The 72,089-nt window shown below is 46.3% G+C and overlaps 1 protein-coding gene across 1 annotated transcript; it reads right to left on the reverse strand.

Annotated features, from left to right (window-relative positions):
- Positions 1-5,052: 5,052 nt before the first annotated feature.
- On the reverse strand, positions 5,053-50,361 carry LOC308495761 (uncharacterized protein). The gene is made up of 9 exons (XM_081080737.1): positions 49,966-50,361; positions 46,417-46,531; positions 46,082-46,255; positions 40,872-40,978; positions 39,420-39,557; positions 37,006-37,076; positions 28,599-28,632; positions 26,080-26,152; positions 5,053-7,271 (listed from the first exon to the last, which is right to left on the reverse strand). The coding sequence occupies exons 1-9, from the start codon at positions 50,214-50,216 to the stop codon at positions 7,104-7,106; spliced, it is 1,131 nt and encodes a 376-aa protein (XP_080936863.1). The 5' UTR covers positions 50,217-50,361; the 3' UTR covers positions 5,053-7,103.
- Between the last annotated feature and the right edge of the window lie 21,728 nt (positions 50,362-72,089).

Here is a 72,089-nt window from a genome sequence, read left to right on the forward strand (position 1 = left end):
TCTCCACGGTCTGTCCCTGGTTCAAAGATTAATCTGTGTGGGTCAAAAACGGCAGTCTTGCTTCTTTAACATAGAAAGCAGTTACTAAACTTACCCCATTCCTTGTTTTCACTCAAAAACACTACAGTGAGGTCTCTGAAATGCATGAAATGTTTGCAACTTACATGTACAAAAGTCAAAGAACAAATATGTACGTTGTTAGCCTCCCCACTCCCAGATCACTTGTCCGCAAAGCTTCCTGGCAATCTCCAACCTTGAAAACTTCAGCCTACGAAGGCATAGACTCCTGAAACAAGGTTGGGCTCAAATGACCCACAGTAGGAGTTCTCTATTTCCCTGTTCCTGGAAAACAAGCTAAATGGAGCCTCAGTCATCCACTCCCAACAGAGGCATGTTACCACCTATCCAACTCCATTACTGGTTTCACAATCAGTCCTCCCTCTGCCCAACCCTCCATCTCCATGGGAAGGACATCAGCGCGTTGGGCAAAGAGGTAGAGGTGACTAGACACCTGCCGTGGGCCATAGATCTATGTAGTTCAGCAATCTCCAGTGCCTTTGGACTCAAGGGGACCCCCTCTGTAATTTCGGGTGCAGGTGGATGATACCACATTCCTACTTGCTATAAAGAGAATGTTTCCAGAGGCTCAAAGGTTTAATATGTTTTCATACAAACCTTAAATTTTGCTGGTTCCTCCAATTCAACAAACAAAACAGCAGCAACCTGTTCAGGCAGGACGCCCTTGAGCCCCTTATTTTAATCTGCTTTTTTAGACAACTACCAACATCCTGTGTCCTTCCTTCCTGTAATTTCTCTTTACCTTGTCATACCCTCCCATTCTGATCTCTTTTCCCTCATCTGATCTCTATCTAATCTCTGCTCTAAGAGCCTTATTCCTATCCCAACCTGTGTTGTTCCTCTTGAAATGTAGATTCCCCTGCTAATTCCATTCTTAGCCTCTTCCATTGCATTCACTAGAGCTTTCCATAATTAAAACACTCACCCAAAGGATGATAAAGAAGGAAGTGTACTGGGCTTAGAAACCTATACTAATCTCATTTCATCACTCACTGTACTCAAAGAAGTCACTTCAATCTCTTACAGTTCAAACTCCTCATGTGATCAACCACTTGACCAAAACATTAATGGCAGCATGAAGTACTAGGGGGTGTTTTGAATAATTAATTGATAACATTCATTCAACACCTGGAATTCTATGTACTTTTGATTCTGTCAAGAAAAATGGAGAATACTTAGCTGGCAGAAGTGGAAAAAAATAACACAACAAAAGCAACAAAACTACCCCGAGTAAAGCAGAGAAAAAGGTAAAAAATCAAGAAAAGTCATGGAAGAAGGAAGAAAGACTCTGGAAAAAGAGAAAAAACTTCCTAGAACAAGGTAAAGGTATTAGCCAGAAGGAAAACACAGTCTGAGGAGTCAGTAAGTAGAGAAGTCAATTAGAAATATCCTCTCAATTTGTGCTGAATTAGCACAACAGTCTATACATAGATGATCTTCACTTACAGAACAACAATTCGTCCCAAGAAGGGTACATCGCATTATACCTGAAAACATTTATCTGATTAGGTCTTGCTTATGTACAACCTGTGGTTCTGTGGCCACAGCGAACTGACATCTGCCCTCAACACTGATGGTGAAAACAAGGTTCTCGTGACTGCTGCAATTGTCAAGTACATTAAGACAAAAGCTTGGGCTAACTGGGCTTGATAGGAAACTTCTAAATCAGCATTAAGGCATCACTAAACGGGACTCTCTGAGGCCACCTGACGTGCACCTGAATCTTGAATCCAGACCTGTCCAGGCACTTCTCAGTACAGGCTGAGGGACAAGAGAACGGACTTGGGAAGCCAAGCAGGCTGAAGGTCACATCACGGGTCAGCCACTTGGTAACTATGGAACCAAGTGTCAATTAATCCACCTCCTGGAACCACACTCCTCTAATGAATAAAAACGGCCGAACAGCACAGCTACTTTGCAAATCTACTGTGCCGACGACCTGGGATAACCAATGTTAGGCACATAGTATAGGGTCTAGCCCAGAGCAGAACACTCATTAAAGCTTACTGGCTTCTCTCCGCAGTCTCTTAGTTAACATGCAATTTTAGAAATCCATAAAATCCTACCTGCTTGCAGGGTCGCATTGAGAACACTCATCCACTGTTAAAAGAAAAAAAATTCAAATACATTGTAAATACACAATAGAAAAACACAGAACTTTGAAAGCGTCAGATTCAAGTGATGTAAAAATATTTGTTTGGGAACACCCCTGAAGACTATAGTAGAGTGAATGTTACTGATACAACTGGTGGGCAATTAATACATGAAGAACTTTTACTTCCTCTGCTGTATATCTGTGTGTGTGTGTGTGTGTGTATATTTATATTTATATATTTATATACATACACATATACACAGATATATATATATATATATATATATATATATATATATATATACACATATATACATATGTACCTATATATGTGTGCATGTATGCATATATACTCCCCAGGGTACGTGAAATACTAGTCTAAATGGATTCACCCTTTCTCCTTATTCCCTTTCTTATTTCCTTATGTTACTCTGATTGAGGAAGAATGCCAATGTCTTGCTAAAACTTATTCCATTTGGCTGTGAGTTGCGTAAACATAAAGCAGATTTTGCTACAAAATGACTATAGGAAATTCATAACTACGATCAACCTACACAGAGGTGGGCTAGGGTTGAACTCTTTCTGTTTTTTTTATTTCCTTCTTTGCTTTCTCTGTTTTCTTGTAGCTGTGATTCACACAATTCATGGAGGGAAGAATTATGTAAGAGGAACACACCTACAACCTGCGTCTTTCGTTTGTCTATTACGGGCATCTGTCCAAACTCTGTGGGTGCTGACAGAGGTCTCATTGAGTGTGTGGCAAATGGCCTTTTATCACCAAATTTCGAATCCCCGGATATTTGACAAGTTCCATGATTGAAAGTCAAAGAAGTAGAATCCCAGCTGGAAAAATCTGAAAATAAAATTTTCGTTTATGAGGAGGTAAAAATAACACAAAGTTGACCATATTGTAAAACTTCCTTCTTCAGAGAAGCAGTCCCACGTCCTCCTTTCTCCCAAACACTCTACTCCTTCAGAGCTCATTTTATTTTAGGTGTCCTATACTTGCCATTCACGTAAGTTAAGTTGAATTAACTATTGTCACTCAGCAATTTCTGTTATATAATGTGGTTCCAATTAAAGCTTTTCTTCTTATTACTTAACATGGTGCTGTGTGTGACATTTTTTGTCATTATCAAAAGTTATGTCTAACCGCTTATCTTAATTTTAAATATGTGTGACAAACATGGATTTAAAAAACTTTCATTGAATGGTACAATTCCAAATAAGAAACTACTTATTACAAGAAAATGGTCTTTTCTAAATACCCCAATATCTTCAGAATTCATTTTTAAGCCTTAGATAAACAGATATTCACATGACAAATTACAGTCCTGGGCAACCTTATTGTTTACAAGGAAAAATGGGATCAAACGAGGTCCCCATGAGCTCCAAAGAGTACAGGGTACCATGAGACAGAAAATGAATATATAACAAAAGTATTTTCCTTTTGTTTTTTTAAACAATATTCTCAGCTTAAAACTTTTTAAGACAAGTGAAAGAAAAACACAATTGTAGAAGTGAAGCTTTAAAGCCTCTTTTATCACTTCACATCCAGGAAGCCCGTACATCATTTAAAACGGTGGTTTCCAATGTCATGTGAGAATCCGTGAAGTCCCAAGGTCTGTCAGTCGAGGGGCCCGAAAAGGTCAAAGCTATTTTCACAGAAAGACTGAATGTCATTTGCCATTTTCACTCTCATTCTCTTCTAAGTGTACAGTAGAGCTTTCCACAGCCGTGATATCACAGCTCTGATGGTGACATCATAGCTCTATGGTTACTGGGTCGTAGCTCCAATGGCTCACGGAATGCATGACTGTGTGTGCTCCTATTTTAAATTGTTCAGTTTTTATTTCCAATATTGTAACTATCTATGGAGACTACCGACTTAAAAATATTCTTTGGAATTCTCAATAATTTTTAATAGCATAAAAGCATCCCAAGGCACAAAAGCTTCAGAATTGTTATTTTCAAAGATTGTGTCTACCAAATATTCATTACCATTAATTACTTCTCCCATTTTTAATAATCGAAGACACCATAGGCGCACGTACACACATAGCCAGTGTCTGCTCAGCAGAACATCTGGTTTTAAGACCATCAGTGTTACAACACTAAGAGGAAGTAAAGTTAAAAAGAATTGTCATGGTAGCAACTGGAGATTACTTGGGTAAATGTTAAAATTCAAATGACCATTTGAAAACGCTGGAAAAATCTTCCAGTGTGATCATTGGTAACCCGTATTAAGTACAGGGATTCCAAACTGGGACATTTAGGGTATCGAACAAACGGAGAACTATCTTAGTGAAGTCACCGTTTTAAAATCTCATTTTCTTATTCCTGTGAATACCTTTTCATCAAACACCGATACTAACAATGACATCACGTTATTTATGTCAAATCCTTCCATTAAATTTGTAACAAAAAAAAAGGAATGAGGAAGAGAAGACTGCAAGCATGTCACATGTCCTTGCGTACTCCTTCCCAAAATTAAATTGGTATTACAAAGTGTACCTGGTCTGAAGGGTTGCACATCGTCCATTCCTATAGGTTTGTACGGAACAGGATCTTCCACTTCAATGCTCGGCTGAAGGGGTTAGGAAACAACATGATTAGTAACTAATGGACACTTCATGCAATCTCTAGTTAACAATTCAGGATAACAATATTAATGTTATAATCTCCAAGAAAAGGACTTTTTGAAAAATATGTATTTAAGCAAATATTAGTTTGGTACAAGTGATAGTGCAGTTTGTGCAATTTTTTTTAAACGTTGTAAACCGCAATTACTCTTGCACCGAACTAATACCTTGAAAAGTGTATTTCCTATAACTTGAAATATTTCTAATGATACATTCTTTTTGTTTGTTTGTTTTTTTAGTGTTAAAACAAGATACTTGCTTGACATGGTAAGAAACCTTGGTGTATGTCCTGTTGAGTGTAAACAGAACATTTTAGAACCTACTTCATCTAGGTCAACAAGAGCTTGGAAAAACCAAACTCTTATTTGATAAAAATTTTGATAGGAAAAATGATTAAATAGAATGACAAAGTTGTAAGAAAAGCTTTTTGTTAAATTATATTTAAATAAACAATAGGAAAAACATTATATATAGTTATGCAACTTTTCAAAAAAGTTTAATAAATTCTAATCAGGAAAAGATAAGAACATTTATTTACTAACCATCTCAAATATACCGGGCATCTGCCATGCACAGTTTATTTCTTTTCCACACAAACAACAAATATAAAAATGGTTTGATGCTGGTTAGCCCTCTTCCTGCTTCCTGACCATTCCAAGACACTAGAATAAAATGATGAACCCACACGATCCATTGCTGTCCCTGCCCAGCAGGTTTCGCTCCTAGACCTTCAAATGACTGGCTCCTTCTCATGCTTCACGTGGCAGTATCCCACACAGACATTTACTTCAGGTCAAAACACTGAGCTCACACCAACAGAGCCTCAAGTACCGAAACACTACACATCAACAGGGTATCGCCTATCACAGTCTCCTGAAGTTTAGCATCCCCCAGATTAGAAATCCACATGCCCCTTCTAACTTTTCCACTCTATTCTTGACACTACTGCCATTTGATTGTCCTTCAGGTTTACAAAAAGTGTCCCCACCATTTGGTAAGTCACTACCGCCCACTGTGATCATTGATTTTACATTTCTATAGCTCCCTTTACACTTCGCAAAGTGTTTTCACATTTGTTACCACATTAGTTCATTTCACACCCTGAAAGGTAGGCATAAGTACCTTTATGATGAATGAGGTCACTGACATCCAACAGATTAAAAAGAAGTTTCCCCCAGATCCCACAGCTAGTAAGTGACCTATCCAGGGTTCTAGTGTGTTCTTATCTTCAAACACAGTGTCTACACCAGTAGGCAGCAGTTGCCTATATCAGAAGATCACACTCCTCCTCTCTCTTTTCACAGCTGTCATCTCACATTGGCTCATCATTACTTTGTACTTCTATTACTACAAGCATGGTTGCCATCAAGATACTCAATGCATGCTATTTTAACTGAACAGGGCAGTTGTTGTGTATTAAAGCAGCACTCGGCCGATTGTTGTTAGTATGATCCTACATAGTATTACTATTAACAATGCTCTTCCTTCCCTGGAAAAGTTCCTTGCAGATCTATTGCAGAATACAAATACAATAATACTTGCATATAGCAGGCATTATCTTTTCAAGTTCCAAGGTATAAAAAACCCTAAATTCCAAATTCTTTCTTTCTGAATCTCATTAGGACATTTACACAACCATAAAAACCACAGAATCATGCATTTGGACATACTTCAAGCTGGAATAATGCTTTAGCTTTTAGGTGAACTTAACTTCAGAACCCAACTGATTCCTTATGACTTGGAAGCCTTCTTGTTTTATACTATTCTACACCGACCGCCTTAAGTGAACCTTGCAAGTTAGCAGAATTGTACTACGCTGTCTCATTATATTAAGCACATATGTATTTTATTAATTATAGGCTAAACCATAAGAAAATAATTTAGGTGGGGAAATGCAGAGGTGAGAAAGTATAGTCAAAGCATACCTTTTACGTTTTAACATCACTGAATGGTGATATTTAAAATAATAATGATAAAAAATGACAGTACCTCAGAATCCCAACATGATTTCACAGCTCCTTTTCCGAATCTTAATGCTGATATTTTAACTATAAAATGTAGTCACAGAACATTAATATGAACATATATCACTACGAATTTTAAATACACATTCAAAAATATTTCCATAAAAGTAATAGCAGAAAAGAATTTCGGGGGGCCGAAGCATTTGCAAGAAGAAGCAGTTGTTAGTAGTGGGGATACTTTTGCAAAAAAGATAGGAAGAAATGCTTATAAGAAATGAAAATCACAGTTGGATCTACACGTGTTAGATTTGTGTATAGCAGCACTTAAGCTAGAAAGAATTCATAGATAGTCACTAAATTATCACTTGTATTATTTTGGTATGCTCCATCAACACAAGTCAAGATATCAGTTTTTGTTTGCTCTTGTGGAGCACTTTCAATAATATCCACACCATTTTCTCTTTTTCCAGTTGCCGGCTTGGTTGCTTCTTTCTATTAAAAAAAAGAAAAGAAAAACCCAACTTCAGCAAACATCATATTCATTTACTCGTTCACTCGCTCACTCAGTCCTTCTGTCAGTAAGACAACAAACCGCTATCGTAGCCATCGAATCATAGGCATAGACCCAGGGGAAGCTGGAAATAGAAATGAAAGATTTTGTCCTATATTCTAGTAGGGGTCGATATATTACAATTCGTGAAAACAATCAGAAAGGAAAGTACCACTCTCCAGTTCTACACCTCAGATGAAGAAAGTAGAGTACGGGCACAAAAGAAACAACAATCAGTTGTACCAGATGCTGCAAAAATAGGGCTGCATCTTGAAAGACATACGAGGTACTGAGGGAAACCATGAAGGAGAGTCCAGAAAGGGCAGCGGGCGCAAAAGCCTGCGTATAAAATAACATATTGTAGGTGAGGGCAGAAGAAGAATGGGGTTAGCCTGGAACTCTGAGAAAGGGATGGAGAGACAACTGCAGAATCAGAACCAAATCAAAGAAGGCGCATGTCATGCTAGCAGATGAATTCTACACTCACGTAATGGGGAGTCACTCAGGAAGCAGAGGTGTTGCATCATCACAATTCTAGTTTACAACAGCCACTCGGGCTGCAATTTATGATATTGAGGACTTCCGTTTCTTTCTAGGATCCTATCCATCAGCCTGTCTTGCTTCACAACATAGCGCCTCGCAGGTGCCTACAAACTCACAAACGCAGCTATCCATAGCAGGTCACTTTGTAGCTTCCCCTAGGTGGCTCCCGGTTGGGCACAAGCAGCAGCTGACCTGGGCCTGCCCCACAGCCCCTCCCAAGAGGCCCCAAATCCAACACACCTTGGACCAGCTTCAAGTGACACCAGAACATCACCAAATTAGCTTCACAAATGACACGCCCAAGCCATGGACTGAGCAGACACCGGAGCCCTGCTACAGCCGATCTCACTCTGTGGGGTCAGCCCACACACAAAGGTTCATCTACTGTAGTCACAGCCAGTCGTCCTGAGGGTCAATTCCACACCCAGATGTGCCAACAGCAATAAGGCTCAAGTACAACAGGAGGGCACACACCACCCACACGAGCTTCTGGAGCACCCGGCTCAGGTGACCGGGGAGACTGTACCACTGGGCCCCATGCGACACCTGGTATGTAAGGCAATACTGTCAAGATGAGGAGAATTAGCAATCTACAGAATACAGAGAAACAACAATAAAGATGCAGTGAAAAAAGAAGACAGAAAGAAACATTTCTCTAACGAAAGACCAGGAAAAAACTCTAGAGAAAGAACTAAACACAAGAACTAATGGACACAAGCTATCTACCAGACACAGAGTTCAAAATACTACTTCTAAGGACGCTCAGTGAACTTTGGGGAAAAATAGATAAACGTTGTAACACTTCAACCGAGACAGCAAACATAAAAAATGGACATGGAAATCATTAACAAAACTCAACTATGAAAAATACAACATCTGAAAAGAGTAATTAATAGATGGAATCGGCACCAGATTTGGTTGAGGCAGACGTTCAAATCAGTGATTTGGAAGACAAGATAGCAGAAAACACACAATCAGAACAGAAGAAAAAGATATGAAAAATGATTATGAGTAAAAAAAAAAGAGAGAGAGAATACTTTAAGGGACTTCTGGGACAAGATAAAGTGTAACAGAACTCGTAGGGCTATCAAAAGGAGAAGAGAGAGACAGAAAGGAATTGAAAACCTATTTGAGTAAATAATGACGGAAATCTTCCCTAACGTGTTGAAGGAAACACAAGTGTAGGAAACACAGAGAGTTCCAAACAAAATAAAGTCAAACAGGCCCACACCAAGACATACCAGAATTAAAACGCCAAAAGGTAAAGACACAGAGAGAATATTAAAACCAGCAAGAGAAAAGCAGTTAGTTATATACAAGGGAGCTCGCATAAGACTGTCAGGTGATCTCTCAAAAGTAAATCTGAAGGCCAGAGGAATGGGCAAGAAATATAGAAATGTGATGAAACGCAATAATTTACAACCAAGAGCACTGTATCCGGCAAGGCTCTCATTTAGAATCAAACGAGAGGTAAAGAGCTTGCCAGAGAAAAAGGAGGTGATGCAGTTCAGCCCCAGGAAACCACTATTACAAGAAATGTAAAACCACGACTAGAAAAAAAAGGAGGAGGAGAAGTAGGAGGAGGAGGAGGAAGAGAAGGAGGAGAAGACGGAAAAAGAGCAGGAGGAAGAGCAGGAGGAGGAGAAGAAAAGTGAATAATAAAATGCCAATAACTATGTACCTACAAATAATTACTTTAAATGTAAATAGATTAAATGCTCCAGAAAGGACATAAGGTAGCTGAATGGTTAAGAATGCAAGACCCATATACACGACAATCAAACTACAAAATTTCTGCACAGCAAAGGAAACCAACAACAACATGAAGTCACGAGCGGGTGAATGGAGAAGATATTTGCCAATGATATATTTGATAAAGGGTTGACATCCAAAACATATAAGGAACTCATAAACCTTAACACCAAAAGACAAACAATGCGATTACAAAATGAGAAGAGTACCTGAATAGACTTTTCTCCAAAGAGGTCACACAGATAGCCAAGAAACATACGAAAACATGCTCCGTGTCACTAATCATCAGAGCAATGCAAATTAAAAACACAATGAGCTACCACCTCACAACTGTCAGAATGGCCATCATCCATGAATCAACAAGCAACAAGTGTTGTTGAGGATGTGAAGAAAAGAGTCCTTGTGCACTGTTGGTGAGACTGCAAATCCAAGCAGACAATGGAAAACAATATGGAAGTTCCTCAAAAATTTAGAAATAGAAGTACCATGTGGCACAGCAGTCCCTCTTCTGGGTTTTCCTCCACAGAAACACAAAACACTAATTTGAAAAGCAATATGCATTTCTATGGTTGTTGCCGCATTATTTTCAATAGTCCAGATAAGAAAGTAACCAAAGGATCCATCATCTTGGATAAAGAAGAAGTGGGACATATATATAACAAAATACTACTTGTCTGTAATAAACAATAAGTACTTATCGTTTGTGACATGTGTGGGCCTAGAGGGTATTATTCTAAGTGATAAAAGTCAGATAGAGAAAGACAAATACCACCTGATTTCACGTATTGGTGATATGCAAAAAATAAAAAATAAATGAACATAGAAAAGAGAAACAAACTTATAGATGCAGAGAACTAACTGATCGTTGCCCGGTTCGAGAATTGTTGGGGGAATGCTTGAAATGGAAAAAGGATTAAGAAGTACAAAGTGGCAGTTATAAAATAGTCATGAAGATGTCAAGCACAGCACAGAGAATACAGTAAATAACATTGTAATAACTAAGTACGGTGTCAGGGATACCACACTAATCGGGGTACCAGTTTACACATTATATAAATGCCTACCCACTATGCTGTATACTTGAGGCTGACATCATGGAATGTCAACTATAACAGAAATGAAAAATTTTACATTTAAGAAGCGAAACTAAAAACCTTCTGAAATTTGACATTTTAGTATATGGTTTAAGAACCTCTGCTTCTAAAATTAGTTATTATTTTAAGCAAAACATATACTCTTCAATTAGATGAAGACAGTTAAATATATTCATAATGTAATGATTGAGGACATAGTGGAATCCCTTTGTAATATGGGTTTTGAGATAGAGAACTTGAGTTCTAAATTTTCAAAGTTTCTATTATTTTAGTCTAAATGATGAACCCAGAATACCTGAAACTAATATAAAATAATATTGAATGTCAACTGAATATAACTTAAAAAAAGAAAAAAAAAACATAGAGAAAACACTCACGCCTACCAACTATGTGATACCAAAATACAAAGTGTAATAAAATAAAAACTATATATTACATGCTACATAGTTTTAAAAACTGAAATGTATCAGGAAGATTTCATGACTATTACAATAAGTAAATGAATCCATTACAGATTTCACGTAGGCACGAGTATTATAAAAGACCCACTGATGTAATGTAAAAGTCACATTAAGATTCCTTACCCTTAACCAAATTGCATAGCTCCATCACTGTGGGAAACCTCCCAATAAAATTTAACTATCACTATGTATTTCCCAGCCCCTTCTTTTTTTCAGTCACCATGTTCAATACTTCCTAAAGTTAAGGGGAAAAAAGAAAGAGTGATGTCGTGAAAATGGCAGTGTGAGGTGTGCCTCTTGAAATCTTCCCTGGAATTTACAACAAGTTGAACAACTATCACTCCACAAAGGACTCCCTGTGCAGCAGACCGGCTAGACTAAGGGGCGTACTACTGCAATAGCCTACAGGTGGACAAATTGCTCGAGCGGTGGAGGAGAGAAGGGAGAAGTGCGGAGACGGGGCCATGCAGGCTCAGGACCCAGACCTAGCTTAGTGCTCCGAGCTCCCTGAGTCCCGGAACTAGTACAGCTACAGAAGAGGAAAGAACTCGTGCTACTAGGGCTCCGCTTATGGCCCACAGGGCTGAGAGGACAGCATATAACACAGCTGAACCCAACGTTAATGGCAGAGACCTCAGAGCAAAGACTGAGGGAAGAAGGATGAAAACAGTGGTAAGCCCTCACTGCAGAGTAAAGAATGGAAGACTCAGACACTGAGACTAGCTGCCCCCTCCCAACCCTCCCAGAGCTCGACCCGCCCCCACCTGCCCAGTGCTAGAAGCAGAACAGTAGCAGTGTCAGATCAAAAGAACAGAATATTTGCAGTTCTGAGAACTGTGGTCTGCAGTCAAGGACTCACAGCCCAAGTACTTCCAGCAAAGAGGAGGGAGCTGTGGAAGCAGGACCCGCTGAGGTGGTTGTCACCACCATTGCTCTGGGCCATCTCTCACAACCCACCGGTGCCACCCCTGTCCCCACCTATCTGGGTGGACCCCTGCAGGAATAAACAGAACTGCTGAAATGCAGGGGCTCTGAATCTGGTGCAGGAAGAGCTTTGGAACTTCAGAAGTTCTCCGCATTTCCCCACGGAGGCAGGGCCTTGTGACCCCAGCGAACTGTTCACAGAGGAGACGCCCGCCTTCCAGGGAATCCCACCACTGTGTGAGAAGCCGGAATAGCGCACAGAAAACATAACACTACAGTGTGAGACAGAACAAACGGCTGCAGTCGCACAGAAAATAAAACATTATCCCAAAACCTACTGGAAAGCAAAAGAAAGACCTCTTTCTATCAACCTGTTGCACAACCCACTCCTATAGATGTCTAGGAAGAGAAATAATAAATCATCAATTGCCATGAATAGCCATGGCAACAACACAGCTCAGAAAGAAATTGAAAAGTCTCCAGAAAATAAACTTAAAGATATGGAAATATGTGACTTAAATGACAGAGAATTCAAGATTACAGTTCTGAAAAAACTCAATGAGATGCAAGAAAACACAGACAGGCAGTTTAATGAATTCAGAAACATAATCAAGAACAAAATGAGTATTTTACAAAAGAGACTGAAATTTTAAAAAAGAACCAAATAGAATTTCTGGAGATTAAGAAATCAAAAGAAATGACAAATGAAACAGCCAGTTTAGGTCGTAGAGTTGACCAGATGGAGGAAAGAATCGGTGACATCGAAGCTAGAAATCTGGAAATCACAGGGATGGAAGAAGAAAGAGACTTGAGACTTAAAAGAAATGAAAGAACTCTACAAGAACTTTCTGACTCCATCAGAAAGAGCAATATAAGAATAATGGGCATACCAGAAGGGGAAGAAAGAGAGAAGGGAACAGAGAATATATGCGAACAAGTAGTCGATAAGAACTTCCCAAACTTATGGAAAGAACTGGATCCTTAAATCCAACAAACAAATGGAACACCTAATTATCTCAACCCCAACAGGCCTTCTCCAAGGCACATTATATTGAAGCTGTCAAAAATCAATGACAAAGAAAGAATCCTCAAGGCAGCCAGGGAAAAGAAGATGGTAACCTACAAAGGAAAGCCCATTAGATTGTCATCAGATTTCTTTAGCAGAAACTCTACGAGGCAGGAGGGAGTGGAACCAAATATTCAAACTATTGAAAGAGAGAAATGATGAGCCAAGAATAATATATCCAGCAAAAACATCTTTTAGATATGAAGGAGAAATAAAGACCTTTCCAGACATACAGAAGCTGAGAGAATTTTCTAATACATGACCTACACTACAAGAAATGCTGAAGGAGGCTATTCAACCACCATCAACAGGGACAATTTGTGGCAACCAAAACATAAAAGTGGGGAGAGTAAAGGTCTGAACCGGAAAATGGGAATGGAGAAAGTAAGCATGCTGAAGAAAATGGAATACTCTAAATATCAAACTTTCTTTTACATAAACTTAATGGTAACCACTCAAAAAAAATCCAGAACTGAAATACATAATGTAATAAAAGAAGAAACAGAGGGAAAAATCATAGAATACCACCACATAGAAATAAGAGACAACAACGAAAAGGCAAAGAAACAATGGAGACACAGTCTTACCAGAAAAGAAAAGATAGAATGATAGGAAATCCTCACATATCAATAATCACCCCAAATGTAAATGGATTGAACTCACCAATAGAAAGGCACAGAGTAGCTGATTGGATCAAAAAACTAAACCCAACCATATGCTGCCTCCAAGAGGCACATCTCAGCTACAAGGACAAACATAGACTCAACGTGAAAGGATGGAAATTGACACTCCAAGCAAATGGTATCCAGAGAAAGTCAGGTGTAACCATACTGATTGATATCAGATGAAACAGACTTCAGGATAAAAAAGGTAACAAGAGACAAAGATGGACATTTCATAGTGATGAAGGGGACTATACAACAAGAAGACATAACAGTCATCAATATTTCTGCCCCCAATCAGGGAGCACCAAGATATACCAAGAAACTACTAACAGAACTAAAGGGAGAAATTGACCAAAACACAATTATACTAGGGGACTTAAATACATCATTGACAGCTATGGATAGATCATTCAAACAAAATAAATAAATAAATAGCAGCCCTAAATGACACATTAGATGAACTAGACATAATTGACATTTATAGAGCACTTCATCCTAAAACATCAGACTAAACATTCTTTTCGAGTGTACATGGAACATTCTCAAAGATAAATCATCTATTGGGACATAAAACTAGCCTCAGCAAATTTAAGAAGACTGAAATCATACCAAACATATTCTCTGATCACAAGGCTTTGAAATTGGATATCAACTGCAAAAAGAAAGCAGGAAAAACCACTAATACATAGAGATTAAACAACATACTTTTAAAGAACGACCTGGTCAAAGAAGAAATAAGAGGATAGATCAAAAGATACACAGAAGAGTGACATCATAGGAATGGCAGCAGCGAAGAGTGACATCATAGGAATGGCAGCAGCGAAGAGTGACATCATAGGAATGGCAGCACTCTTCTATGTATCTTTTGATCTATCCTCTTATTTCTTCTTTGACCAGGTCAATGGACTCTGCTCATCACACAGAAAAGGTAAGAGACTCGTTCGAGGATTACTTGAAGGTGGGCAAATTGGGCGAGCAGGGGAAGACAGAAGGGGGCGGAGTGGCGACCTCAGCCCGCATCTGCGGCTGTGGAGACACAGAGGATCCCAGGACAGAACAGAGACCACAAGAGCCAAGACATAGGCTCTTTCCCTGCATCCCACAGCTGATCTCTCCTGCCAAGAGAGCAGCATATCCAGCATTTGAGGCAGTCACCTCAGCTGAGACCTCCAGCTGGGCCCTAGGTCGGACAAAGGACATGATCAACACACCTGGGCCCCTCCGCCCACTCTCCCAATCCTACCCCTGCCTTTCCAGAGACTCACGCTGGCCCCTGAGCTGAAGAGCAGTGTCAGTTTACAGAGGAGTCAGAGCACTCAGGATCTGGGAGGACCCGGTTTGCAGCTCTGACTCAGGGAAGAGGCTGGGAAGAGTGTGACGCTACTGGGTTGGGAGAGAGAAGACTCCTCCATCTCCAGCTCTCACCTTTTCTGGCCTGCCTAGGGCAGGGCAATTACAACTGCGGAGGCACTCCCAGGGATCAGCAGTAGGCGGCAGACGCAGCTCTGGGCTTTCATCAACTCAGAAATCTCCTGCCCTCCACACACACATAGGGAAGAAGTACCCTAAGACTCAGGAGACCTGGGCACAGGGCTGGCTGTGTTACTCTCAGTGCGCATATGTGCAGGCAAGAGAGGAAAATGCACTGACTTTGTAAAAACTGACATCCAGAATTTATGGCACCACACATCTAAAACTGCCGTCCCAGGGTCACTCTGGGCACCAGGTGAGCGTCTCTGCCTGCCCAAGACGCAGAGGACTCTTTGGTACAGGAGAGGACAACCTGGAGATTACTTGGTAGGCTTAAGCAAAGACTGACGCTGCTTTTTTTGTTTTGTTTTGTTTGTGTATTTTTGATATTTTTGCCGGTGTTGAGTGTGGGTTATCAGTTGTTTTTACATGGGTGTATTTGTTTTTTCTTTGCTGTTGGTGTTGCTGTTGTGCTGGGTGATTTGCTTTGTTCTGAAATTGCTCTATACCAGGGCCCAGCTCAAGAGGCACAAGATTCAAAACACCCTGAGGCCGACTCCAGACCAAGTTAGAGTATTATCGGGTTTGACCTACAAGTGACACACCCAGAAGGAATTCTCTACAGGCACAAGAGCCCATAGGGGCCAAGCCTCATGTGAGCAGTCAACCCTCACTCAGCAGAACTACCACTGTGGGCAGAGCCAAGATTCACAACTAGGCAGCCTAGGAGTCAATCCCACCTACTGACCAGCCAAAAGCAATTAAAGATCAACTTTAACAGGACAATATACACAAAACGAGAGTCACCTTTGGTGCACACGCAGAGGAGAAGAAGGAAGTCATGCAAGTCAAATATAAAGGACGCATACTACGTAAGATAACCAATAAAAACAAAGACCCATAAGGGACCTACCTAATACATCAAAGCAAACACAGAGAGTCAGCCAGAATGGGGAAACAAAGAAACATGTCCCAAATAAAAGAACAGAAGAAACCTCCAGAATTGGAACCAAATGAAATACAGGTAACCAACCTGTCAGAGACAGAGTTCAGAACACTGATGATAAGAATACTGAAGGGGTTTAGTGACGACATAAAGAAGGATGGAGAAATCATAATGAACAACCAGTTAGAACTAAGGAATACAATAACTGAAATAAAGAACCCATTTGAAGGAATTACAGCAGGCTAGATGAAGCAGAGGATCGAATCAGCGACATGAAGACAAGTCAGCAGAGATCACCCACATGGAACAACAAAAAGAAAAAAGAGTAAAAAACAACGAAAATGGCTTAAGAGTCCTCTGGGATAACATCAAGCGCAACAACATGCGCATCACAGGAATACCAGAAGGTGAAGAAAGGAAGCAAGGGATCGAGAACATATTTGAAGTTATAATGTCTGAAAACTTCCCTAACCTGGTGAAGGAAACCGACGTATAACTCCAGGAAGTGCAGAGAGTTCCAACCAGGATAAACCCAAACAGGCCCACACCAAGACACATTACAGTTAACACGGTAAAGATTAAAGACAAAGACAGAATCCTAAAAGCAGCAAGAGAAAGATAGCAAGTTAAATACAAGGGAACTCCTGTAAGACTATCAAATGACTTTTCTACAGAAACATTGCAGGCCAGGAGGGAGGGGCAGGAGGTACTCACAATGATGAAAAACAAGGGCCTACAACCTAGATTGCTTTATCCAGCAAGGCTATCATTTAAAATTGAAGGAGAGATAAAGAGCTTCCCAGAAAAGAATAAGCTAAAGGAATTTATTACCACTAAGGCAGCATCGCAGGAAATATTAAAAGGGCTTCTGTAAACAGAAGAAAGATGAAAACAATCTAACGACAAATTTAAAAATGGCAATAACTATGTACCTATCAATAATCACTTTAAATGCAAACGGATTATATGCTCCAATCAAGAGACATAGGGTGGCTGAGTGGATAAGAAAGCAAGACCCTTGTATATGCTGTATACAAGAGACTCACCTCAGATCAAAAGACACACACAGGCTGAAAGTGACGGCTTGGAGTAAGATATTTCATGCAAACAGAAATGAGAAAAAAGCTGGAGTTGCAATACTTATATCTGACAAAATAGACTTTAAACTGAAGAATATATTAAAAGACAAAGATGGGCACTATACATAATAAAGGAATTGGTCCGACAAGAGTACATAACCCTAGTAAACATCTATGCACCCAACATAGGAGCACCTAAATATATAAAACAGATATTTACTGACATAGTGACAGAACTCAACAGTAATATTATCATAGTAGGGGACTTCAACACACCTCTGACAAGGGACAGGTATTCCAGACAGAAAATCAATATGGAAACAATGGCCTTAAATGACACATTGGACCATTTGTATTTAATCAACATTTTCAGAGAATTTCACCCCAAAGCTGCAGAATACACGTTCTTCTCAAGCACACACGGGACATTTTCCAAGGTACACCACGTGTTAGGCCAGAAAACAAGTCTTGATTAATGTAAGAAAATTGAAATCATACCAATTGTCTTCTCTGACCACAGCGCTATAAAATCAGAAATCAACTACAGGAAAAAAACTGGAAGACAGACAAATTCATGGAGCCTGAATAACATGTTACTAAATAACGAATGGATCAACAATGAGATCAAGGAAGAAATCAAAACATGTCTCGAGACAAATGAAAATCAAACCATGACAAACCAAATCTATGGGATGCAGCGAAAACAGTCCTAGGAGGGAAATTCACAGCATTGCAGGCCTACCTAAAGAAACAAAAAAATCACTAATCAACAGTTTATTTTCACACTTAAGGGATCAGGACAAAGAACAGCAAAATAACCGCAAAGGGAGTACAAAGAGGGACATAATAAAGGTCAGAGCGGAAATAAATGAAATAGAAACCAGAAAAACAATAAAAAACATCAATGAATCCAAGAGTTGTTTTTTAGACAAAATAAACAAAGTCAACAAACCTTTAGCCAGACTTATCAAAAAGAGAGAGAGAGAGGACCCAAATTAATAAAATCAGAAATGAAAGAGGAGAAGTGACAACAGACACCACAGAAATACAAAAATATTTAAGAAATTACTATCAGCATCTATATGCCAACAAATTAGACAATCTGGAAGAAATGGAAAATTTTCTAGAAGCATACATCCTTCCAAGGCTAACTCAAGAAGAAACGGAAAACCTGAATAGACTGATTACCACCAGGGAAGTTGAATCAGTAATCAACAAGTTCCCAACAAACAAAAGTGCTGGACCAGATGGCTTTACAGGTGAATTTTACAAAACATTCAAAAAAGAATTATCACCTATTCTCCTCAAGCTATTCCAAAAAATTCAGAAGGAGGGAAGGCTCCCAAAACCTTTTTACGAGGCCACTATCACTCTGATCCCCAAATCAGACAAAGACACTACAAAAAACACACAAACAAACAAAAAACTATAGGCCTGTATCTCTAAAGAACATAGATGCAAAAACCCTCAACAAAATATTACTGAACACAATTATGCAATACATTAAAAAAATCATACACTATGATCAAGGGGGATTCATTCCTGGTATGCAAGGGTGGTTCAACATCCGCAAATCAATTAACATGATACACCACATTAACAAAATAAAAAATAAAAATCATATGATCATATCAATTAGATGCAGAAAAAGCATTGGACAAAATCCAGCAGCCATTTATGATAAAAACTCTTAAGAAAATGGGAATAGAGAGACCATATCTCAACATAATAGAGACCATATATGATAAACCCACAGCTAACATCACACTCAACGGGGAAAAGCTAAAATAGTCCCCTTAAGATCAGGAACAAGGCAAGGTTTCCCACTTTCTCCACTTCTATTCAACATAGTGCTGGAACTTCTAGCCACAGCAATCAGACGAGAAAAATAAATAAAAGGCATCCAAATTGGTAAGGAGGAAGTAAAATAGTTATTATATGCAGATGACATGATACTATATAGAGAGAACCCTAAAGACTCCACCAAAAAACCATTAGAACTGATAAATGTATTTAGTAAAGTAGCAGGATACAAAATTAATATTCAGAAATCAGTTGCATGTGTATATACCAATAATAAAGTATCAGGAGAAATTAAGAAAAGAATCCCATTTACAATTGCTTCAAAGACTATAAAATACCTGGGAATAAATTTAATGAAAGAAGTAAAACATCTATACTCAGAAAATTATAAGACACTGAAGAAAGAAATTAAAGAGGATACAAATAGATGGAAGCACATAATATGCTCATGGATAAGAAGAATTAATAGAGTGAAAATGTCCATACTGCCTAAGGCAACATACGAATTCAACGCAATTTCTATCATATTACCAAGGATGGTTTTCACAAGAATAGAACGTATAATCCTGAAATTTATATGGAACCATAAAAGATCCTGGTTGGCCTCGGCAATCTTGAGAAATAGGAATAAAGTGGGAGGTATAACGATACCTGACATCAAATTATACTACAAGGCTACAGTAATCAAAACACCACGATACTGGTATAAAAACAGATACCTTGATCAATGGAACACACTAGAGAGCCCAGCAATAAATCCATGCCTATATTGTCATTCAATCTATGACAATGGAAGCAAGAATTTATGGTGGGGTAAAGACAGTCTATTCAACAAATGGTGTTGGCGAAACCTGGACAGACACATGCAAAAGAATGAAGCTGGACCACTTCCTTACACGATATACAAGAATAAATTCAAAATGCATTAAAGACATAAGTGTAAGATCTGAAACCATAAAATTTCTAGAAGAAAATATAGGAAGAAACTTTATAGACATTACCTGGAGTAAGATTTTTACTGATACATCCTCTCAGCCAAGAGAAGTAAGAGAAAAAATAATCATGTGGGATCACATCAAACTAAAAAGTTTTTTCACAGCAAAGGAAACCATCAATAAAACAAAAAGGGATCCTACTGTATGGGAAAAGATATTTGCCAATGATATATCTGATAAGGGATTAATATCACAAATCTATAAAAAACTTACTCAACTCAACTCCAAAAAAACAAACAACCCAATTAAAAAATGGGCAGAGGACTTGAGGAGACATTTTTCTAAAAAGGACATACAGAAGGCAAGAAGACATATGAAGAAATGCTCAACCTCACTAACCATCAGAGAAATGCAAATAAAAACCACAATGAGATACCACCTCACCCCAGTCAAAATGGCTATCATCAATAAATCAACAAACAACAAATGCGGGCGGGGATGTGGAGAAAAGGGAACGCTAGTGCACTGTTGGTGGGATTGCAGATTAGTGCAGCCACTATGGAAAACAGTATGGAGGTATCTCAGGAATCTGAAGATAGAACTACCCTATGATCCAGTAATCCCACTCCTAGGCATCTACCCGGAGAAATCCAAAGCTCCAATTCAAAAATCTGTATGCACTCCTATGTTTATTGCAGCACTTTACACAATAGCCAAGATACAGAAACAACCGAAATGCCCATCGGTCGATGACTGGATTAAGAAGCTGTGGTACATTTATACAATGGAGTACTACGCAGCCATAAAGAAAAAAGAAATCTTATCATTTGCAACAACATGGATGGATCTAGAGAACATTATGTTAAGTGAAATAAGTCAGAAAGAGAAAGACAAGTACCATATGATCTCACTTATATGCAGAATCTAAAGAAAAGAATATGTGTATGAACTAATCAGAAACAGTTTTGGGGACACAAAAAACCGAGAGTTGTTAGATGGGCAGGGGGGAGGGGGTTGGGGATGGGGGGAAGGGTGAAGGGATTGGGGGGCGGCTGGTGACCACAGGATGGCCTCAGGGTTTTTTGAGAATTACTTTGGGGAACTTATTCAATAGTGTTTGGGGATTTTGTTGGGTGTCCGATGGACATGTGTCCTGTTTGGGAGACCACCTCAGGGATGCTGTGGATGCCTGGTCATGGCATTGTACACCGGAGACTGGACATTAATGAATGCCAACTATAATTTTATGTGTATAATGTGATGGCTCGGTGTGAGGTCGGGGTGGTGGTGGATGGGGGGAGGGGGGTTCACGGTGTGAGGGATGTAAAAATAAAATAAAATAAAATAAAATAAAACTATAAAAAAATAAAAAAAAATAAAACAAAAAGGGATCCTACTGAATGGAGAAGATATTTGCCAATGATATATCTGATAAGGGGTTAATATCCCATATTTATAAAATGTCTCAGTCAACTCAACTCCAAAATAACAAACAACCCAATTAAAAAATGTGCAGAGGACATGGAGAGTAATTTTTTTAAAAAGGACATACAGATGGGAAACAGACATATGAAAAAATGCTCAACTTCACTAATCATTAGAGAAATGCAAATAAAAACCGCAATGAGATACAACCTCACCCAAGTCAAAATGGCTTTCATCAACAAATCAACAAACAACAAGTGCTGGCCTGGATGTGGAGAAAAGGGAACGCTTATGCACTGTTGGTGGGATTGCAGATTGGTGCAGCCACTATGGAAAACAGTATGGAGGTATCTCAAAAATCTGAGAATGGAACTACCCTATGACCCAGCAATTCCACTCCTAGGTATCTATCAGGAGAAATCCAAAACTCTAATTCAAAAAAATTTATACACCCCTATCTTTATTGCAGCACTATACACAATAGCCAAAACATGGAAACAACCGAAATGCCCATTGGTAAACGATTGGATTAAGAAACCGTTACAGTTATACAATGGAGTATTTCACAGCCACGAAGAAGAATGAAATCTTACCATGCAACAATATGGATGGACGTAGAGAACATTATATTAAGTGAAATAAGTCAGACAGAGAAAGACAAATACCATATGATCTCATATGGGGAATCTAAAGAAAATAATAAATGAATGAACTAATCAGAAACAGTCTCAAAGACACAGAGGAAAAACTGAGGGTTGCTAGATGAGGGGGTGGGGATAAGGGGGAAAGTCACGGGATCAGAATGAACAGTTGGTAACCACAAGAGTGCCACGGGGATACGAGAGTCAATTTGGGGAATGTAATCAATAATTTCGTAAAGATTTTGTAGGGTATCCAATGGATACTTGTCTCATTAGGGAGACCACCTCAGGGATGATGTAGATGGCTGATCACTGCACTGTACACCTGAAGCTGAATAATGAATGTCAAGTACAATTTACATGTACATATAATACATATACATATTTTATATAAAAAATATATATATACATACTATATATATATATATCTTATATAAATATATATATTACATATATATTACATATAGTTACAAGAAGCGGAGTACAGCATTAGGAATAGAGACAGTGGAAATGTAATGGCTGTGTGAGATGTCAGAGAGGCAGTGGAGGGGGGAGGGGGTTATGACTGTGTGAGGGATATAAATGATACATGTCTAGCTATTACATTGTTTTGTGCACCGGAAACGAATAAAAGAATGTGAAAAACAGAAAAAAACAGTAAACTGGAAAGGGAACAATGAAAAGCTTCAAAAAAAAAATAAAAAAACAAAAACTATCTTACAGAAGAAAAAAAAGATACATAGAAACAAAGGAAAATGAAAATACATCCTACCAAAATTTTGGGGATGCAGCGAAAGCAGTTTTAAGAGGGAAATTTATATCATTACAGGCCTATCTCAAGAAATAAGAAAAATCCCAAATAGATAACCTCATCTTTACATCTTATGGAGCTAGAAAAAGAAGAACAAATGAAACTGAATGTCAGCAGCAGAAAGAAAACAATAAAAATCAGAGCAGAACTAAATGAAACAGAGAACAAAAAGAGAATAGAAAAAATTAATGTGACAAAGAGCTGGTTCTTTGAAAAGATTAATACAATTGACAAATCCTTGGTAGACTCAGTAAGATAAAAAAAGACTAATAAAATCAGAAATGAGAAGGGAAGTTATCACGGACGCCACCGAAACACAAAGCATCATCCAGGAATACTATGAGGGACTACATGCCACCAAATTCAATAACCTAGAAGAAATGGACAGGTCCTTGGAAACATATAGCCTTCCTAGGCTGAATCATAAAGAACTGGAAAATCTAAATAGATCGATCACCACTAAGGAAATTGAATCAGTCATCCAAAACCTTCCCAGAAGCAAAAGTCCAGGACCAGATGGCTTCACTAGTGAATTCCACCAAATCTACAAAGAGGATATAATACCTGTCCTACTCAAACTCTTCCAAAAAATTGAAGAAGAGACAATACTCCCTAAATCATTTTATGAGGCCAACATTACCGATACCAAAACCTGGTAAGGATAACACAAAAAAAGAAAACTACAGACTATTATCTCTGATGAATGCAGATGCAAAAATCCTAAGAAAAATGCTAACAAATCGAATGCAACAATATGCTAAAAAGATTATTCATCATGACCAAGCAGATTCATCCCAGGTGCACAAGGATGGCTCAACATTCAGAAATCCATCAATGTGATTCATCCCATAAACAAAATAAAGGACAAAAATCATATGATTATATCAATTGATGCAGAAAAAGCATTTGACAAGATACAACATCCATTTATGATTGGATCACTTAATAAAATAGGTATAGAAGTAAAATACTTGAACATAATAAAGGGCATATATGACAAACCCTCAGCTAATCTCATAATTCATGATGAAAAACTGAAGCCCTTTTCTCTACGTTCAGGAACACCGCAGGGCTGTCCCCTATCACCTCTGCTTTTAAGCATAGTGTTGGAAGTCCTCGCCAGAGCAATCAGGCAAGACAAATAAGTAAAAGGCATCCAAATTGGGAATGAAGAAATTAAATTGTCACTCTTTGCAGATGACATGATGCTATATATAGAAAACCCTAAAACTCCACCAAAAAGCCATTGAAAACAATCGACAAATACAGTAAAGTTGCCGGCTACAAAATCAATGTACAAAAGTCCATTGTATTCCTATATACTAACAATGAAATCTCAGAAAAAGAAAGCAAAAGAACAATTCCTTTTGCAATTGCAAGAAAAAGTATAAAACACCTAGGATTAAACTTAACCAAGGATGTGAAGGATTTATACGCTGAAAACTATAAGACATTTTTAAAAGAAATTGAAGAAGACACAAAGAAATGGATAGACATTCCATGCTCATGGATTGGAACAAGCTACATAGTTAAAATGCCCGTATTACCAAAACAATATACAGATTTAATGCAATCTCCATCAAAATCCCAATAGCACATTTTAAAAAATAGAACAAAAAAATCATCAGATTTGTATCGAACCACAAAAGACATCAACAGCCAAAGGAATCCTAAGCAAAAAGAACAATGCTGGAGGTATCACACTCCCTGACTTTAGCTTGTACTAAAGGGCAATAATAATCAAAACAACATGGTATGGGCAGAAAAACAGACACGTAGACCAATGGAATAGAATTGAGATCCCAGAAATAAACCCACATAAATATGGACAGACAATTTTTGACAAAGAAGCAAAAAGCATACAATGGAGAAAAGACAGCTCCTTCGATAAATGGTGCTGGTAGAATTGGAAAACCACATGCAAAAGAATGAAACAGGGCTGAAATCTGTCACCGTGTACCAAAATTAATTCAAAATGGATCAAAGACTTAAGCATAAAACCTGAAATAATAAACTGCATAGAAGAAAACATAGTTACTAAACTTATGGACCTTGGGTTCAAAGAGCATTTTATGAATTTTATGACTCCAAAGGCAATGGAAGTAAATGCTAAAATAAATGAATGGGACTATATGAAACTTAAAAGCTTCTGCACAGCAAAAGAAACCATCGATAAAATAAAGAGACAACCAACTGAATGGGTGAAAAAGTTTGCAAACAGTGCCTCCGATAAGGGGCTAATATCCAAAATATACAAGGAACTCATGCAACTCAACACACAAAAAAACAAACAACCCAATTGAAAAATGGGCAGAGGACCTGAAGAGACATTTCTCCAAAGAGGACTTACAAATGGCAAATAGACATATGAAAAAATGCTCCACATTACTAATCATCAGAGAAATGCAAATAAAAACCACAATGAGATATCACCTCACCCCATTCAGAATGGCTATCATCAACAAGACAAATAGTAACAAGTGTTGGAGAGGCTGTGGAGAAAAAGGAACCCTCATACACTGTTGGGGGGAATGCTGGCTGGTGCAGCCGCTATGGAAGGCAGTGTGGAGGTTCCTCAAGAAATTACAAATAGAATTACCACATGACCCAGCAATCTCTCTCCTGGGTATCTACTCAAATAATCTGAAAACTTTGAATCATAAAGACAAGTGTGCTCCAATGTTCATTGCAGCTTTACTTACGGTGGGTAAGACAACGGAAACAACCAAAACGTCCTTCGATAGATGAATGGATAAAGAAGTTGTGGTACATATAAATAATGGAATAGTATTCGGTGGTAAGTAAAGATGAAATAGGACTATTGCTAAATGGGGTCTAATGGGGTGATGGAAAGAGAACTGGCTGGCTGGTGACCACACAATGTGAGATATAGATAATATATTACAGAATTGTACACCTGAAATCCATGTCACTTTATTAACAATTGCACCCCAATAAACTTTAATTTAAAGGAAAAAAACCCTCAAGTGGTGATATATTATAAAATGGTTCACAGTGACACATTTTCCATTACAAACATAAAACAATGGTAGGGGGAACACTATTAAATTTTACAAGTGCTACACAAAACTAAATTCAGAGTAAAAAAGTTAATTTCACACAGGAGCCTTTTACCTTGGTACCAACATCCAAGAGTCCATCGTCTGATATAGCCCGTGAATCATTCCTGCCAGGTTTCCAGGAAAGACTTTAGGGTAAAAATACACAACAAAAACAGTGAGTGCATTCCTTTACAAAAACAACAAACACAAAGGGAGCAAAATTCAGCTATCTGCATAGGAAATGAAGTTTCTTGATATGATTAAAATTTAGACGATGTTCTAGAAAAGCTATCAGTTATCTATTGCTGCCTCCACCACTCCCAACTCGTGCAATATTTAATGAAGAGACACTCTAAGTTTCCATAACAAAGAATGACAGCAAACATGTTGGCAACACCTGAGAGTACCTTGTTTTCACCAAAAGTCCTGAAGGCTGAATTGAAAACGCAATTAATAGCTGACAATAGGAACCTGAACTGGGACAAAAGCAATGACCTAAATCAAGGTAGAACGATACACTAACCCTTCTCCATGGTCTGTCCCTGGTTCAAAGATTAATCTGTGTGGGTCAAAAACGGCAGTCTTGCTTCTTTAACATAGAAAGCAGTTACTAAACTTACCCCATTCCTTGTTTTCACTCAAAAACACTACAGTGAGGTCCCTGAAATGCATGAAATGTTTGCAGCTTACATGTACAAAAGTCAAAGAACAAATATGTACGTTGTTAGCCTCCCCACTCCCAGATCACTTGTCCGCACAGCTTGCTGGCAATCTCCAAACTTGAAAACTTCAGCCTACGAAGGCATAGACTCCTGAAACAAGGTTGGGCTCAAATGACCCACAGTAGGAGTTCTCTATTTCGCTGTTCCTGGAAAACAAGCTAAATGGAGCCTCAGTCATCCACTCCCAACACAGGCATGTTACCACCTACCCAACTCCATTACTGTTTTCACAGTAATGCCCAACCCTCCATCTCCATGGGAAGGACATCAGCGCGTTGGGCAAAGAGGTGGAGGTGACGAGACACCTGCTGTGGGCCATAGATCTATGTAGTTCAGCAATCTCCAGTGCCTTTGGACTCAAGGGGACCCCCTCTGTAATTCCGGGTGCAGGTGGAAGATACCACATTCCTACTTGCTATAAAGAGAGTGTTTCCAAAGGCTCAAAGGTTTAATATGTTTTCACACAAACCTTAAATTTTGCTGGTTCCTCCAATTCAACAAGCAAAACTACTTAGACAACTACCAACATCCTGTGTCCTTCCTTCCTGTAATTTCTCTTTACCTTGTCATACCCTACCATTCTGATCTCTTTTCCCTCATCTGATGTCTAATCTCTGCTCTAAGAGCCTTATTCCTATCCCAACCTGTGTTGTTCCTCTTGAAACGTGGATTCCCCTGCTAATTCCATTCTTAGCCTCTTCCATTGCATTCACTAGACCTTTCCATAATTAAAACACTCACCCAAAGGATGATAAAGAAGGAAGTGTACTGGGCTTAGAAACCTATACTAATCTCATTTCATCACTCACTGTAGTCAAATAAGTCACTTCAATCTCTGGGAGTTCAAACTCCTCATGTGATCAACCACTTGACCAAAACATTAATGGCAGCATGAAGTACTAGGGGTGTTTGCAATAATTAATTGATAACATTCCTTCAACACCTGGAATTCTATGTATTTTTGGTTCTGTCTATAAAAATGGAGAATACTTAGCTGGCAGAAGTGGAAAAAAATAACAGCAACAAAACTACCCCGAGTAAAGCAGAGAAAAAGGTAAAAAATCAAGAAAAGTCATGGAAGAAGGAAGAAAGACTAGAAAAAAAGAAAAAACTTCCTAGAATGAGGGAAGCGTACTAGCTTAAATGGAAACACAGTAATGGGAGTCAGTAAGTAGAAAAATCAATGAAAAATATCCTCTCAATTTGTGCTGAATTAACACAACAGTGTATACATAGATGATCTTCACTTACAGAACAACGATTCGTCCCAAGAAGGGTACATCGCATTATCCCTGAAAACATTTATCTGATTAGGTCTTGCTTATGTACAACCTGTGGTTCTGTGGCCACAGCGAACTGACATCTGCCCTCAACACTGATGGTGAAAACAAGGTTCTCGTGACTGCTGCAATTGTCAAGTACATTAAGACAGAGCTTGGGCTAACTGGGCTTGATAGGAAACTTCTAAATCAGCACTAAGGCATCACTAAACGGGACTCTCTGAGGCCACCTGACTTGTACCTGAATCTTGAATCCAGTCCTGTCCAGGCACTTCTCAGTATAGGCTGAGGGACAAGAGAACGGACTTGGGAAACCAAGCAGGCTGAAGGTCACATCACATGTCAGCCACTTGGTAACTATGGAATCAGGGTTAAATTAATCCACCTCCTGGAACCATACTCCTCTAATGAATAAAAACGGCCGAACGGCACAGCTACTTTGCAAATCTACTGTGCCGACGACCTGGGATAACCAATGTTAGGCACATAGTATAGGGTCTAGCCCAGAGCAGAACACTCATTAAAGCTTACTGGCTTCTCTCCGCAGTCTCTTAGTTAACATGCAATTTTAGAAATCCATAAAATCCTACCTGCTTGCATGGTCGCATTGAGAACACTCATCCACTGTTAAAAGAAAAAAATTCAAATACATTGTAAATACACAATAGAAAAACACAGAACTTTGAAAGCATCAGACTGAAGTGATGAAAAAATATTTCTTTGGGAACACCCCTGAAGACTATAGTAGAGTGAATGTTACTGATACAACTGGTGGGCAATTAATACATGAAGAACTTTTACTTCCTCTCCTATATATATGTGTGTATATATATTCATATTTATATATTCATACATATATACGTACACATATGTATGTACATGCATGTACTTATGCATGTTTGTATGTATTATACATTTATATCTAATGAGAGAAAAATAAACGTGATGTGCAATCATTTGATAGCTACAAGTCAAGTGCTACTTACAATGATTGTAATCCTTACCAAACCCATCGGAGTGAACGAAAATGGTATCAGTAGTAAAATCACTATCATAAACTAACACGGTCCAATTTAAATAGCATGATTTTTCTGCACTTCTGTCATGAAGAGCAGTTAGAAGAGAGTCCACTTGTTTTGCTCTGACACAGTACCGCTGTGCCGCTCTTCAGTCAAGGGTGTTCAGTTTAGGATGAAACACCCTGTCATTAGCAGCTTAGTCAAAGGCAGTCTGCTTTGCAGCACGGCAAAACACAGGAAACAGACTCTTTCTGGCCCTCTCTCCAGTGCAGGATAAGTATGAAAGACTTTGCGATTCCAGTTTTATCAAGTCTAACCCCTGAGACTGTTTCCCTCCATTGCTGGAGAATCTATCCGGCTCACCTCATAGAGCAGGAAGGTCCAAAGAGTTATTGCTGTACAGCAGCGTGTGATGCCATTTTTCTCATCCCTCCCCATAGTGGCAAATGTGTATAGAAATCATGGTTTTTTACCTTGTAAGTCATATGTCATCAAATCCTAAGCCGATGAATAACAGCAAACAAACAAACACCCCCCCCCAAAAAGACAAAGAGGTTATCTTGAATAACTACCTTCAATGACCCTGGAGTTTTAAGTTTTTAAACAGTCAAAAAGATGGCCACTGTATGATTCCAACTATATGATATTCAGAAAAAAACAAAACTATGAAGCAGTAGAAAGACGTGTGGCTTCCGGAGGTTAGGGAGAAGGGAGGGCTGAGGAAACGCCACAGAGGGTATCTAGTAGTGGATCTAGTCTGGGTGAGACTGGAAGGGGGGAGACCTGTCATTATACGTTTGTCAAACCCCACAGATTGGACCACAGCAAGAGTGAACTCTAACGTCAAGTGTGTGCTGTGAGTGGTCATGCTGAGTCAGTGCAGTTCATGGGTCGTCGTGAATGTACCACCCGCGGGCAGGGTGTCAACAGTGAGGGAGGCTCTGTGTGGACGGGGACATGGGTTTTGAGGGAACTTTCTCTACTCTCCACTCAATTTTGCCCTGAACCTAAACCTGCTCTAAAAACGAAGGCTTACTAATTAAAAAAAAAAAAAGTTTTCCACTGAACCTGCTATTACCAGATATGAACACATTAATGCTATTTTCAAAATACAGTCACCTTGAAAATGAATATAAAGATCCAGTATCAGAATATGATTATTCACCCAACCGAATGAAGCATATGAAAAGCCATAAACAAAGCAAGTGATTTTTGGAATACTTACACAAGAAAATCACTGATAAACGTGACTGAACATCTCGCATTAGCATGCTGAATAGGGATGCCAAGTGAATCAAAATGGAATCGTCCCTGTACTTACAGGACAACTTTGATTCTCATTGTAAATCAAAAATCATTGTGCTGATTTTATTCAAAAGCTATATTGAAACATTAATCACACAAAAAGATTGTAATTGCCATGGTTATTGCCATAGTAATGTATGTACAATACCTTTGAAATACTCACGAAAAGGCAAAAAAGTAACCAGCACTGCAATTTTTAATGGATGATACAACCAAAACCAGTACCAAGGCACGTCACCATATTACTTGCTATTAAAATAAAATTTTAAGCTACACCAAAAATTAAGTCATGCCTATAACTGCTGTGCAGAAAAGATTTCATACAGCAGGCCTGACTGCTATCCTTTGAAAGTCCTGCTTGAATGGCTGGCCCTTGGCTGGTATCTGGAAACCTGCATATGGGGAGGGTTCCCACCATTCCCTAACTAAGTGTGGCTCACCGTGCCTGAAATGCTTGTACAAACAAGGTGGTTCATGCTGGACACTCGCTTTCCTTCTGGGAATCAGGAATGTTAGCACCTGCTAGGGGGACGCTGCCTATGTGACTGGCGTGCCATGAAAGCACTCCATGAAGGCACTGAGTCTAATGAGACTCCGGTACCACTAGACAGCATTTCACATGTGGTGCCAGAATTTAACAGTGGGGAATTAAGCACATCCTGCTAACTCCACAGGACATGCGTCTTAGAAACTTGCGCCTGGTTCCCTCCTGTCAGACACTGTCACATACACCTTTTCTCTTTGCTGATTTTGCTCTCACTGTAATAAATCACAGGCATTAGTACAGCTATAGGCTGAGTCTTGTAAAGTGCTCTAGTGAATAACCAAACCTAGGGGTGGTGTTAAGAATCTCTAATAAATGGCATTATATGAAATTTTCATTCTTTGGGTTGATGCTTTCTACATGATTAAGGTCAGAAGGTGATTTTGCAGATTACCTATCATTAAATTTGTTTTTTTTTTATTCTTCTTTTGCAGATTCCTGTAGAGCTAGATATATTTGAATAAAGGCATAAAGAGGATAAATGAAATGATGTCAGAAAATACTGTAAAACAAGCAACCATCCTATTTTAATCAGAATAAAAAATAAAACATCCTAATGACAACATGTTCTATCAGTTCCTATATAGCAAATGAAGAGATCACACTGTCAATTTTCTACAACTAGGTAGGGTTTATGTCCTTTTTATAAGAGTTATGAATCAATCAAGTAACTGGGATAATTACAGAAAAACATATAACTATCACTTGTAGTATAATAATGTACACTGATTATAGAGTTCCTTTGCTTTCTAAACCTCTTTATTGCTTATAAAACTAAAAACATAGCTCTAGTATGAAAAAGCAGTGGTTAACAGAATATGTGAAAAGGAAACAAAAAATTATATCCATGTAGGATGAGTTACCCATGGATATACCAAGAAACTCAACATTCAGAGGAAAAAAACGTGTCTTCCCTATTGACCTGCTGTTCTTCTCTCTCCATCTGATAATGTCCTAGTCACTCTTCTCATGTCCCATTGAAATGCTAGTGCACATTCTGGAAACCTAGGAATCATCTTAGTTTTCTCACTCCCCACTAACTTTTTACATTCAATCATCACTAAATTGTATTAACCATAACACTCTCCAGGCTCTGCTTTATTTTTCCACAGCCACTGCCCTAGTCAAACAGGGGCTCTTAGCAGATGGCTTTCACAGGGGGAAGAAATGAAACACCACCGACTCTTATTGTTGCTTCCTAAATGAATAGGATTTATTTTCAGCAAAACAAATGAGAAAGACATTAGCCAGCAAAGACCAACATGTTAAATTGAATAAATTAACCTTCCTGACTTTTTTTTCTTTCAAAATGGATGGGTGAAAAATATCACAATGGACTGATACTAGTCCAAGGAAGTAAAAGCTTCCTTTGTCTGCCACTTATTTTCATGTGCTTTTCTTCAATCTATCCTCTATGTGAGGGGCCAGCAAACTCCAACCTGCCATCAATTTTTGTAAATAAAGCTTTACTGTAGCACAGTCTTGCCTATTCAGTTGGCCCACGACTGCTTTCACACCATGATGGCAGATTTGAGTAGGTATGACAGAGACCACATGGCCTAAAATCAGGCCCTTTACAGAATAAGCTTGCTGGTCCCTGCTTTATACCACAACCAGAGTGTCCGAATGCCGTCTCATCTTGTTCCTAGTCTGCTCAAAACTCTCCCATGATCCCTGCAGTAACCATTGCTGAGTCCCTGCCCACTTGCCATTTCTTCATCTTCATTCTCACTGGAGAACCACAATGCTGTGTGGATATTTACTGTCCCAATACACAAAGAACATGGCCTCTCTCCAGCTCCACAAAGAAAAATGATTATACTAAGCTAATCACAGTGACTGCTTTACCCCTAACTGCTGTGGGAACCAGCATGTGCTGTACCCTAGCCTGGAAATGTTAAGGGATATACTGGCAGCCTCTCAGTCTTCTTCCTATTTAAAAGAATCACATAGCTGAACATCACCGTTTATCAGGGAAACAGATATCAAAACCACAGAGCAATACCACCTCATTACTCTCAGATGGCTACCATCAAAATGGCACCATATAACAAATGTCGGCAAGGAAGTGGAGGAAAGGAAAAACAGAGCCTGCACTGTTTTTGGATTTGTAAATTGTTATATTCACTGGGGGAAACAGTATGGAGATTCCTCAAAATATCAGAAATAGAACTGCCATGAGATCTTGCAATTCTACTTCTGGGTATTTGTCCAACAAAAAACAAAACAGTAATTTGAAAAGACATCTGCACCTCTATGTTCACTGCAGCAGTATATATAATAGCCAGGATATGGAAGCAACATAGGCGTCCTTCGATAGATGAATGCATAAAGAGGATTTGATATGTGTGTGAGGTGTGTGTGTGTGTGTGTGTGTGTATACAGTAATACTATAACTGATATTAGAATAATTAACTCATCCTTAATATAACTGATATAATAATAACTCATCCATAAAAGATGAAATCTTGCCCTTTGTAACAATGTGGAAGTTCCTAGAGGTATTATGTTAAGTGAAAGAAGACAGAAAAAGACAAATACCTTATGATCTCATTTATATGTGGAACCTAGAAAAGCAAAACAAACAAAACAGAAACAGACCCATAGCTACAAAAAAGCAACTTGATTTTTCCCAGATGAAAGGGAGTTGAAGAGATGAACGAAAAAGAAAGTGAATGAGAAGTACAAACTTCCAGTGATGAAATATCTAAGCCACAGGGATGTAGTTAACAGCACAGGGAAAATATCAATAATATTACAGTCACTTTGAAGGGTGATAGATGCTTACTAGACATATTGTGGTGATAACCTCGCAAGGTATATCAGTGTCAAATCACTATGTTGTACACCTGAACTGATATAATGTGGTATGCCAACTATATACCACAGAAACGCAGTCCTTCAGCCTTTGGATATTGTCCTGTGAGAATATGATGCTTGGAGCCGTTGCTAATTAACCAGCCAGCAAATGAGACTTAAACAAAACACTGACAACCTCACAACTGAAACAGGGACAACAACAGGCAACTCATGGCATCACAGAACCACCAAAACCATCCTGGTGCCTCCTGTTGTAACCACTGTTAATTAGGTCACCTATTACCTGCAGCTAAACTATTCTAACTGATATATTTCCCAAGGCCTACAGGATAAGAGCAACTCCTTTCTCTAGAACTAAAGACTTTCTTAAGCTCGCCTTACCTAGGTGTTCACCACCTTCTCAACCATTCCCACAGCACGCTTTTTATACCATCAAAACTGAACTGCTTGTAAATCCTGCGAAGTTCACTGTGTATCTTAGCCTATGTCTGCAGTTCCTTCTGCCAAACCTGTAATCTTGATTATTGTTTCCCCTGCCCAACACGGTCCTGCCTCTTTATCTGGCCAACTCCCACTCACACTGCATACTTCCCTTAAATCCTACCCAGGTTTTTACAACCGAAATCATCATCATGGACATAAAGTGTCTGGCCCACGAGATCTGACAATTAGGTTCACGAAGTCATCCTAGAAAAAGTGCTGCATACCTCATTGCTGAATATCACTATGGTCACATTCTAAGTACTGCCCTTGGGAAGCTGTGCACCGATGCTAGTGCCTAGTCCACCCTTCAAAGCAATTTTGGAACTCTTTTTCTGGAATGGCCATCAGAGCTGTTGTTGTATTACTCTTGATGTCCCGAATGTCATCAAAATGTCTTTCTTTCAGTATTTCCTTTATCTTCGGGTAAAGAAAGAAGTCATTGGGGACCAGATCAGGTGAGTAGGGTGAGTATATCAATACAGTTATTTGTTTACTGGCTAAACACTCCCTCACAGACAGCGCCGTGTGAGCTGGTGCATTGTCGTGATGCAACAGCCATGAATAGTGGGCCAAAGGTTGAGGTTGTTTTCTTCTAACATTTTCATGCAGTCTTTTCAGAACTTCCAAAAACTAAACATGCTTAACTGTTTGTCCAGTTGGTACAAATTTATAATGAATAATCTCTCTGATATCAAAACAGGTTAGCAAAATTGTTTTGATTCTTGATTTGGACTGGAAGAACTTTTTTGGTCATGGAGAATTGGCTGACGTCCATTGTGCACTTTGATGCTTTATTTTAGAATCGTATTGGTATACCCAGGTTTCATCACCAGTGAAAACACGGCTCAAAACATTGTCTTGCCTCTCCAAAAGGTCTTGGCAACCTTTGACTCTCCTTTGCTTTTGTTCATCGGTGAGCCCCTTTGGATCTATTTTTGCACACACCTTTCTCATGCCAAGATTTTCAGTTAAAATTTTCCTAACTGTTTCTGTATCGATGTTTACTTGGTCTGCTACGCTTCTCACAGTCAGCCAATGATTTTGACTCACAATTCAATGAATTTTTGCAATGTTTTCCTCAGTTCTGGTCAATTCTGGCCACCATGACGTCTCTTCATCAGTGACACAATCTTTCCCCTCAGAAAAATGTTTAATCCATTTGTTCATGGCCGTTTTCTTCATGACATTATCCCCATGAACCTGGACTAACATGTTCCTGATTTCACTTCCACTCTTGCCAAGTTTAACAAGAAATTTAATGTTTGATCATAGCTCTGATTCAAGCTCAGACAGCCTCGCAATGGCACACAAAAACATGCAACAACAACGAGCAAGACACTGCCACTCAGCAAGACACAGCCACACATCAACACAAACACAACTCTGAGACACTGATATACCAAGGTTATGAAACCTTACTGAGCTGTTTGTACAGTGCTGCCAATGTAAGCGCACGGTGGCAAGTTCTCAAACTTAATTGTCAGATCTGATACTACACACCGAATAACAAACAATAATGATAATTATAAGCTCTCAGTGGGCTCTGGCACCTAGTAAGCACTGTGTAAAGTATAATAAATAATAAAAATGACAATAATAAGAACACGCCCTTGGAGGTAGGGACTGTGGTTTTAAAATGCTTGTCTTCTACAACATCAAAATAACACTTAGTGCCTAAAAGACACCTGATGGTTACACAGCAAATGGCTGCAGAGGCAAATAAATAAATAAATGAAAAGATCGCCCTTGAAAATTCTGTTTTAAGAAACCATAGAAATAAACCAGGGACAGCTCTAAAGTCTTAGGGGCACATTAAAGATCAAATTCCGTTTCATCTCTGTGTTTCCTATAACTTGCAAAACCACCGACACAAGTGCTTTGATAGAGGTCTACTAAGTTAAAGGGGTCCTCGGGCATTTCAGATTGCACAGTGCACAAGGTGCCACATTCAGTGAGTAGAATAGCGTTTTTGTCATTGTGAAACTTTTCTGTACTTTTATTATAATCTTTTGAGTCCTAAGTTAGGCTATGGGAACATTTATTATGATTATCTTTTGACTAGTGGCTACAGAGCATATTGTTCTAGAGAAATTACACTGTCATGACAACTATCCAACTAACAGAAGAAAACATCTTCTAATGAGGTCAACATGTCTCACTCTGTTTTGACTTATGAGGAAAAAAGGTGATAATAGTGAGACCTTGTTGGCATATCCACATGGAAAATAACCCATGCTTCTCAACAAGGCACAGCTTTACTGACTTGTATCAGTAGATACGTTTTAAAAACAGTCTCACTGCGATTCCTTCACACTGGCTAAGTTTTGCAGCTCTTATTGTTTGCCATTTGTTTGTGGGACTAGGAAGGTATTGTTGAGTTCCTAGTTTTAGTTACATTATGGTGAGACAAACCACAATGTAATAACAAGAATTCAATCACTACATGTAATCCATTTGCTGTAAAATTTAAACAAATATTTATTTTTACAAGTCCAACTTATTGACCAACTTATAAGGTGATTATAGAAGCAACATACAACATACTAATTTAAAAATCATTTTTCTTATTTACATAAATATCATATGGGATTGTAGGGGTCATGACTAGATAAATGAGTTTCTTTTCTCTCAGATTTTAAATTACCTACAATTAACTTTTATAATAATTCTGAATACTAGACTATGAAGAAAGACATTAACTAACAAAGAAAAAATATACATGCAATATACACATTTTTTTAACAGCTCTTTCAATAGCAAAACTTTCTTAGTCTTACTGTATGTCTGGTAGGACCACAAAGAATACTTCACCATTAAGAGTCTTACCTCGACTGTTACTGTCAGAAGACGTTTTACATCTCCTTTCCTTTTTATAATCAGAAATTAGTTGGGCGTTGCTATGTATAAAAGAGGTGAGAATATTACTGTTTTAATACTGACAGGAAAACATTTATCAAAACATGGAATTCTTAGAGTATTTCAGGTAATGTCTGAGCTAATATAAAAACTTGAATTATCCCATACGCTTCAATTTTGTAAGTTCTAAAGACAAACAAATAAAGAAACAAAAACTCATAGACACAGACAACAGTTCAGTGGTTGTCAGAGAGTAAGTGGAAGAGGGGATAGTAGAAAAGGGTAAAGGGGGTCAAACATATGGTGACAGAAGGAGAACTGACTCTGGGTGGTCAACACACAATGTGATATATAGACAATATATTAAAGAATTGTACGTTTGAAACCTATGTAATTTTACCCCTATTGTCACCCCTATGTCACCCCTATAAATTTAAGTTAAACCCCTATGTCACCCCTGTAAATTTAAGTTAAAAAAACCCATAGTAAGTTGCACAAAATGTTTCTTAAGCATGTGATTAAAGAAGACAAAAGAGCAAGGTGAACCAGTCATGCTGAGGGCAGCATAGTTCAGTCAGTTAATTAGAATTAGCAGGGGCGAGAGTTGAGAACTCAGAAATCCTAGTTCTATAGCCCACAAGATCCGTTTTCGGGGAAGTCACCGCTGTTAGGCTCAGAGCTTTCCTCTACAAACCAAGCATCTCACTGCCTTATTTTACAGGTTGTCAGAGGATCAAATAGGTAATACAGCAAAATGGTAAGGCAATGGAATAAGTATTTTTGAGCTTTAGTTTTTGAAATTATTTTGGAATTCCAAATAAACCTAATGTGTGCTTTTCATAGGTTCTATTTAACATTCAAATGTTGCAGTTTACAGAAAATGTTTTTAATTTTGGTTATCAGCTACTCTCTTTGTGGTTTGTAATTCAGTACATCTCAGCTATTATGTAATTTGTAATTAAATGCGTTTAGAAATATGTTACCTCAATAAGGTAGATAACATAACTGCCCCTATTATCGTAGCTAATCACACCAGTGGCAGAAAAGTCACAGAAGTCAAGACCTGGCTTGGACTACTTCCGTCTCATGTCTACCTCCTGAAACTCTGACCTCTCAGATCTTTCTAACCTTCCTAGGCATCCCCAGTTGACTTGGAAGATAGAACACATGCACACTCATGAGGCGTGGAAGGGGTGCAGCTATTCTAACACCAAGTAACCTCCTTTAGATCCAGAGCTTTCTGTTTACTGGCTTCCGTGTCAGGCAAAACTTTAAATACTCTGAAACCTGAGGGAGAGTCAAGTCACTGGCCAGATTTTCATTATTTTGGAAAACAGATCACTGAGCCTCATCTTAACTAAGGAATCACAGGCAACTTAGTGTCTACTACTCTGGGAAAGGCGTATGGGACCTTCCAGGACCTAAGGAAAGATACTCCATGGGATAGCAAGTGGCCTTGGGGTACAGATCTGGTAACAGGAGAAAGGAAAGTCTGATCTTTTCCTGCAGCATTACTGGCACCTCTCTGACAGCTCAGAAAGTTCCAACTAACATGTGCCGGCAGAAGACACAACAAGACACTCAAAAGGGTAAGTCATTATGAGGTTTGGGCTAAGATGTGGGCCCCGCATAGTTTTTCAGTGTTGGGGAAGGCTGTGTGTGGCTAAAGCTAGAAGTCCAGACTCCCGGGACAGGGAGCTGGTGCTCTGGAATAGGAGCTAAGGATGTAAGCGAGCATCTGCATGTCAAGTTAAAAATATCGCCACTTTGAAGTCCAAGTGTGGAAAACCATGGACACAGAGGACTCGGGATCAGCAAGGGAACCTTGGAGCATAGGGAGTCATGACGACAGGACCGTTTCTATAGCAACCGTGCAGCAACACAATCGATGGAAACCAATGAATGACCAGAATGACCTTCCTTCCCTCTCCATCTAACTTGTGAAAGAGGATGGTCCCCCTTGGACTTAGGGAACACTCTGGCTTCTTGAAAAATTCAAGAGGGGAGCATAGCCAATAGCCTCCAGAAAATAGAGAATTTCCTGCTAAACTGTACAATTTACACCCCCAAATAACTAGTTGGAAAAGTCAGAGAAGAGACATTATTGGTACCTGAAACACAGGGGTTATGCTTGGAATGAAATGGAGAACGTGGGGATCCCTAAAGATAAAGGTCTTCAAAGTTCTGGGATAAGGAATCTGTCCCTTCGCTACGTCTCACACGTCTGACTGTTTGTTTTCTGGCTGAGGATGTCTACTAACTCACTGCCATCCCCCCCCTGCCTGACCCCAGTTAGGACGTCTCACCTGTTCCCTAAGAAGTAACAGTGAAAGTGTCTGGAAGCCCAGTTTGTTGATAACTACCATTTCAATGTACACACTTACTCCGTCAAACCCTTAGATAAAGCATATTCTTCAGCAGTCCTTCCAATGTCATCTTGAGCAAAGACATCTGCACCTGCCTGAAGCAGAAGCCGGACTGTATTTGAGGACTTATTCTTTGCAGCAAGCATGAGGGCTGTTCTGAAATAACGGAGAGACAACTTCACCCTTAGGAACTTAAATTACGTAAACAGCAACATTGAGAGACTTTACCAAGTTCAATATATTGCTTATCTGTATAGAATTGACCATTTACATGCTTAAGTGTTCATCTTTGTAAATTATGTCCAAATTGTGTCTAAAATGAAGGGACATAAAAACAACAACAAAAAAAAAGCCTCTTGCTCCACTTGGGTATTACCTAGAAGGTGCTAATTTAAAGTTCTCTAATAGACAAGTAACTCTGCTGAGGTCACTTATCTGAAGTAGGTGAAGATTTCAATAAAGAATTTCCCATTTCTTCCTTAGTCTTATATATGGTACATCCAAAGTCAGCTAGAAGTCAGGCAAGTTAAAGCTACTTGGCAGGCTCAAAACAATAATATTAGTACTAATTCTAGTAAACATTGTCATCATTGAGTTAACGGTGCTCATAAGCATGTGCTGGGCACTGAATCACATGCCAGGTCAAGACACACGACCATACTTGAAGGAGATATTATTTCCCTCGTTTCCACATCGGGAAACATGTTTGGTGATGACAGTAATGTTCCCATGGTCACACACGTGACACATAGGAAAGCTGAGCATTGAAGCCAGTCTTGAGTGAACTGAAAGCCCATCTCTTTTTTAATCACCCATCCATGACTTGTTTCATTAAAGAAGAAGTTTATTCAGTTAATGCTGTCTTTCTCCCTTCTACCCATACCAATTAAAAATGATAAAAAAAACCATCAAAATAGACTAGAAACGAAAAAGGATAAAAACTGAGGAATATCTGGTAGTAGTAATACACAGTCACTTAGGGCAAACCCTATAACATCAGTATTCCTTGAAGAAAACAATTTAAAGCAGTCATCCAAACAACAAAATCAACTCCTATTTACGTTTAACGTGCATCTTTTAAGGAAACCTGAATACACAGTAGAGGTTAAAAAAAACTGTCAGAGAGACTAAATCCAATATTGTATCATAAACTAAGTTAGAGTCCATACTATACAAAACTAGTAAAGTTACTGTGAAAACCCTTTAGCTAATATAATACCATGTGACCAAAAACTGCAATGACAAATGACATCAGTCGATATCATAAATGAATATGAATCCTGTAGGCTACGGTTCTTCCTGTTCACCAGGCAGAATAATTGCTTTTCTACCTAACTGACGATGTGCTGATATTTTTCACTTTGAAATTATAGGTTAATCCTCTTCTTCTTAATTTAATCTTTCTGACTTGAGTAACTGTTACCGCTCTAAAACAGTTCTAAGTTAAAAAAAAAGAACAAACAAATGTACCTTTTCCACTTATCAACTGCATGTATGTTTGCATGTCTCTCGAGTAAAAATTCCACCATTTTCCAGCGGTCCTTATACACAGCAAATAAAAGTGGTGTAAAATCAAACTGTAAAACAGAGAAAACAATTTATAGCTTAAAAAGCTAGATAGTTCTAAATTGAATTTGAAAACTCATAAAAGATCCTCTAAACTTGAACATACACTAGAGAAAGTAAATAAAAAGTAGCCCTCTGTGTTGTCATCTGCTGCTCCTTCCCTTTAAAATATCCTCCTCCTTCCTCTCTAACAGATGGACTTCCACCTCATTCTACAGAACTCCCTTCAAACACTGACAGCCCTGGTGCCAAGAACTTTGCTCCCATCACAATCTCTATCGCACTATACTGCAGTTATTTTATCGTTCCCCACCTGAACCCAGAGCTTTCTGAGGGCAGGGGCTATTCTTCATCCCTGTATCTCCAAGTTCGAAAACATAGACGTAAATGCTTTAAGTCGTTTTATTGAATTGATAACCTAAATAATTATTTCTGGGGTAGTGTTTGTTACATTATATTCCAAAGAATATGTACTTTAGCAGAAATTAATTACTGTGCCCCAGTAGGAATATTCCAGAAAGATCACCGGTATTTGAGAAATATAAAACTGTGCTTTATATGGCTATTACTAAAGAAGTGTTTCAGGTCGCTTAATCCCGATTTGACAATACTTTTCTGTGGCAAACATTAACATCTGAAGTATCATAGAATTTCAGGGATACAGTTTGGAGAGCTTTCCAACAGAAGTGAAGGTTTTCTGCAGTTTATACAAACTTGCTTGCTTCTCTTCTATCCATGTTCTCAGGATCCCAGATGTCAACTTCAGGCTCTCCTGCTCCAAAAGGGTCACTAAGGAAATGGACTCTAAATTAAAAAGAGTTAGGCTTCAAATGACCTTTGATTGCTTATCACTAAATGGTCCATGGGTTTTCTCCCATTATAAGACGATGGGATTTTATCTTGGCTGTTGGTAAGCTCAATGTGAAATTTTATTCTCAGTTGCAAGGATAATCTTGGGACCCCAATGCCTATCTACTTTTTGAAAAAATCTGTTTTTTATTCTGTTTCTATTTTAATTGCTACTTAAAATTATTTTATAGCTCAGGCAAAATATAACTCCGAAATAAAACATCATGGCTTATCAGTTAACGTTTTAATACTGATCTATATGGATGATTTTTAGCATCATGAAAGTGACTAAATCACTTGCATTTTTAAGGAACCACGTTGAGGAGGATGATAGAATACTGCCTGGACTATGCATAACATCTACAACTATAACCATCATTGACCTCATAAGACTTAAAGACATTTCAATGGGTATGATTATTTATAGGACGTATAATGATAAAGGAAGTGTTTTGTTTTTTGTTTTTTTTAAAAGAAAAACAACTTAGGAATTCTAGCTTGAAAAACTCAGTCTCATTCTAAGGTGATTAATACAGAATACGTATAATAAATCAATATAGACTGTCTTGAAAATCTTGAAGCGTTTATCAAAATATTCTATAAAACAGGAATCGCACACTCCAGTGCTTACGGAGGCAAAGAAGGTGACCCAAGTAAGTGAAGAAGCCAGGTGGGGACAGTAGCACACTAGGGAACACATGTCTCATATAAGAGGCGCAGCCTCGCCACAGGACACCCATCTGTAGTCAGGGCTCAAGGGGACCAGGCTTGATTCTTTAGGAGAAGCTTGACATCCTTATTTCTTCATGAGTCTCCAAAACTTTCGATGTTCACTCAACATATGGAGGTAAACTAAACATATCAAGGAGCCATAATTAGTCCGTGGCCCACTTGGGATGTTTTATCTGCTGTTTCCAAACGTTTGTGTATAATGTGAATATTTGTATGTAAAATCTTTCTGTTTTTTAGTATCATATGCTTCATTAAAAAACTGGGCCCCAACATGCAATAAAACTGTCATTTAGACTCATTACACCCACTTCAAGAATTTTTCCCATTCTTATTCAAACCATAATCTATTTGTATTCATTTTTCAGATTGTTAATCCAATGGACAATTACATTATAGGACTGCTGACACTAAATTATTGACACTTCCCATCTGTATTGCTACTAACTTCATGGGATTTCATGTTTAAACCTACCATCGTGATTATGCCACGGCTCTATGAATTTCACAGACATACTGAGAGAATTTATCACACACTTTCGATCATTGCAGCATCATTTACGGTGGCCAAGGAGTGGAGACAACCAAACTGTCCTTCAACAGATGATTGGATAAAAAAGATGTGGTATGCATACACAATGGCATACTACTCTGCCATAGAAAAAATAAAATGCTGCCCTTTGGGACAACACGGATGGACCATGACATTATTATGCTATGCAACACAAATCGGACAGAAAAAGTCGAGGACCATCCGACTTCACTCATATGAGGGATATTAAACTGAAAGCAACAGACGAACAAGACAAGGAAACAAAAACTGATAGACACAGACAACAGTTCAGTGGTGACCAGAACGTAAGGGGGGGACGGTGGATAGTAGAGAAGGGTAAGGGGGGGTCAAACATACAGTGAAGGCAGGAGAACTGACTCTGGATGGTGAGCACATACTATGACATACAGATGACGCATTATAGAAATGTACACTTGAAACCCATTTAAATACAATAACCATTGTCATCCCAATAAATTTAATTAAAAACAAAGAAAAGAAAACTGGAGATTTACAGAACAACAGGCAAAAAAAGTAGGTTCACAATTTCCTATTACTGCAGGAAAACCCTGCGTGCAGTAAGCATTTGTTGATCTAACAACCTGAGCACAAACAAACATGCAAAACTCTTAAAGGGCCCGATTCTATGCATTAGGAGACCACCCATCAGCAAATTTCTAAAGATTCTCTGAGCACCAGTGAATGACTGATGGCTGAAAGGAAAAAGGTTTTCTTCTTTAAGCCAGCAGGTACCGCCAATGATATTTCCTTCCACTTCTCGAGCCCAGAGGTACAGACAGTTCAAAAGTCAGGCGAAGAGTGTTGGGAAGGAGAGAGCTGAAGGAGAATCACCTCTCACACTCCACCTCTTCTAGAGATTTCTTAAGTATTTGAGATCTGCGAATTGATACATTGCACTAGTAGTTCTTAACCAAGAGTTGTATCAGAATCTCAGGGAGATATTTCTAAACAACACATGTCCAGGCCTTATTAGCTTTCCATAGTCAAAACCTTCAGGAAGAGCCTAGCTTGTAAATGGTTTCCAAGTTCCTAGGGTGACTGTGATTCGCCAGCAGAATTCTAGCCGAGAACTAGTCCGGGAGACGATCCCTTCGGTCTCTTCTCTAGCCTAAGTCACCAATTTCCTCTGACATTGACGATTAGGCCAAATAAAAGTGGAAGAGACATGTCACTTATGAAAACCACACTTAATTTCCTGGGTAGGAGTGGAAACGGGATTAACAATTAAAATGCAACTTGATTTCATTATTGCTAAACCCCTTACTTCTCATGGGACAGTCTACATTTCACAGCAGAGTTTAGACTCTTCCCTAGGTGGCTCTTTCTGCCAGAACAGATGACATGTCACTTAATTGTCTGTCCTTCCCTCCTTTCCCACTTAATTGCCGCCTGTTCACTGCAATCTGGTGGATTCGGAGCCTTCCCAGATGTGGTCTCAGGGAAGTTTAAAACTCACTAACTCTCTCTCAAAACTAAGGATTATTATCCCCCAAAACTGAAGAGGACCTTGACTAAGCACATAAACTGAAGAAAAACAAAAATAAAAAGCCTCTTTTTATTAATTAAACTTATTGGGGTGACACTGGTTAGTAAAATTACGTTGGTTACAAGTGTCATTTCTATGATACAGCATCTGTATGTCGCATTGTGTGCTCACCACCAGAGTCAGTTCTCCTTCCACCACCATATGTTTGACCCCTTTTTCCTCATCTATCTCCCCTCCCCCCTTTACCCTCTGGCAAATATTGAACTGCTGTCTGTGTCCATGAGGTTTTGAAAAACCTCTTCTTGTTATTTCCCTTCAATAGCCAAATTTCCAAATTGCCCTGCATATTTCTGATGGTTATTTCCTTTCCCTTTCCTTTTTCCCTCTTAGGCTTTAGCCAATGAGTACTAAATAGCTTTATATAAATCGTTTGTTTATAAAAAAAAAAAATTGTCAACAGCGGGAAGATTTCTATGATATTGTAAAATGCTTTTTTGTTTGTTTGAGTTTTAAGGTAAAGCCAATTTCAAAGGCAAATTTTGCCTTCCTACATTGTTTTGCATTAATTGGAAAACAACTCGGACGTGAAAAAACACTTAAAAAAGGAAGTGTTGCCTGTAACAAGTTTTGTTTTCACACGTAATTTGTCGTAAGTGCATAAAAGAGAGCTGTGCCCTCTACTGCTACTTTAGAGGTATCATCACGTAAAGTAAAATTTTAGAAAATTAAGTTCCAACTGTTTGCATTCAGGGAACGCTTGAGCTTCCAAAAATGTAAAATTGACCCTTCCTCTGTCAACCAAGGGCATTCCTGCTGGGGTTGCAGTGGCGAGCAGTGATGTACGTCCAGGAACAAAAAGGGGTGAACGCGTCCCCATCACCTGCTCCCTCTGTACACCTAAAACCTGCCCAGCACCTCCACAAGGCTGAGCAGGAGCCCCACTCCGAGGTGGAGACCTCAAGGGGGGCCGTGGCTGGCAGAGTGGCTAGGAACGCAGGTGGATGCCCTTGCTGGATGTCCAAACGTGACTGGCCTTCCTGCCCTAATCTTCAGAATCCCCGAGGCCTGGGGTGCTCAGGGCCAGTGTCCTGCTGCTTCCCCTCCCTACCTGCACACCCCCAGCTCCCTGGCGGGACCCAGGCTCCACTCCTCCTCCCACCCACCCCCAGGAACACCCATCTCTTAGGCCCTGCCCTGCAGCAGCCACCCCCACATACTTCCCTCCCCCGGGGTCTTCAGTCCTTGGTGTGAGTGAACCTGGCACCGACTCCTAAGCAGTAACAGGACTCTTACAGGACAGAACTGGGCCCTTTCTGTGGCCACCCCATTTCCCCTTCCTGACTTGGCTTTGGACTTGTTTCTATGGCGACAGGGCCAGGTGTACAGCATGCTGTATATATCGACTAGAAATAAAATGCTTGTGGCTGAAACACATGTATTACAAATATTGTGTAAATACAGTCTGTGGATCTATACCTCATTGGTTGCTTCCATGTCTGCCTGGTGTTGCAGCAGCAGTTCAGCTATCGCGGTGTTGTGCCCCATGGCCGCGTAGTGGAGAGCCGTGTTGTCACGGAAGTCCTTCACATGTGGATCCGCTCCATGCTGTAGTAGGATTGTTGCACACTCCTCTTCCTGGCACTCCACGGCCTGTCAGGATACGTCATTAAATGAACGGTAAATTATGGGAATTCAAAGTAAGCATTCCACAAGTTTCCACAATTAGTTATAGTTGATTGAAACTATTTCATTTTTATTCTAAATAGTTAAATAAAATCCATCTCCTGTTGACAGACCTGGCTACCACATACCTTTATTAGAGCTGTCTTGTTTCTGTTGTCACCGAAATTCATCTGGCATTTTTTCTCTGCTAGAAGAGTCACCACTTCCTCATGGCCAAAGGCGCAGGCCAAATGGAGAGCAGTCCTATGAGGGTGAGAGGACATTTAGGACATTACAGGGCACTGTCTCAAACATGCAGCTCTGCACGCAATTGTAAACATGACGCGCCACTCCAATGCCTTCAGAACCAACATGGAGTTTTCTTCTGCACAAAGTACAATATTCACGAGCTCTTGTTACTCGCCACACTAAGGACAGAGCAGCCTATGTGACTACAGAGAGCATGCCCTGGGGAATCAGCTCAACTCGGGTCTGATCCTAATTTAACTCGACCACTTATTAGCTGTCCCTTAGCCTTTGTGTGCCTCCATTTCCTCATCAACAAAATGGGGATAAAAACTGTAGTTAACATCACAGGACACTGTTGTGGGCTTACATGGGAATCTATGCAAAGTGTTTACTTAGGTTCCTAGCACAAAACACACAGCTCAATAACTCTTTGGTAATATTATCAGAATCATTACCATCACTACTACTTTAAAAGACAACATTTCAATTAAGTAAAATGATATCATTCCACCTACTTTGCAGCTGTGTTTTAAGGATTAAGAAAGAACACTGTATTTCAGTGATTCTAAGATGCTTCTTTTCTCATATTTTAACACCTCTGACTCTGGAAGGCAATGTATAATTCAGAATGCCTTGAAAGTATAGTTGGAGCATTTAAATAATTTCTTACTGGTATTTACAAGAACGGGCATCCTACCACCCTAACGTGAAGTGAAATAATGGAAACACACCAGACCTTCCTCCGTAGTTCTCATCATAAGTTGGCATCTAAATAAATGTTCATTCTTAAGAGCATCATGGGGAAAGAGGACTAACATCACCAAGAAATTCTTGTTTTGATTTTCAAGAAACCTGAAGCCAAAAGAGACTCAGCATTCAAGTGACTAGGGATGGCTCCTTTCATTGACTGTTTTGATTCATAGATTACATGAAAATCGGATGATTTCCAGTGATCGATACTCGTATTTAATACTATTGTACACTAGCTAAACAGCAAGTTTGGTCACTGTTCACAATGTCCTAACTGGAGAAATCCTTTTGTTTGAAACGAGGGAGGAAAAGCTTCAATGGATATTAGGTACTAATACTTCCATTTACAATTTTTCATTTCGCTCCTACTGGGCAACATAAAGTTTTTAAGGATGAAGAGGGCCTGAGAGATAGATTCTGAGAGTCCCGAGTAGACTGTGTCTGCTCCATAACAGGTATTCAGTGTATATCTGATGAATAAATGCATTGAAAGAAGGGATAACTACAGCTGGAGAGTTCAATGTTTTTAAACAAAATGTTTATAGTAATGCAGTACTTCTGCAATAGTAATAATCACTTATATGTGCTATTTTTGATTTCCATAAAGACAGAACCAAAATGATGAATCAAAAATCATTTAATATTATAGGTAGTGAAGCTCTATATAATAAAAAAATAAGTGTGTACAGAAATATAGATACATGAACTTCTACCAGCACAGATAAAAAGACTGCCTTTACTTTTGAAGAGGCTAAAAGTTGCCAGAAAATACCAATCTTTAAAAAAAAAATTTGGACATAGAAGTGAGAAATTGTTTTAATCTGTACAAGATGCATATTCCTGGGAATAATGAAATATTACCTGGGATTACTTTATTAATAACAAGCTGTTACTAGAATTCCTGTATATGTTCAGTGTAGAGATCAGATTTTTTAAAAAAGAAAATGTCACAGTACAAACACTCAGATATCAAGTTTGCACATATTTTTGGCTAAAATAACATCATAGTCTGTGTGTGTCTATATAATCAAAGGAATGCTTTCTCCTTTTCCAATCTACCAAAGTACATCTTTGCATGTAAACATGTATGTATTATCCATACCACCTTCAATGGTCTCAGGTAATTCCACCCTACAGACGCACTGCAATTTATTTACGAAATCCGCTGATGTGAATTTTTCACAAGACATTGATATTGTAAGCAGTGCTGAGAAAAGCAAATTGTATGTGATTTATCTAATTATTTCATAAAGATATTTTAGTGCTTGAAATTGATGGGTAAAGGGAATATACATTTTTAAATGTGGTACTTATCACCAAACTGCCTCTTTGAAAAGTCAGAAGCAACTTAAATTTGAAGCAGCTGTACAAGTACCATGGTTCCTCATCTTCTCAACCTTTGAGGATGGAAAAGAAGTTTTCATTTCTTTTGCAACTTTAATTCCTTTTTTTTTTTTACCTAGGACACTAAGTATTGGTCACTTATAGATACACAGAAAGAACTTGGTCAAATTCAAAATTCGACTGCTTTTTTTCTGTTGATTTCAGACACTTCTCTATAAAACAAAGATACACTTTTCCCTGATATGTGTATGCTGTACATAATTTACAAGTACCTTTTCTTGTGCTTTGTTAGTATTATTATCTGATATACAGAGACTATTGATTTCTTATATTGCTCAACCAACCTTCTGAACTCTTGGTTTTTTTGAAGTCTTCGCCAACATAAAAAAATGTATAAATAGGAATTTCTGTTTTCTTCTGGTACTTTCCTCATTTCGTGTATTTATAGTTTTTAATCTACAGTACATCTGGATCTTATTTTTGTGATATGAAAATCTAACGAATTTTCTCCAAATACTTAACAGGTATTTTTCCATCATTCATGAGTAATTCATATTTTCTACTAACCCTAAATGTCATCACTATGAAGCTCTAACATCCTGCATATATTAGGGTGTTTGGGCATTTTCTGCTATATTCCAATCATTTATCTCTCTTTTCAGCTCTTAGTAAAGAAATTGTGGCAATACAGCACCCGTTGACACCTAGAAGGGCAAATCTTCGTCTACTATACAGAATGATTCTTAATTTTATCACTACAATCAAAGAGCATGTGCAACCCAAAACTTTTAAAACCCTGAGAGTTTAGTTGGCTTATGGAAAACTGATAACTAGAGGAAGAGCACACACGGTGAGAAAACGAGTCTTCCTAGCCAAGACCACAGGCATCTTCCACTGGAAGCTTCCCTTCTAAGGCCCCTCAATAAACACCATACATACATGGGTGGACACTGATGTAAAACGGATACTGGGTTTTAGCTGAAGAACTTTTAGCCCACAAGTCGCTCTATTATGGGAATTAGTTTTCTCATTACGGACTTTTCTATAGTGTTTAACAATGTGGTCTAAAACTGTGCACATCAAAAGTAAAATGCTGCATATACTTCTTTTCATTTCTATTACTGATATTTAGTTAAATTGGTTTAACATTGTCAGTAAAGTGCTTTATAAGGGGAATTATGAGTGACGGGACCTTGAGAGTTTGTCCTGGTGCTCACCACGTGGGCCTGGGCCCTGGCCCCCAGGTAAGGGCCCCGCCCAGGCTGCGCTCCTCCCGGGGAGCCCGGCAGGTGGGCCCCTCTCCCAGGCCCCCGCCGCCTCCGGCCCGTGCCCAGCGGCCCCCCAGGCCCGCTCACCTCTTCTGCCGGTCTCTGTCGTTCAGTCTCTCTGGATGGAGCGAGAGCAGCTTCTGCACTCCGGCCACGTCGCCCCTGGAGGCAGCTCTGTGGATTTTTTGGAGATCTTTGTCTCGGATGCAGTACCCGGACTCCGAGGTGACCCCACCTCCGGTCTCAGGCTGCCAGCCACCACCATCGCTCTGGGGTCTCCTTCGGAAACCCAAGCCGGACCTGACCTTCAGAATCCCTAAGCCAATGAACCTCCTCATGGCCAAGCCACGGGCTTCAGAACCTCCTCCGCACTTCTCACGCCTGTTTTCTCCGCGCCCAGCCAACAGTAGCCTCTAGAGCAGCCAACTCCAGTCGCCACAGTATCCCCGCAGGACAGCAAGGCGGTTTGGAATCTCTCTGCCCAGAACGGCCGTCGCCAAGCAACGGTGCACGGGGCAGAGGCCGAGGGCTGCGCATGCGCACAGAGCCCCGTGGCCAAGGTCAAGGGCACCCGGAGCCCACGTGCAAGGCCCAGGCGCCTCAAGCTTCAGAGGTGGCCTGTGGGCAGCGCTGAGTTCCATTCGGACCTCGGTGGGCGCTGGCCCAGGCTTCTGCTGGGTCGTCTGAGCAAAATGAAATAGGAAATTTCATTTCCTGAATTAAGAAAGCAGATATGTAACAGGCAGAGAACTTGGGGGAAGCAAAAACCATAAATGAGAGAAGAAAAAATACCTTTATGTACCCTAAAACTGAAATGTATTAATTTCGATTTATAAAACACAAAAGCATTTAAAAGCTTGATTTCCCAGAGAAAACTCTTGTATTTTTTTTTGGGGGGGTGAAAATTGCTTTAATCAAGATATTTCACTGAATTATAAAAATATGATACTTTGTGTTTTTGATTTTTGGAGCCTAACCCCTTTTGTAGGAGCTCTTGTTTCGCATAACACGGCAGTTTTAGGGCCCTGGCAGCCGTGCCGCACGGGGGCCACCTGTGCACCACACGTCACAGGGGTGTGGCCTGCCTCTGAGGCCTCCGTGGCGCGGTTCTCCCGTGGGGATCCCGCTGACAGCGACAGCACCTCCGAGGGTGCCCTTCGCGGGCCTGTTACCTCCAATGACCGCGGAGCCATGTCCGTCCGCTCTGACCCAGGGCTCGCCCCCATCTGTCGGTCCAGAACGACCTACAGTAGAAAAAGGCAGAACGACAGGGGGGTGGAAAGGCGGACTTTTGAAAATCCACAAACAGTTGAAAGCAGACAATCGCAGCCATAGAAATGAACGAGAGCCGAGGCACTGAGACTGGAAAGGGCAGAGAAGGGGAAGGCGGACCCACAGAGGACTTCGGGGAGCCTCGGGACGCAGAGCGGCTGGCAGGCCGCGGGCGGAGGGCCACGCACCTGCGCCACCTGCGGGCGGCCGGGTCGCCGCGCGCCGGGGCTCCGGGCCCCGCCCCCGGGCACAGCGGGACGCGGCCACCTGTCCGCGGACGGCGACTGGGCCCGGGCGGCCGGGGAGCAGCGCCGCCTTCAGCGGGGTGGCGGGGCCGAAGCGCACGGCGGAGAGGCAGCCGGTGAAGCCCCCGCGCCGGCTCGCAGCGTGTCCGGGTCCGCGCCGGGGGGGCTCTGCGGGCCAAGAAGAGGGCACACACGTGAGGCGGGGCCGCGGGCGGGGCCGCGGGCAGGGACCTCTCTGCGAAGCCTGGGCGCGGCCTTCCTCGGGAGACGCGACAGGGCCCCCTGTGGCCTCGGCCGAGGACCCGCGGGATGGCCTGCCCGCCGCCAACTGCACTTTCCCCAGCGGCGTTCACGGTGACAAACCAATGAAATCCCCCGCCACTTCCGTTTTCAAATGATCATTAAAGTGGGCAACCTAAATGAGCAAACTAAACAGAAACAGTCTCAGAGATATAGAGGAAAAACCGAGGGTTGCCAGATGCTGGGGGGTGGGGGTGGGGGAGAAGCCGAGGGGACCAGAAAGTGCAAATCAGTAGCCACAACATTGCCACGGGGATACATACGAAAGACACTTTGGGGAATGTAATCAACAATGCCGTGAAAACCCTGCAAGCGGCAGACGGGCACCCGTCCCATCAGACAGACCGCCCCACGGACGGTGTAGACGCCCGACCCCTGCAGTGTACACCCGAGGCTGAACAATACTGAATGTCAACCACAATTTAACACATATATAGCCACAGGATGTGGAGTACAGCATAGGGAATAGTCAGTGGTACTGTAACAGCTATGAACACTGCCACAGGGGTAGTACATTGGGGGCTTATCACTTTGTGAGGGAAACTCTTGTATTTTGAAACGTTTTATTTTCAACCTCAATATCTATCACCTTAGACCCAAAAATCTTCTTTAAAAATTGGAGTATACTTTGTACTTATCTGCTTTTTGAATAAGGCCTGTGAAACTAGAAATCTCTTTCTCTTTTCAGTATATATGTTAAGAAAGAAAGGAAATTTGCTGTTTTGCCTCAGGATTTCACCAATTTATTCAGTCTAGAATGGCCAAAAAAGATCCACATTTCCAATCCTTTCTTTAGTTGGTATTATATTCACTTGTCAATTTGTGACAACTGGACCAGTATTATTATAGCCGGTTTGATTTTCAAACACCTTTTTAAAAACCCACCTTAAATTTGTCACTTAAATCCTTCAGTTGTCTTTCCAAAGGTGAGTTTGCATTAAGTTAATCAGTTCATAACTAACCACACTACTGACTGTTCATTTTTTGGCAGTGTCTACACACTTGTCTGTACAATTATTTTGCCAATATTTGAGTATTTAATCATTTTTTGTCATTATAAAACTGAGTGGGAAATATAAAAATGAATTTACCAACACCCAGAAGCACAGATCATACAGACATAATACAATTATTAAACTTAGACATGATTAGGCATTCTGAGAAACATCCCGTACCCCCTTCTTAGTCCCCTTCCCTCCCGCAAGCCCTCTGCCAGCAGCCTTTCCTCCAGCCCCCAACGCCCAAGCCCCGGTCTGTCTGCAGGCTCAGGCCTGCCTAGGCCTTGGGCGGCTTTCTCCAGCCAAGGACGTGCTTGGCACCTCGGGACCCAGCCCAGGGGACGACTATCGCTCTGCCTGCACCTGGGCCCCGAGTCAGAGCCTCGGGGTGTCGCCGGACACCGGACCAAGGGGAAGGCCACCCGCCCCACCCCACCGGAAAGATCTGTCTCCGCTGGACAGCACCGCGACCCCTCCCCGCCCCCCTTTCATCTCCCAGGAGCGCCAGGCGCCCTCCCTTCCTGCCTGCCTCGGTGGCCCCGCCCCCAGCACCAAAAGAGCTGGACAAAACGGCGAAAATAGGGAGCGCACGTGCCCTCGGGTTCCAGGAGAGACCACCACAGGGAAAAGCAGGCAGGCGGGCATGCACACAACCCACACAAGGAGGGTGCCTGGGACTGCTCCTCTCCTCCCGCATGCGGGACCCCGGGGCTCGGAGCCCGGCGGCAATCCGCGGACCCTGGAGGCCTGCCCCGGGGTCCCACGGTGACTGACAGCGCCCGGGCACTGCATCCGCAACGGAGCCCAGCCCCAGGCACCACGGCACTCCTGTGGGGAAGCTGCCACTTCAACTCAGCCTCAGTGCCTCTGTCCCAGTCGGTGTCCCATCCTGTGCGTCCGTCTCCCCTCCTCCCCAACTCCCAACACCTGTCTGTCTGTCTTCTGCCACCTCCAGGGAAGTGGTAGCGGCCCCGTGGAGCCACAGATGGCGCAAAGGGGCCGCGCTGCGGGCAAGGAGTAAAAGGAAGTCCACCCAGGCGACGTTTGCAGGAGGCGGGGAGCAGTCGAGAGGCGGGGCCCTGGCGGAGCCGGCCAGCGGGGAGATGCTCCGAATGGGAGCAGCCCGGCAGCCTGGTTCGCGCTCACCATGCAGGGCGGTCCGCCGATCTTGTGGCGCCAGGAGCCTACTCCCAGCGTCTATGGCCACAGCGGCTTGAACGCGCCCGATCTCCTCTGATCTGGGAAGCAGAGCAGGGTCGGGCCTGGTTAGTACTTGGATGGGGTCCGCCCCGGAATACCGCGTGCCCTAGGCTTTGGCCCGCCACTCCTTTTGCGGCCGCCCCGCCCCTCGTCCTTCGGGAGTGGCCCAGCCCGCCTAATAAACCCACGCCAGGGGTGGCGCTTGAGAGGCTGGAGGGTTAGGGGGAGAGGAATGGGTGGCGCCACACAGCACTACAATCTCGCTGCATCGGCCCCACGCCAGGCCCTTCGGCCCGGGCTCCCCCCCCTCCCCGCACCCCCTTCTTAGTCCCCTTCCCTCCCGCAAGCCCTCTGCCAGCAGCCTTTCGTCCCGCCCCCAACGCCCAAGCCCCGGTGTGTCTGCAGGCGCAGGCCTGCTTAGGCCTTGGGCGGCTCTCTCCATCCAAGGACGTTCTTGGCACCTCGGGACACAGCCCAGGGGACGACTATCTCTCTGCCTGCACCTGGGCCCCGAGACAGAGACTCGGGGTGTCGCGGGACACCGGACCAAGGGGAAGGCCACCCGCCCCACCCCACCGGAAAGATCTGTCTCCGCTGGACAGCACCGCGACCCCTCCCCGCCCCCCTTTCATCTCCCAGGAGCGCCAGGCGCCCTCCCTTCCCGCCTGCCTCGGTGGCCCCGCCCCCAGCACCAAAAGAGCTGGACAAAACGGCGAAAATAGGGAGCGCACGTGCCCTCGGGTTCCAGGAGAGACCACCACAGGGAAAAGCAGGCAGGCGGGCATGCACACAACCCACACAAGGAGGGTGCCTGGGACTGCTCCTCTCCTCCCGCATGCGGGACCCCGGGGATCGGAGCCCGGCGGCAATCCGCGGACCCTGGAGGCCTGCCCCGGGGTCCCACGGTGACTGACAGCGCCCGGGCACTGCATCCGTAACGGAGCCCAGCCCCAGGCACCACGGCACTCCTGTGGGGAAGCTGCCACTTCAACTCAGCCTCAGTGCCTCTGTCCCAGTCGGTGTCTCATCCTGTGCGTCCGTCTCCCCTCCTCCCCAACTCCCAACACCTGTCTGTCTGTCTTCTGCCACCTCCAGGGAAGTGGTAGCGGCCCCGTGGAGCCACAGATGGCGCTAAGGGGCCGCGCTGCGGGCAAGGAGTAAAAGGAAGTCCACCCAGGCGACGTTTGCAGGAGGCGGGGAGCAGTCGAGAGGCGGGGCCCTGGCGGAGCCCGCCAGCGGGGAGATGCTCCGAATGGGAGCAGCCCGGCAGCCTGGTTCGCGCTCACCATGCAGGGCGGTCCGCCGATCTTGTGGCGCCAGGAGCCTACTCCCAGCGTCTATGGCCACAGCGGCTTGAACGCGCCCGATCTCCTCTGATCTGGGAAGCGAAGCAGGGTCGGGCCTGGTTAGTACTTGGATGGGGTCCGCCCCGGAATACCGCGTGCCCTAGGCTTTGGCCCGCCACTCCTTTGGCGGCCGCCCTGTCCCTAGTCCTTAGGGAGTGGCCCAGCGCGCCTAATAAACCCACGCCAGGGGTGGCGCTTGGGAGGCTGGAGGGTTAGGGGGAGAGGAATGGGTGGCGCCACACAGCACTACAATCTCGCTGCATCGGCCCCACGCCAGGCCCTTCGGCCCGGGCTTTCCCGCCCCCGGAACCCCGTTCTTAGTCCCCTTCCCTCCCGCAAGCACTCTGCCAGCAGCCTTTCGTCCCGCCCCCAACGCCCAAGCCCTGGTCTGTCTGCAGGCGCAGGCCTGCCTAGGCCTTAGGGGGCTTTCTCCAGCCAAGGAAGTCCTTGGCACCTCGGGACCCAGCCCAGGGGACGAGTATCGCTCTGCCTGCACCTGGGCCCCGAGACAGAGACTCAGGGTGTCGCCGGACACCGGACCAAGGGGAAGGCCACCCGCCCCACCCCACCGGAAAGATCTGTCTCCGCTGGACAGCACCGCGACCCCTCCCCGCCCCCCTTTCATCTCCCAGGAGCGCCAGGCGCCCTCCCTTCCCGCCTGCCTCGGTGGCCCCGCCCCCAGCACCAAAAGAGCTGGACAAAACGGCGAAAATAGGGAGCGCACGTGCCCTCGGGTTCCAGGAGAGACCACCACAGGGAACAGCAGGCAGGCGGGCATGCACACAACCCACACAAGGAGGGTGTCTGGGGACGCTCCTCTCCTCCCGCATGCGGAACCCCGGGGCTCGGAGCCCGGCTGCAATCCCCGGACCATGGATGCCTGCCCCGGAGTCCCAGGGTGACTGCCAGCGTCCGGGCACTGCATCCGCAACGGAGCCCAGCCCCGGGTACCATGGCACTCCTGTGGGGAAGCTTCCACTTCAACTCAGCCTCAGTGCGTTGTCCCAGTCGGTGTCCCATCCTGTGCGTCCCTCCCACCTCCTCCCCAACTCCCAACCCCTGACTGTCTGTCTTCTGCCACCTCCAGGGAAGTGGTAGAGGCCCCGTGGAGCCTCAGATGGCGCGAAGGGGCCTCGCTGCGGGCAAGGAGTAAAAGGCAGTCCACCAAGGCGACCTTTGGAGGAGGCGGGGAGCAGGCGGGAGGCGTGGCCCTGGCTAAGCCGGCCAGCAGGGAGATGCTCCGGATGGGAGCAGCCCGGCAGCCTGGTTCGCGCTCACCACAAAGGGCGTTCCGCCGCTCTTGTGGCCCCGGGAGCCTACTCCCAGCGTCTATGGCCACAGCGGCTTGAACGCGCCCGATCTCCTCTGATCTGGGAAGCGAAGCAGGGTCGGGCCTGGTTAGTACTTGGATGGGGTCCGCCCCGGAATACCGGGTGCCCTAGGCTTTGGCCCGCAACTCCTTTTGCGGCCGCCCCACCCCTCGTCCTTCGGGAGTGGCCCAGCCCGCCTAATAAACCCATGCCAGGGGTGCCGCTGGGGGGGCTGGAGGGCAGGGGGAGAGGAATGGGTGGCGCCACATAGCACTACAATCTCGCTGCATCGGCCCCACGCCAGAACCTTCCGCCCGGGCTCTCCCCTCCCGTACCCCCTTCTTAGTCCCCTTCCCTCCCGCAAGCCCTCTGCCAGCCACCTTTGGTCCCACCCCAACGCCCAAGCCCCGGTCTGTCTGCAGGCGCAGGCCTGCCTAGGCCTTAGGCGGCTTTCTCCAGCCAAGGACGTGCTTGGCACCTCGGGACCCAGCCCAGGGGACGACTATCGCTCTGCCTGCACCTGGGCCCCGAGACAGAGACTCGGGGTGTTGCCGGACACCGGACCAAGGGGAAGGCCACCCGCCCCACCCCACCGGAAAGATCTGTCTCCGCTGGACAGCACCGCGACCCCTCCCCGCCCCCCTTTCATCTCCCAGGAGCGCCAGGCGCCCTCCCTTCCCACCTGCCTCGGTGGCCCCGCCCCCAGCACCAAAAGAGCTTGACAAAACGGCGAAAATAGGGAGCGCACGTGCCCTCGGGTTCCAGGAGAGACCACCACAGGGAAAAGCAGGCAGGCGGGCATGCACACAACCCACACAAGGAGGGTGCCTGGGGCTGCCCCTCTCCTCCCGCATGCGGGACCCAGTGCGGGCTCGGAGCCCGGCGGCAATCCGCGGACCCTGGATGCCTGCCCCGGGGTCCCACGGTGACTGCCAGCGTCCGGGCACTGCCTCTGTAACGGAGCCCAGCCCCGGGCACCATGGCACTCCTGTGGGGAAGCTGCCACTTCAACTCAGCCTCAGCGCGTCTGTCCCAGTCGGTGTCCCATCCTGTGCGTCCCTCCCCCCTCCTCCCCAACTCCCAACCCCTGACTCTCTGTCTTCTGCCACCTCCAGGGAAGTGGTAGAGGCCCCGTGGAGCCTCAGATGGCGCGAAGGGGTCTCGCTGCGGGCAAGGAGTGAAAGGCAGTCCACCCAGGCGACGTTTGGAGGAGGCGGGGAGCAGGCGGGAGGCGTGGCCCTGGCTAAGCCGGCCAGCAGAGAGATGCTCTGGATGGGAGCAGCCCTGCAGCCTGGTTCGCGCTCACCACACAGGGCGGTCCGCCGCTCTTGTGGCCCAGGGAGCCTACTCCCAGCGTCTATGGCCACAGCGGCTTGAACGCGCCCGATCTCCTCTGATCTGGGAAGCGAAGCAGGGTCGGGCCTGGTTAGTACGTGGATGGGGTCCGCCCCGCAATACCGGGTACCCTAGGCTTTGGCCCGCCACTCCTTTGGCGGCCGCCCTGTCCCTAGTCCTTAGGGAGTGGCCCAGCGCGCCTAATAAACCCACGCCAGGGGTGGCGCTTGGGATGCTGGAGGGTTAGGGGGAGAGGAATGGGTGGCGCCACACAGCACTACAATCTCGCTGCATCGGCCCCAGGCCAGGCCCTTCGGCCCGGGCTCCCCGCCACACACCCCGTTCTTAGACCCCTTCCCTCCCGCAAGCCCTCTGCCAGCAGCCTTCGTCCCGCCCCCAACGCCCAAGCCCTGGTTTGTCTGCATGCACAGGCCTGCCTCGGCCTTGGGCGGCTTTCTCCAGCCAAGGACGTGCTTGTCACCTCGGGACCCAGTCCAGGGGACGACTATCGCTCTGCCTGCACCTGGGCCCCGAGACAGAGACTCGGGGTGTCGCCGGACACCGGACCAAGGGGAAGGCCACCCGCCCCACCCCACCGGAAAGATCTGTCTCCGCTGGACAGCACCGCGACCCCTCCCCGCCCCCCTTTCATCTCCCAGGAGCGCCATGCGCCCTCCCTTCCCGCCTGCCTCGGTGGCCCCGCCCCCAGCACCAAAAGAGCTGGATAAAACGGCGAAAATAGGGAGCGCACGTGCCCTCGGGTTCCAGGAGAGACCACCACAGGGAAAAGCAGGCAGGCGGGCATGCACACAACCCACACTAGGAGGGTGTCTGGGACTGCTCCTCTCCTCCCGCATTCGGGACCCCGGGGCTCGGAGCCCGTCTGCAATCCGCGGACCCTGGAGGCCTGCTTCGGGGTCCCACGGTGACTGCCAGCGCCCGGGCACTGCCTCCGTATCGGAGCCCAGCCCCGGGCACCACCGCACTCCGGTGGGGAAGCTGCCACTTCAACTCAGCCTCAGAGCGTCTGTCCCAGTCGGTGTCCCTTCCAGTGCGTCCGTCCCCCCTCCTCCCCAACTCCCAACCCCTGTCTGTCTGTCTTCTGCCACCTCCAGGGAAGTGGTAGAGGCCCCGTGGAGCCTCAGATGGCGCTAAGGGGCCTCGCTGCCGGCAAGGAATAAAAGGAAGTCCATCCAGGCGGCGTTTTGTCGAGGCGGGGAGCAGGCGGGAGGCGGGCCCTGGCGGAGCCGGCCAGCGGGGAGATGCTCCGGATGGGAGCAGCCCGGCAGCCTGGTTCGCGCTCACCATACAGGGCGGTCCGCCGATCTTGTGGCGCCAGGAGCCTACTCCCAGCGTCTATGGCCACAGCGGCTTGAACGCGCCCGATCTCCTCTGATCTGGGAAGCGAAGCAGGGTCGGGCCTGGTTAGTACTTGGATGGGGTCCGCCCCAGAATACCTGGTGCCCTAGGATTTGGCCCGCCACTCCTTTTACGGCCGCCCCACCCACGTCCTTCAGGAGTGGCCCAGCCCGCCTAATAAACCCACGCCAGGGGTGGCGCTGGGGGGGCTGGAGGGCAGGGGGAGAGGAATGGGTGGCGCCACACAGCACTACAATCTCGCTGTATTGGCCCCACGCCAGAACCTTCCGCCCGGGCTCCCCCCTCCCGTACCCCCTTCTTAGTCCCCTTCCCTCCCGCAAGCCCTCTGCCAGCAGCCTTTCGTCCCGCCCCCAATGCCCAAGCCCAGGTCTGTCTGCAGGCGCAGGCCTGCCTCGGCCTTGGGCTGCTTTCTCCAGCCAAGGACGTCCTTGGCACCTCGGGACCCAGCACAGGGGACGACTATCGCTCTGCCTGCACCTGGGCCCCGAGACAGAGGCTCGGGGTGTCGCCGGACACCGGACCAAGGGGAAGGCCACCCGCCCCACCCCACCGAATAGATCTGTCTCCGCTGGACAGCACCGCGACCCCTCCCCGCCCCCTTTCATCTCCCAGGAGCGCCAGGCGCCCTCCCTTCCGGCCTGCCTCGGTGGCCCCGCGCCCAGCACCAAAAGAGCTGGACAAAACGGCGAAAATAGGGAGCGCACGTGCCCTCAGGTTCCAGGAGAGACCACCACAGGGAAAAGCAGAAAGGCGGGCATGCACACAACCCACACAAGGAGGGTATCTGGGGACGCTCCTCTCCTCCCGCATGCCGGACCCCGGGCGGGGCTCGGAGCCCCGCTGCAATCCGCGGACCCTGGAGGCCTGCCCCGGGTTCCCACGGTGACTGCCAGCGTCTGGGCACTGCATCCGCAACGGATCCAAGCCCCGGGCACCACGGCACTCCTGTGGGGAAGCTGCCACTTCAACTCAGCCTCAGTGCGTCTGTCCCACTCGGTGTCCCATCCAGTGCGTCCGTCCCCCCTCCTCCCCAAATCCCAACCCCTGTCTGTCTGTCTTCTGCCACCTCCAGGGAAGTGGTAGAGGCCCCGTGGAGCCTCAGATGGCGCGAAGGCGCCTCGCTGCGGGCAAGGAGTAAAAGGCAGTCCACCCAGGGGACGTTTGGAGGAGGCGGGCAGCAGGCGGGAGGCGGGGCCCTGGCGGAAGCGGCCAGAGGGGAGATGCTCCGGATGGGAGCAGCACTGCAGCCTGGTTCGCGCTCACCACACAGGGCGGTCCGCCGCTCTTGTGGCGCCGGGAGCCTGCTCCCAGCGTCTATGGCCACAGCGGCTTGAACGCGCCCGATCTCCTCTGATCTGGGAAGCGAAGCAGGGTCGAGCCTGGTTAGTACTTGGATGGGGTCCGCCCCGGAATACCTGGTGCCCTAGGCTTTGGCCCGCAACTCCTTTTGCGGCCGCCCCACCCCTCGTCCTTCGGGAGTGGCTCAGCCCGCCTAATAAACCGACGCCAGGGGTGGCGCTGGGGGGGCTGGAGGGCAGGGGGAGAGGAAAGGGTGGCGCCACACAGCACTACAATCTCGCTGCATCGGCCCCACGCCAGGCCCTTCGGCCCGGGCTTTCCCGCCCCCCCGCACCCCGTTCTTAGTCCCCTTCCCTCCCGCAAGCCCTCTGCCAGCAGCCTTTGGTCCCGCCCCCAACGCCCAAGCCATGGTCTGTCTGCAGGCGCAGGCCTGCCTAGGCCTTGGGCGGCATTCTCCAGCCAAGGACGTCCTTGGCACCTCGGGACCCAGCCCAGGGGACGACTATCGCTCTGCCTGCACCTGGGCCCCGAGACAGAGACACAGGGTGTCGCCGGACACCGGACCAAGGAGAAGGCCACCCGCCCCACCCCACCGGAAAGATCTGTCTCCGCTGGACAGCACCGCGACCCCTCCCCGCCCCCCTTTCATCTCCCAGGAGCGCCAGGCGCCCTCCCTTCCAGCCTGCCTCGGTGGCCCCGCGCCCAGCACCAAAAGAGCTGGACAAAACGGCGAAAATCGGGAGCGCACGTGCCCTCGGGTTCCAGGAGAGACCACCACAGGGAAAAGCAGAAAGGCGGGCATGCACACAACCCACACAAGGAGGGTATCTGGGGACGCTCCTCCTCCCGCATGCCGGACCCCGGGCGGGGCTCGGAGCCCCGCTGCAATCCGCGGACCCTGGAGGCCTGCCCCGGGATCCCACGGTGACTGACAGCGCCCTGGCACTGCATCCGCAACGGAGCCCAGCCCCGGGCACCACGGCACTCCTGTGGGGAAGCTGCCACTTCAACTCAGCCTCAGTGCCTCTGTCCCAGTCGGTGTCCCATCCTGTGCGTCCGTCTCCCCTCCTCCCCAACTACCAACACCTGTCTGTCTGTCTTCTGCCACTTCGAGGGAAGGGGTAGCGGCCCCGTGGAGCCACAGATTGCGCTAAGGGGCCTCGCTGCGGGCAAGGAGTAAAAGTAAGTCCACCCAGGCGACGTTTGCAGGAGGCGGGGAGCAGTCGGGAGGCGGGGCCCTGGCGGAGCCGGCCAGCGGGGAGATGCTCCGGATGGGAGCAGCCCGGCAACCTGGTTCGCGCTCATCATACAGGACGGTCCGCCGATCTTGTGGCGCCGGGAGCCTGCTCCCAGCGTCTTTGGCCACAGCGGCTTGAACGCACCCGATCTCCTCTGATCTGGGAAGCGAAGCAGGGTCGGGCCTGGTTAGTACTTGGATGGGGTCCGCCCCGGAATACCGGGTGCCCTAGGCTTTGGCCCGCCACTCCTTTTGCGGCCGCCCCGCCCCTCGTCCTTCTGGAGTGGCCCAGCCCGCCTAATAAACCCACGCCAGGGGTGGCACTTGAGAAGCTGGAGGGTTAGGGGGAGAGGAATGGGTGGCGCCACACAGCACTACAATCTCGCTGCATCGGCCCCACGCCGGAACCTTCCGCCCGGGCTCTCCCCTCCCGTACCCCCTTCTTAGTCCCCTTCCCTCCCGCAAGCCCTCTGCCAGCCACCTTTGGTCCCACCCCAACGCCCAAGCCCCCGTCTGTCTGCAGGCGCAGGCCTGCCTAGGCCTTAGGCGGCTTTCTCCAGCCAAGGACGTGCTTGGCACCTCGGGACCCAGCCCAGGGGACGACTATCGCTCTGCCTGCACCTGGGCCCCGAGACAGAGACTCGGGGTGTTGCCGGACACCGGACCAAGGGGAAGGCCACCCGCCCCACCCCACCGGAAAGATCTGTCTCCGCTGGACAGCACCGCGACCCCTCCCCGCCCCCCTTTCATCTCCCAGGAGCGCAAGGCGCCCTCCCGTCCCACCTGCCTCGGTGGCCCCGCCCCCAGCACCAAAAGAGCTGGACAAAACGGCGAAAATAGGGAGCGCACGTGCCCTCGGGTTCCAGGAGAGACCACCACAGGGAAAAGCAGGCAGGCGGGCATGCACACAACCCACACAAGGAGGGTGCCTGGGGCTGCCCCTCTCCTCCCGCATGCGGGACCCCGTGCGGGCTCGGAGCCCTGCGGCAATCCGCGGACCATGGATGCCTGCCCCGGAGTCCCACGGTGACTGCCAGCGTCCGGGCACTGCATCCGCAACGGAGCCCAGCCCCGGGCACCATGGCACTCCTGTGGGGAAGCTGCCACTTCAACTCAGCCTCAGTGCGTCTGTCCCAGTCGGTGTCCCATCCTGTGCGTCCCTCCCCCCTCTTCCCCCCTCCCAACCCCTGACTGTCTTCTGCCACCTCCAGGGAAGTGGTAGAGGCCCCGTGGAGCCTCAGATGGCGCGAAGGGGCCTCGCTGCGGGCAAGGAGTAAAAGGCAGTCCACCAAGGCGACCTTTGGAGGAGGCGGGGAGCAGGCGGGAGGCGTGGCCCTGGCGGAGCCGGCCAGCGGGGAGATGCTCCGGATGGGAGCAGCCCGGCAGCCTGGTTCGCGCTCACCACAAAGGGCGGTCCGCCGCTCTTGTGGCCCCGGGAGCCTACTCCCAGCGTCTATGGCCACAGCGGCTTGAACGGGCCCGATCTCCTCTGATCTGGGAAGCGAAGCAGGGTCGGGCCTGGTTAGTACTTGGATGGGGTCCGCCCCGGAATACCGGGTGCCCTAGGCTTTGGCCCGCAACTCCTTTTGCGGCCGCCCCACCCCTCGTCCTTCGGGAGTGGCCCAGCCCGCCTAATAAACCCATGCCAGGGGTGGCGCTGGGGGGGCTGGAGGGCAGGGGGAGAGGAATGGGTGGCGCCACACAGCACTACAATCTCGCTGCATCGGCCCCACGCCAGAACCTTCCGCCCGGGCTCTCCCCTCCCGTACCCCCTTCTTAGTCCCCTTCCCTCCCGCAAGCCCTCTGCCAGCCACCTTTGGTCCCGCCCCCAAAGCCCAAGCCCAGGTCTGTCTGCAGGCGCAGGCCTGCCTAGGCCTTAGGCGGCTTTCTCCAGCCAAGGACGTGCTTGGCACCTCGGGACCCAGCCCAGGGGACGACTATCGCTCTGCCTGCACCTGGGCCCCGAGACAGAGACTCGGGGTGTCGCCGGACACCGGACCAAGGGGAAGGCCACCCGCCCCACCCCACCGGAAAGATCTGTCTCCGCTGGACAGCACCGCGACCCCTCCCCGCCCCCCTTTCATCTCCCAGGAGCGCCAGGCGCCCTCCCTTCCCACCTGCCTCGGTGGCCCCGCCCCCAGCACCAAAAGAGCTGGACAAAACGGCGAAAATAGGGAGCGCACGTGCCCTCGGGTTCCAGGAGAGACCACCACAGGGAAAAGCAGGCAGGCGGGCATGCACACAACCCACACAAGGAGGGTGTCTGGGACTGCTCCTCTCCTCCCGCATTCGGGACCCCGGGGCTCGGAGCCCGGCTGCAATCCGCGGACCCTGGAGGCCTGCCCCGGGGTCCCACGGTGACTGACAGCGCCCTGGCACTGCCTCCGTAACGGAGCCCAGCCCCGGGCACCACCGCACTCCGGTGGGGAAGCTGCCACTTCAACTCAGCCTCCGAGCGTCTGTCCCAGTCGGTGTCCCATCCAGTGCGTCTGTCCCCCCTCCTCCCCAACTCCCAACCCCTGTCTGTCTGTCTTCTGCCACCTCCAGGGAAGTGGTAGAGGCCCCTGGAGCCTCAGATGGCGCTAAGGGGCCTCGCTGCGGGCAAGGAATAAAAGGAAGTCCATCCAGGCGGCGTTTTGTCGAGGCGGGGAGCAGGCGGGAGGCGGGCCCTGGCGGAGCCGGCCAGCGGGGAGATGCTCCGGATGAGAGCAGCCCGGCAGCCTGGTTCGCGCTCACCATACAGGGCGGTCCGCCGATCTTGTGGCGCCGGGAGCCTACTCCCAGCGTCTATGGCCACAGCGGCTTGAACGCGCCCGATCTCCTCTGATCTGGGAAGCGAAGCAGGGTCGGGCCTGGTTAGTATTTGGATGGGGTCCGCCCGGAATACCGGGTGCCCTAGGCTTTGGCCCGCCACTCCTTTGGCAGCCGCCCTGTCCCTAGTCCTTAGGGAGTGGCCCAGCGCGCCTAATAAACCCACGCCAGGGGTGGCGCTAGGGAGGCTGGAGGGTTATGGGGAGAGGAATGGGTGGCGCCACACAGCACTACAATCTCGCTGCATCGGCCACAGGCCAGGCCCTTCGGCCCGGGCTTTCCCGACCCCCCGCACCCCGTTCTTAGTCCCCTTCCCTCCCGCAAGCCCTCTGCCAGCAGCCTTTCGTCCCGCCCCCAACGCCCAAGCCCGGGTCTGTCTGCAGGCACAGGACTGCCTAGGCCTTGGGCGGCTTTCTCCAGCCAAGGACGTGCTTGGCACCTCGGGACCCAGCCCAGGGGACGACTATCGCTCTGCCTGCACCTGGGCCCCGAGACAGAGACTCGGGGTTTCGCCGGACACGGGACCAAGGGGAAGGCCACCCGCCCCACCCCACCGGAAAGAGGTGTCTTAGCTGGACAGCAACGCGACCCCTCCCCGCCCCCCTTTCTTGTCCAAGGAGCACCAGGCGCCCTCCCTTCCCGCCTGCCTCGGTGGCCCCGCCCCCAGCACCAAAAGAGCTGGACAAAACGGCGAAAATAGGGAGCGCACGTGCCCTCGGGTTCCAGGAGAGACCAGCACAGGGGAAAAGCAGGCAGGCGGGCATGCACACAACCCACACAAGAAGGGTGCCTGGGGCCGCTCCTCTCCTCCCGCATGCGGGACCCCTGGCGGGGCTCGGAGCCCGGCGGCAATCCACGGACCCTGGAGGCCTGCCCCGGGGTCCCACGGTGAGTGCCAGCGCCCGGGCACTGCCTCCGTAACGGAGCCCAGCCCCGGGCACCACCGCACTCCTGTGGGGAAGCTGCCACTTCAACTCAGCCTCAGTGCCTCTGTCCCAGTCGGTGTCCCATCCTGTGCGTCAGTCCCCCCTCCTCCCCAACTCCCAACCCCTGTCTGTCTGTCTTCTGCCACCTCCAGGGAAGTGGTAGAGGCCCCGTGGAGTCTCGGATGGCGCGAAGGGGCCTCGCTGCGGGCAAGGAGGAAAAGGCAGTCCACCCAGGCGGCGTTTTGAGGAGGCGGGGAGCTGGCGGGAGGCGGGGCCCTGGCGGAGCCGGCCAGCGGGGAGATGCTCCGGACGGGAGAAGCCCGGCAGCCTGGTTCGCGCTCACCACGCAGGCCGGTCCGCTGCTCATTATTCTTTTTATTTTATTTATTTATTTATTTATTTATTTATTAATTTATTTATTAGTTTCAGGTGTACAAAACAAGGTAATACTTAGACGTTCATCATTTATATCCCTCATACTGTGAACACCCCACCCCCATCCACTATCCCTCCGACCTCATACGGAACCATCACATTATATATATAAAATTATTGTTGGCATTCATTAATGTTTAGCTTCTGGTGTACAATGCCATGATCAGGTATCCACTGTATCCCTGAGGTGGTCTCCCAAATAGGACGCATGTCCATCGGATACCCAACAAAATCTTTACAACATTATAGAATACCTTCCCCAAATTAATTTTCAAAAAAACCCTGAGGCCATCTTGTGGTTACCAGCTGCTTCCAAATCCCTTCACCTTTCCCCTTATGGCCAACCCCCTCCCACACACCCATCTAACCACTCTCGGTTTTTTGTCTGCGTCCCCAAAACTGTCTCTGATTAGTTCATTCACATAGTCTTTTCTTTAGATTCCATATATAAGTGAGATCATATGGTACTTGTCTTTCTCTTTCTGACTTATTTCACTTAACATAATGCTCTCTAGATCCATCCATGTTGCTGCAAATGATAAGATTTCTTTCTTCTTCATGGCTGCGTAATACTCCATTGTATAAATGTACCACAGCTTCTTAATCCAGTCATCTACCGATGGGCATTTTGGTTGTTTCCATATCTTGGCTATTGTGTAAAGTGCTGCAATAAACATAGGAGTGCATACAGATTTTTGAATTGGAGTTTTGGATTTCTCCGGGTAGATGCCTAGGAGTGGAATTACTGGATCATAGGGGAGTTCCATTTTCAGATTCCTGAGATACCTCCATACTGTTTTCCATAGTGGCTGCACTAATCTGCAGTCCCACCAACAGTGCACTAGCGTTCCCTTTTCTCCACATCCGCGCCAGCATTTGTTGTTTGTTGATTTATTGATAATAGCCATTTTGACTGGAGTGAGGTGGTATCTCATTGTGGTTTTTATTTGCATTTCTCTGCTGGTTAGTGAGGTTGAGCATTTCTTCATATGTCTTCTTGCCTTCTGTATGTCCTTTTTAGAGAAATGTCTCCCCAAGTCCTCTGCCCATTTTTTAATTGGGTGGTTTGTTTTTTTGGAGTTGAGTTGAGTAAGTTTTTTATAGATTTGTGATATTAATCCCTTATCAGATATATCATTGGCAAATATCTTTTCCCATACAGTAGGATCCCTTTTTGTTTTATTGATGGTTTCCTTTGCTGTGAGAAAACTTTTCAGTTTGATGTCATCACACATGTTTATTTTTTCTCTTACTTCGCTCGCGCGAGGGGATATATCAGTAAAAATCTTACTCCGGGTAATGTCCATGAAGTTTCTTCCCATATTTTCTTCTAGATATTTTATGGTTGTGGCGCGGGGGCCTGCTCCCAGCGTCTGTGGCCACAGCACCTTGAACGCGCCCGATGTCCTCTGATCTGGGAAGCTAAGCAGGGTCGGGCCTGGTCAGTACTTGGATGGGGGACCGCCCGGGAATACCGGGTGCCCTCTGCTTCCGACCGCCACTCCTTTTGCGGCCGCCCCGGCCCTCGTCCTTCGGGAGTGGCCCAGCCCGCCTAATAAACCCACGCCAGGGGTGGCACTTGAGAAGCTGGAGGGTTAGGGGGAGAGGAATGGGTGGCGCCACACAGCACTACAATCTCGCTGCATCGGCCCCACGCCGGAACCTTCCGCCCGGGCTCTCCCCTCCCGTACCCCCTTCTTAGTCCCCTTCCCTCCCGCAAGCCCTCTGCCAGCCACCTTTGGTCCCACCCCAACGCCCAAGCCCCCGTCTGTCTGCAGGCGCAGGCCTGCCTAGGCCTTAGGCGGCTTTCTCCAGCCAAGGACGTGCTTGGCACCTCGGGACCCAGCCCAGGGGACGACTATCGCTCTGCCTGCACCTGGGCCCCGAGACAGAGACTCGGGGTGTTGCCGGACACCGGACCAAGGGGAAGGCCACCCGCCCCACCCCACCGGAAAGATCTGTCTCCGCTGGACAGCACCGCGACCCCTCCCCGCCCCCCTTTCATCTCCCAGGAGCGCAAGGCGCCCTCCCGTCCCACCTGCCTCGGTGGCCCCGCCCCCAGCACCAAAAGAGCTGGACAAAACGGCGAAAATAGGGAGCGCACGTGCCCTCGGGTTCCAGGAGAGACCACCACAGGGAAAAGCAGGCAGGCGGGCATGCACACAACCCACACAAGGAGGGTGCCTGGGGCTGCCCCTCTCCTCCCGCATGCGGGACCCCGTGCGGGCTCGGAGCCCTGCGGCAATCCGCGGACCATGGATGCCTGCCCCGGAGTCCCACGGTGACTGCCAGCGTCCGGGCACTGCATCCGCAACGGAGCCCAGCCCCGGGCACCATGGCACTCCTGTGGGGAAGCTGCCACTTCAACTCAGCCTCAGTGCGTCTGTCCCAGTCGGTGTCCCATCCTGTGCGTCCCTCCCCCCTCTTCCCCCCTCCCAACCCCTGACTGTCTTCTGCCACCTCCAGGGAAGTGGTAGAGGCCCCGTGGAGCCTCAGATGGCGCGAAGGGGCCTCGCTGCGGGCAAGGAGTAAAAGGCAGTCCACCAAGGCGACCTTTGGAGGAGGCGGGGAGCAGGCGGGAGGCGTGGCCCTGGCGGAGCCGGCCAGCGGGGAGATGCTCCGGATGGGAGCAGCCCGGCAGCCTGGTTCGCGCTCACCACAAAGGGCGGTCCGCCGCTCTTGTGGCCCCGGGAGCCTACTCCCAGCGTCTATGGCCACAGCGGCTTGAACGGGCCCGATCTCCTCTGATCTGGGAAGCGAAGCAGGGTCGGGCCTGGTTAGTACTTGGATGGGGTCCGCCCCGGAATACCGGGTGCCCTAGGCTTTGGCCCGCAACTCCTTTTGCGGCCGCCCCACCCCTCGTCCTTCGGGAGTGGCCCAGCCCGCCTAATAAACCCATGCCAGGGGTGGCGCTGGGGGGGCTGGAGGGCAGGGGGAGAGGAATGGGTGGCGCCACACAGCACTACAATCTCGCTGCATCGGCCCCACGCCAGAACCTTCCGCCCGGGCTCTCCCCTCCCGTACCCCCTTCTTAGTCCCCTTCCCTCCCGCAAGCCCTCTGCCAGCCACCTTTGGTCCCGCCCCCAAAGCCCAAGCCCAGGTCTGTCTGCAGGCGCAGGCCTGCCTAGGCCTTAGGCGGCTTTCTCCAGCCAAGGACGTGCTTGGCACCTCGGGACCCAGCCCAGGGGACGACTATCGCTCTGCCTGCACCTGGGCCCCGAGACAGAGACTCGGGGTGTCGCCGGACACCGGACCAAGGGGAAGGCCACCCGCCCCACCCCACCGGAAAGATCTGTCTCCGCTGGACAGCACCGCGACCCCTCCCCGCCCCCCTTTCATCTCCCAGGAGCGCCAGGCGCCCTCCCTTCCCACCTGCCTCGGTGGCCCCGCCCCCAGCACCAAAAGAGCTGGACAAAACGGCGAAAATAGGGAGCGCACGTGCCCTCGGGTTCCAGGAGAGACCACCACAGGGAAAAGCAGGCAGGCGGGCATGCACACAACCCACACAAGGAGGGTGTCTGGGACTGCTCCTCTCCTCCCGCATTCGGGACCCCGGGGCTCGGAGCCCGGCTGCAATCCGCGGACCCTGGAGGCCTGCCCCGGGGTCCCACGGTGACTGACAGCGCCCTGGCACTGCCTCCGTAACGGAGCCCAGCCCCGGGCACCACCGCACTCCGGTGGGGAAGCTGCCACTTCAACTCAGCCTCCGAGCGTCTGTCCCAGTCGGTGTCCCATCCAGTGCGTCTGTCCCCCCTCCTCCCCAACTCCCAACCCCTGTCTGTCTGTCTTCTGCCACCTCCAGGGAAGTGGTAGAGGCCCCTGGAGCCTCAGATGGCGCTAAGGGGCCTCGCTGCGGGCAAGGAATAAAAGGAAGTCCATCCAGGCGGCGTTTTGTCGAGGCGGGGAGCAGGCGGGAGGCGGGCCCTGGCGGAGCCGGCCAGCGGGGAGATGCTCCGGATGAGAGCAGCCCGGCAGCCTGGTTCGCGCTCACCATACAGGGCGGTCCGCCGATCTTGTGGCGCCGGGAGCCTACTCCCAGCGTCTATGGCCACAGCGGCTTGAACGCGCCCGATCTCCTCTGATCTGGGAAGCGAAGCAGGGTCGGGCCTGGTTAGTATTTGGATGGGGTCCGCCCGGAATACCGGGTGCCCTAGGCTTTGGCCCGCCACTCCTTTGGCAGCCGCCCTGTCCCTAGTCCTTAGGGAGTGGCCCAGCGCGCCTAATAAACCCACGCCAGGGGTGGCGCTTGGGAGGCTGGAGGGTTATGGGGAGAGGAATGGGTGGTGCCACACAGCACTACAATCTCGCTGCATCGGCCACAGGCCAGGCCCTTCGGCCCGGGCTTTCCCGACCCCCCGCACCCCGTTCTTAGTCCCCTTCCCTCCCGCAAGCCCTCTGCCAGCAGCCTTTCGTCCCGCCCCCAACGCCCAAGCCCGGGTCTGTCTGCAGGCACAGGACTGCCTAGGCCTTGGGCGGCTTTCTCCAGCCAAGGACGTGCTTGGCACCTCGGGACCCAGCCCAGGGGACGACTATCGCTCTGCCTGCACCTGGGCCCCGAGACAGAGACTCGGGGTTTCGCCGGACACGGGACCAAGGGGAAGGCCACCCGCCCCACCCCACCGGAAAGAGGTGTCTTAGCTGGACAGCAACGCGACCCCTCCCCGCCCCCCTTTCTTGTCCAAGGAGCACCAGGCGCCCTCCCTTCCCGCCTGCCTCGGTGGCCCCGCCCCCAGCACCAAAAGAGCTGGACAAAACGGCGAAAATAGGGAGCGCACGTGCCCTCGGGTTCCAGGAGAGACCAGCACAGGGGAAAAGCAGGCAGGCGGGCATGCACACAACCCACACAAGAAGGGTGCCTGGGGCCGCTCCTCTCCTCCCGCATGCGGGACCCCTGGCGGGGCTCGGAGCCCGGCGGCAATCCACGGACCCTGGAGGCCTGCCCCGGGGTCCCACGGTGAGTGCCAGCGCCCGGGCACTGCCTCCGTAACGGAGCCCAGCCCCGGGCACCACCGCACTCCTGTGGGGAAGCTGCCACTTCAACTCAGCCTCAGTGCCTCTGTCCCAGTCGGTGTCCCATCCTGTGCGTCAGTCCCCCCTCCTCCCCAACTCCCAACCCCTGTCTGTCTGTCTTCTGCCACCTCCAGGGAAGTGGTAGAGGCCCCGTGGAGTCTCGGATGGCGCGAAGGGGCCTCGCTGCGGGCAAGGAGGAAAAGGCAGTCCACCCAGGCGGCGTTTTGAGGAGGCGGGGAGCTGGCGGGAGGCGGGGCCCTGGCGGAGCCGGCCAGCGGGGAGATGCTCCGGACGGGAGAAGCCCGGCAGCCTGGTTCGCGCTCACCACGCAGGCCGGTCCGCTGCTCATTATTCTTTTTATTTTATTTATTTATTTATTTATTTATTTATTAATTTATTTATTAGTTTCAGGTGTACAAAACAAGGTAATACTTAGACGTTCATCATTTATATCCCTCATACTGTGAACACCCCACCCCCATCCACTATCCCTCCGACCTCATACGGAACCATCACATTATATATATAAAATTATTGTTGGCATTCATTAATGTTTAGCTTCTGGTGTACAATGCCATGATCAGGTATCCACTGTATCCCTGAGGTGGTCTCCCAAATAGGACGCATGTCCATCGGATACCCAACAAAATCTTTACAACATTATAGAATACCTTCCCCAAATTAATTTTCAAAAAAACCCTGAGGCCATCTTGTGGTTACCAGCTGCTTCCAAATCCCTTCACCTTTCCCCTTATGGCCAACCCCCTCCCACACACCCATCTAACCACTCTCGGTTTTTTGTCTGCGTCCCCAAAACTGTCTCTGATTAGTTCATTCACATAGTCTTTTCTTTAGATTCCATATATAAGTGAGATCATATGGTACTTGTCTTTCTCTTTCTGACTTATTTCACTTAACATAATGCTCTCTAGATCCATCCATGTTGCTGCAAATGATAAGATTTCTTTCTTCTTCATGGCTGCGTAATACTCCATTGTATAAATGTACCACAGCTTCTTAATCCAGTCATCTACCGATGGGCATTTTGGTTGTTTCCATATCTTGGCTATTGTGTAAAGTGCTGCAATAAACATAGGAGTGCATACA

This window comes from Rhinolophus hipposideros, assembly GCF_964194185.1.
Source record: "Rhinolophus hipposideros genome assembly, contig: HAP1_SCAFFOLD_139, whole genome shotgun sequence".
In the NCBI taxonomy this organism is placed as follows: Eukaryota; Metazoa; Chordata; class Mammalia; order Chiroptera; family Rhinolophidae; genus Rhinolophus; species Rhinolophus hipposideros.

Coding starts and splice junctions, on each gene's coding strand:
- LOC308495761 (XM_081080737.1), bottom strand. CDS start 50,216: ATGAGGAGGTTCATTGGCTTAGGGATTCTGAAGGTCAGGTCCGGCTTG. Junction 37,077..39,419: donor TTATCTAAGGGTTTGACGGA/GTAAGTGTGTAC, acceptor TTTTATACATAG/CAACGCCCAACTAATTTCTG. Junction 7,272..26,079: donor TCTTGGATGTTGGTACCAAG/GTAAAAGGCTCC, acceptor TTTTTTTAATAG/AAAGAAGCAACCAAGCCGGC.